The sequence below is a fragment of the Ochotona curzoniae genome, unplaced genomic scaffold (genome assembly GCF_017591425.1).
Source record: "Ochotona curzoniae isolate NIBS_2020 unplaced genomic scaffold, NIBS_Ocur_1.0 scaffold_4921, whole genome shotgun sequence".
Taxonomy (NCBI): Eukaryota; Metazoa; Chordata; class Mammalia; order Lagomorpha; family Ochotonidae; genus Ochotona; species Ochotona curzoniae.
Genome location: NW_024467125.1, coordinates 498,555 through 570,643, shown reverse-complemented (window position 1 = coordinate 570,643; position 72,089 = coordinate 498,555). Strand labels below are relative to the sequence as shown.

The 72,089-nt window shown below is 42.3% G+C and overlaps 1 protein-coding gene and 4 pseudogenes across 1 annotated transcript; 3 read left to right on the top strand and 2 right to left on the bottom strand.

Moving 5' to 3' along the window:
• Window positions 1–7,575: 7,575 nt before the first annotated feature.
• Window positions 7,576–8,502, bottom strand: LOC121150003 (olfactory receptor 7A17-like). Its single transcript, XM_040970620.1, has one exon. It carries the CDS (start codon window positions 8,500–8,502, stop codon window positions 7,576–7,578), a length of 927 nt encoding a protein of 308 aa, XP_040826554.1.
• A 21,035-nt stretch (window positions 8,503–29,537) lies between these two features.
• On the top strand, window positions 29,538–32,409 carry LOC121150002 (annotated as a pseudogene).
• A 3,122-nt stretch (window positions 32,410–35,531) lies between these two features.
• LOC121150001 lies at window positions 35,532–52,440 on the top strand (annotated as a pseudogene).
• Window positions 52,441–62,474: 10,034 nt separating this feature from the next.
• LOC121150000 lies at window positions 62,475–63,291 on the top strand (annotated as a pseudogene).
• A 7,075-nt stretch (window positions 63,292–70,366) lies between these two features.
• LOC121149999 lies at window positions 70,367–71,333 on the bottom strand (annotated as a pseudogene).
• Window positions 71,334–72,089: the final 756 nt, after the last annotated feature.

Here is a 72,089-nt window from a genome sequence, read left to right as displayed (position 1 = left end):
TTCCCAAACTATTACAAGTTCATTGCTAAAACACCTGTTTGCCTTAGTTCACTGGTATTAGTGGACTTTCTCTTGAGACTCCCTGCTTCCCTCCAGCCTCACGGTTTTCCTATCTGTTCTGGTGTCTTTTGGTTCCCCCAAGGGGTCCTCTATGTCCAGCCAAGCCAGTGCTTGGCCACCCACCAGCATGGTTTTGCTGGTTCCCATGACCAAGTGTCACTGTTGAACACCAGTCTGCAGCAGCAGGTGCCCTTGGCTAGAATCTGGCCTTTCCCCAGAGGCTGCCAGCCAGCCCACAGAAATAGCTGCAGTGAACAGTTGATGATGGAGAACACACCTGTATGTCTTCTTTCTTGTGAGCAGGTACTGATTCCAGCTGTAGCAAACCACAAAAAGGACTGTGAATAGAGGCCAAGCATTTGGCCCAGCACATCTTTGTCCTGTATTTATCCCATAGATGAGAATGCCACTGCCTCCACCTCTGTTTCTTGTTGTGACCAACTGAAGGGGTCTTGGTTGTTTCTGGATGGCCCAAAAAAGGCATCACCCCACCCAAGACTAGCTCCAAAGGTCATGTGCTCCTTGCCTGTGGTCCAGTGCTGTTGGTCCTCCTGTAACCCTTGTTGTTTTACCAGCAACCAGCGGTTCTTACTTATTTGAAAAGTTGTGGTAAATCAGAGTTATATGTCACAAAACATCTTCCTGTATCCATATGTGACTCCCCTCGCATTCCAAAAATGTTTATTGTTGTATTTATTAGAAAGATGAGAATGGGGATGAGGGCAGAGCTAGCTTCACTTGGCTGCTCTCCTCCCAGAGTGACCACAGCATCTGGGGCTGGGTCAGGCTGAGTCTTCCATGTGCCACAGCCTTCCCCTGCTGCCTTCACTGGGTAGGTGTTAGTAGGGAATAGGTGTCGGATGTAGAGTGGGCACTGTGGTGGGAGATGCAGGAGTGTCCACTGTCATGATGACAATGATGATGACAATGATGGACAGCAGCATCACCAACTTTAAAGAAGAGAAGTTGTACAGTGCTACTGGTACAGCTGACCAACCAGGTGGGCATCTCAGTAATAAACTGAAAGCCCAGTTTGCAGCTATCCAGAACTTTCATGAGTAGGCCTTCTTCCTCCTCCACATGCACCTTCCCTGGGCCATGGCTCCTTGCCAGAACTTTGTTATTGTCTCCTTGAGGCAGGCAAATGAGATTTTCTGAGATTCCCCCCAGGGGCCTAGAGACCAGGAGCCCCTCCAGGTTACTGATCAAGGGAAAGACTTTAGGTCTGTCTGTGCTGGTTGGCTTCAAAGGCTTGATTCTGTGTCCAATCACACAGAACTTCCCATTTTTCTTCAGCACTCATACGCACCCACAATGTCCACAATGTCCAGCTGTCATGCACCCACAATGGCTCATGCCCACTCAGGAGAAGCACCTTGTGATCTTAGGGGGTGTCACATGGATGAATGTCTTCTTCTGTGTTCCCTTCAGAGCTAACAAGGGAGTGAAGACTCTTATGGGTCATGATCTGTTGCTATCTATCCCCTCAGCATTCAGAGGTGGCCTGGGAAGTGATGGTCTTGCATTGGTCATAGCATCCGGAGGGACGGGCCGGTGTGGACCTGGACAGCACATGCTCGGTTAGAGACCAGCAGGTGAGAGCATCAAACACACTTGGTCTGAAAAGAAGCAGTAAGAATGACACAGCTACAGGGAGCACAGAGGGACAATAGCCAGGATTTCCGTGACCAGGTGCTAGGCCACACATCCCAGCCTTGTTCACCCTGGCCCACATTGGTTGCCCTGAACCCAGGAACTGGTGAGTCTGTCAGCTGCCAGCAATGAAGCTTGGTATCAGGCACAGCAGAGGATAGGAGGGAAGCTCTGGTCCCTGAGCCACACTCAGGACCCCAAATGCAACAAGTAGGCTTCTTCTAGTCCAACATTGCACAGTCTGAGAGACCACAGCAGAGGAGCTCCTTAGAGCTCCCAGCACCTGCTCATTAGGCAGCTACCTGACCTCTAAGCACCTGCTGGCCCTGAGGGACTCTGGCCATGACAGAAAGCCATTTTCTTGCAGGTGTTTCCCAAAAGACCATGATGGACTCAGATGAATCCACTTTCTGTTTCTCCTGCTTTGTGGCAATGGCAAATAGCTGCCATTTAATTCCTCAGTTCAAATGTTTTGCTTAGTAAGATAAGCCAGTTCCTCTAGACAATGATCAGGTGTCCCTTAGTATGTCATATTTAGTGTTGAACACAAAAATAATGTAGAAATGGAAAGAGAATCTTGAGGTTTGATTTTTCTTTCTACTCATGGGTAAATGTGATTTCTTTAATTTTTTAAAAAGATTTATTTATTTATTGGAAAGTCAGATATACAGAGAGGAGGAGGGGAGACAGAGAGGAAGATCTTCCATCTGATGATTCATTCCCCAAGTGACTGCAATGGCTGATGCTATGCCGATCCCAAGCCAGGATCCAGGAACTTCTTCCGAATATCTCACATGGGTGCAGGGTCCCAAAGCTTTGGGCCTTCCTCAACTGCTTTTCCAGCCCACGAGCAGGGAGCTGGATGGGAAGTGGAACTGCCAGGACTAGAACCGGCGCCCATATGGGATCCTGGCACATTTAAGGTGAGGTCGTTAGCTGCTAGGCCCCACCGCCGGACCTGATTTCTTTAAATTTTTATAGTGGTTAGTGGTGCACTCAGCCTGAGTGTAATATGTGCCTGAGTTAATATTTTCAAGTCAGCTTGCAATACTTTATTATACATTTCAAATTAATTAGAGTCATAATCTTCTCAATTCGTATATAGGATAATAAATATATATTTAAGGATTTATTTATTTATTTATTTTATTGGAAAGGCAGATACAAAGAGGAGAGACAGAGAGGAAGATCTTCCATCCGATGATTCACTCCCCAGGTAGCCGCAATGGCTGGAGCTGAGCCAGTTTGAAGCCAGGAGCCTCCTCCAGGTCTCCCCCATGGATGCAGGGTCCCAAAGACTTTGGCCATCCTCAACTGCTTTCCCAGGCCACAAGCAGGGAGCTGGATGGGAAGTGGAGCTGCCGGGATTAGAACCGGCACCCATATGGGATCCCAACATGTGCAAGGGGAGGACCTTAACTGCTGTGCCATCATTCTCGGCCCAGGATAACATATTTTAAAAGATTGATTTATTATTTTTTGAATATCAGATATACAGAGAGTAGGAGAGAGAGGGAGAAAGATCTTCTACCAGATAATTCACTCCCCAAGTGACTGCAATGGTCAGAGCTGAGCCAATCAAAAACCAGGAGCCAGGAGCTTCTTCCAGGTCTCATGTGGTTGCAGGGACCTAAGGCTTTGGGCTCAACTGCTTTCCTAGGCCACAAGCAGGGAGCTGGCTGCAAGCTTGGCCACTGGGATTAGAACTGGTGCCCATATTTGATCCTGGCACATGGAAGTGAGAACTTTAGCCACTAGGTCTCAACACCAGGCCCATTATATGTAGGATAATATTAAAGGAGATGCAAATGCAATGATCATGCTTTGATTATTATACATTGATTATTATACATTGCTTACATATATCAATTCTCATATTGTTAGGGTATTATATATCTAAACAAATAAAATGATTCTTTAAAAGTCTTTAAAATAATTTATTCATATATGGAAAAATGCATTCGGAAGAATAAAAGTAAAATTAGACTATTCAATTGGGCCATCTCAGGTTGGGCTTAGTACCAGTTGGAAAACACAAACCAGGGGCTACGAGTAGGCCTGGAAGGGTAACTTTTGAGACTCCCTTGCTGGCTGCTACTTCCACTGGTGAGTTAAAGAGCTGGGACTGGGTGTTGGGGCAGATAAGGTTGGGGCAGATAAGGTGTGGGACTGGCAGGGCTAGCTACCACACTCATTGGCTAACGTAAGAGCTTGAATGGGTGCAGGCCAACTGAGCTAGGCCATAGTTCAGCTGACAACTGCCAGAAGTAAATCTGAGCCCTCTCAGGCAAGACTGTAGCAGCTTCTGGCTGTTGCGGGATTTGGTGTTGGGAACAAGCCCGACAAGGGGACTGTGGGCACTTTTCTGCCAGGCTGTACCTACTGCTGGGCAACGGCACCCATCAGTTCGTGTGTTAACTGTGTCTAGGAAACAGTATGTTTGTTGCCTGGTGTAGGTGATGGACTGAATCTGACCCTGCCCTGGCTAGTACACACAAGAGTCAAGTGTAATGTCACCCCAGGTGATTTCTGGGGGACTCTCCAAGTGGATCACTGGACTCTAACCCTACAGTGTAGGTGTTGGGACTGTGTCTCCCCTGTTGCTGATGCCAGAGTAGTGGACATCATGGGAGACACGACAGCCAGCTCATCTAGGTCAGCATGGGATGTTGAGCAGGTCATCAAAGGATGGCTCATGCAAGTGGTAGTGTCCTGGGGTCTATTCCAGGCTGCCTGCCCCCAGGCCAGCCTACCTGCATGCTGACAGGTGCTGTAATATTGCCCAATCTTTTCCTCACATAACCCTGGCTCTCAGATTCAATACTGGGAGCTACAACCCAGCAAGGGAGTGTGAAGATTTCCCCTACTAGGCATGTTCTGAGCCACAGGACACATGTGTTTTTGCAGGAGTTAAAGACAATGCTGCCTGAGACATCCACAGTCTCAGCTCTTGCAAGTGGATGTTGTAGCTCAGGTCAGCTGGGCACATTGTGTTCAGGCTCTTCTGTATGCTGTCATGTGCATAGGCCTGGCCCACACAAATGTTGATGTATGCTGCAGACTTGCATGGGCTCACCTGCCTCCAACTGTAGCACATGTACTTTTCATTGGGAATTACAAACTTGCAGGTCATTCCTCAAGTTCTGCCACCAAGCCTGTTCACAGCCCCGCTTCTCACACGTGTCAGCAAGGCAGCAACCCTGCTCGGCATTATCTGCCCTCAGCTCAGCACCTTGCATGTGCTGGCCCCAATTGTTCTTTTTACAATCCCAGCTCCCACGAGTGTCAAGTGGTTTCATTTATTTTTCAACTTTTATTTTACTTTTGTTGGAAAGTCAGACATAGATAAAGGAGGAGACAGAGAGGAAGATCTTCTGTCCATTGTGGAGCCGCAGCAATACAAAACCAGGAGCCAGGTTCTAGGGGCCACTGCTTAATCTCCCACACAGGTGCAGTGTCCTAAGGCCTTGGGCTATCCTTGGCTGCTCACACCCTCAGGCCAGAAGCAGGGAGCTGGATGGGAAGTGGGGCAGCCAGGATTAGAAACGGTACTCATATGGGATCCTGCTGTGTGCAAGGTGAGGACTTTAGCTGCTAGGCTACCACACTGGGACCTTAGGTGCATCCTTGTCAGTTGAGTTTTTTTGCCCACCCTGCCTTGGGCTGTCACCATCCCAAGCTCTCCATGTAAACCAGCTTGGGCTGTAGTCCCATAGAAGAAAGCACGCATCTCCTAGATAATCTAGCCCTAAATTCAGTTCTTTAGCATCGTGGTGGGTGCTGTGGCCCATTCTCACATGGCCCATCCCTATCTCTGACACTCACAGACAGCTACATGTACTCCATGTTCCCTGTCTAAACCCTTCCAGCTTACCTGTCTTCCTGCTGGTGCAGTGACCCAATCTGTGGAAAATCCAAGAAGTCATTCTTCCCCTGTCCAACATGCCCTCAAGCACTCCCACACCAATATGTGCTCAGGCCTCGCTCTGCAGCCATCTGCCTGGAGCCATGGTGACATGCCTCAGCCTCGAGGTCTCCAGCTTCTCTATTGTTTTAAATAGGAAGAAAAAAAATAAAAGAAAGAAAAAAAGAAAAGGCAACTGTGTTGGCATAGTGGGATAGTTAACACAGATTTGGTATTAACCATGCCCAAATGCACACCAGCTACTAGCCATTTTTTTCCCAGCCCTGCAATCCTTGCTAGGGACAAGGCAGCCTAGGCAGTTGTGCTCCATTTTCCTTATAATGTGCTTGAGAATGTGATGGAAGATGGCTTGCTTGTTTGGGCCTCTGCCTTCATGTGGTTTGAGACTGTTTAGTTTCAGTTGTTATGATCATGTAGAGAATAGGAAATCTCTCTATCTCTCTCTCTCTTTCTGTTTTTCGTTCTAACTCTCAATCATTCTAATTCTTCTTCTTTCTAACTGTATGAAGAGAAAAATAAATGTTTAAAATAGGCAAGATAATTCTGTTAAAATATTTTGAAACTTTATGCATATTTCTGTTTTTGTTATTGCTTTTGTTTTTAGGTATAGAATTTTCCTCATACTTTGGCTCTGTCTATTATAAACCTTTTGATATTTTTTGATAAAGGAAACTAAGATTTTAAAAACAATTGAATTAATACTATACTGCTGGAAAATGGCATTACAATGTCTACAGAAAGCTAAAAATGAAAGATGAGAAATAATTTGGCTTAGTCGTGAAAGTAAAAGATAACTATTCTCTTAGTATTTTTGTGTTATGGTTTTAGAGATTATTTTAAAAAACAAAGAGACTGAGAGATTGAGAGGGAGGGAATGAGACATGGAGAGATCTTCCTCCATCAGCTGGCTCACTCCTAATTGTCCATGATGGCTAGGCTTCTCCATGAAGCCAGGAGTTTATTCCTGGTGTTCCAGCTGGGTGACAGGAATCCACACACATCTGCAGCCTTCCCAGATGCACTATCCAGGAGTGGATCAGAAGGGGAATGCTGGTACTTAGACTGTTGCTTCCATGTGGGTCCATGGCATCGCAAGCATTAGCTAAACCTGCTGAGTCATATTTTCGTGAAGGTTCTTACACTTCTCTTAGAAACGGTGCGACATCTCCAGAAATCTGATATGTGGGCAACACTCATTGGGTTATGGTGAAATGTATGTCACTGAGATACTCAGATTTCCTTTTTCTTTGTACTTCAGTTACAATGAACTTCCACAGGATTTTATGCAGGTATATTTTAAGTCTTATTAAGTAATGATAGGTGGCTTGTGCAAGCTATTGAAAACAACCATAAACTGACAGTGTCTCACCTTTCAGAATCATCATGGGAACAAGTACAACAAAGACAAGTTTCTGATCACTTATTGTCCAACCCAGAATAGGAAGATTTCTCAGAATTTTGATGAAGAAACAAGTGTTTTGCCAAAACTTCCATTCCAGCAGCCAGGATAGCAACATTGGTTTACATGAGTTTAACAAGCAGATGAGGATATTCTTATGACTTTTTAAATGTTTATTTCTAAATCTTTTATGGATATAAAGTGAACAGATTTAATGCATTTCCTAAATAAATCTCTAAGAAATTATTCATATTTTACTGCTTCAATCATCTCCTTCTTCCATTTTTCTATAATAATGCAATTTAAACTCTTTAACCAAGACTTAATGATAAGTTAAAATGAAAAAAAAAAAGAGATAACACATGTTGCAATTTGGAGTGTACTCAGAGAAATTAAGCATTATAAAAATAAATACAAGACAGTGAACAGACTAAGCAAGCTCTGCTACCTCCTCTGGTAAATGTATCTCAATGACTAACATTGAGGCTGAGACATGAACTACCGACACTGCTAATCCCCAACACCATGGGTTCCACTATCATCTATGGAACAGTAACCTTTTCATAGCCCTCTTCATGTCTGTGTTCCTCAGGCTGTAGATGAAGGGGTTCAGCATGGGGGTGATCACTGTGTACATCACTGAGGCTGCTGCAATAGAGGCTAACCTTGGGGCAGCGCTGGCACTGAGGTACACACCTAGTCCTGTGCCACAAAATAGGGAGATGGCAGAGAGGTGAGAGGCACAGGTGGAAAAGGCTTTATACTTGCCCTGAGCTGATGAGATGGCACGGATGGAGGAGGTGATCTTAGAGTAGGAGTAGAGGATCCCAGACAGGGGACCTCCTCCCAGCAGCACAGCTGCAAGATACATTATGAGGTCATTGAGAAAGGTGTCAGAACAGGCTCTGTGGACCACCTGATTCAACTCACAGAAAAAGTGAGGGATTTCCACGAGTGCGCAGAAGCTCAGCCTCAGCACCAGTAAGCTCTGCGTAAGTGCATTCAGAACCTCAATGAGGCAGCACAACAGAACGAGCTGTACACAGAGTCCGGAGTTCATGATGACCATGTAGTGCAGGGGGTGACAGATGGCCACAAACCGGTCATAGGCCATCACAGTCAGGAGTAACATTTCCAATCCTATGAAGAATATAAAAAAGTACATCTGTGTGATGCAGCCTGCATAGCTGATAGCTCTGCTCTGTGTCTGTATATTTGCCAGCAATTTGGGGATGGTGGTGGAGATGAAGCAAATGTCAGAGAAGGACAAGTTAGCGAGGAAGAAGTACATGGGTGTGTGGAGGCGTGAGTCTGAGATGATGGCAAGGATAATGAGCAGGTTCCCACTTACAGTGACCAGGTACATGGAGAGGAACAGCCAAAAGATGAGAGGCTGCAGTGCTGGGTCCTCTGAGAATCCCAGGAGAAGGAATTCTAACAGCTGAGTTTGATTTTCTAGTTTCATGTGTTGCGGCTCACTACCAGGAAGATGTAGCTGAACCTGTATCATATACATACAAAATAAGATGTAACCAACAGAACAGAAATCCAAAATTTCAGCATTGAGCTCCCACATTTCATGATGTCTCAGTTTCCATTTGGACCAAGTATTGTTTGCAATCCTGCAACTTCGCTAAAGCATCCATGCTCTCACATTTAATGAGATGCTCTTTGACAACATGAGAAGTTTCTGTTGATCAGTGGTTACAAACTCACCATTGATTTTCCAATTAAAGGCATGACCAAGAAAGGAGGTGAAAAGGCAGTGTATAATATGTGGTTCCATGTATCATAGGAGATAATGGGAATGAATTCTGATTATAAAAGTTAAAGTGATCCTCACTCAAATGGTGTAACTGAAGGCAGAAGTGGTATGAGTTTGAATCAGTTATTCACTCATAAAAAAAAAAAAAGAGAAATCACAAAACATCTCAAATGATAAAAACAGCTCAATGTGAGCAGGTTGGAAATACATATGAAACTGACTTATTAAGACTCAGTTTATAGCATCAAATCTTAGTAGATTCAGTAATAGTGCAATTGCAGCCCAGGGTGAGTCACTGATTTGGACAACAGAAAAATACAAGCTTTCCCAAATATTTTTAAATGTCACTAAGATGATTCATCAAAATTTCTTGGAAAATGCAGCCAAGCAATACACTAATTTTTGTGTATATATTCTTTTAAAAATAGAGATTTAAATTTTGATTATCTCTCCTAAGTATGGAATAAGATTTTTTTTGCACCAGACATTTTGGACCATGACACAGTTACCTTTTAAATACACTTTTTTTTTTAAAGGATGAACAATACAAGTCTACAAATGATTCCATGGCAGGAAAAAAAAAAGCAACTCTTCACAATGGCTAGTCTTTACAGATAATTAGACAATAAAGAGAAAAACAAAAGTACCTCACGTGTAGCACACCAGGAAAAAATAAAACTCTCTCTTACCTTCAGAGCACACCAGGAAGGTTCTGAAATTGCTAGAGAAAATGCAAGTGGCTCTAAACACAAACTTATATCCAACTCACAGATGATGCAATAACTGTCAAGCAGGTGTCTTTGGTCTGCCTGGTTAAGATAATATTGAGTTAAGTGAGAGTATAGTGAGAGAAGACCCTGAGACCTGTGTGTTCCAGCAACTGCTACTATCCGGATTTTCATGTAGACCTTTCCCCTCAACTGGTCTTTTCCTGTTAATATGGGGACAGTATGTTACATCAACTCTTCACTACCTGAATGGGCTCCATTGTGACTCAGTCTGCAGGAGCTGTTCCTGGGACAGTACTGGTCATTTTCTCGTCTCTAATTTGTTTTGAGTGGTGACAACCAAGCTTCCTTGCACTGAAAAAGTGATACTCCCTCACTGCACCACATGTCCCTCCACACTGAAAATTTTCTCTGCTCCCTGCAGATTTCCAAATGCTGCTAAGTTGGCTATATGTACTCTGGGCAACTCATGCCACTCATTTTCTATTAGAATTGATCTTTTCTTACCCTCATTGCTTCATCAGCAATGACCACTGTCCAAGGAAAGCCAATGTCTTCCTGCTCATTGATAATCATGAACAAATGCATTCATTAGTTAATTATACAAATCAGCTACTCCATGTCCGTTTATTGCGTTAGCTTGGTTAGCTCAATGTTGGCTGACTCTAGAGAAAGCTGTCTGTGTGCACAGCTGGAACCCCTGCTGCAGTGTCTGCTAGGCTCACCTGCACAGGAACTGTGGGAAGAAGATGGCTGTGTAGATGCCCAAATACCTCCCTGGATGGTGGATGCTGGAGACTGATGCTCCATCTCAGGCGCAGCAGAGGGAAGGAGGGAAGCTCTGGTCCCTGAGCCACACTCAGGAAGCAAATGCAACAAGCAGGCTGCTTCTAGACCAACATTGCACAGTCTGAGGGACCACAGCAGAATAACTACTTACAGCTCCTGGCACCTGCTCATTAGGCACCTCCCTTGGCACCAAGCACCTGCTGGCCCCAAGGGAATGTGATCGTAACAGAAAGCCATTTTCTTGCAGATGCTTCCCAAGAGACCATGATGAACTCAGGTGAATTCCCATTCTCTTTCTCCTGCTCTGTGGCAATCACAAATAGTTGCCATTTCATCCATCACCCTAAAATGTTTGGCTTAGTGATACAAACCAATTCCTAAAGACAATTATCATGTGTTCCATAATAGTCATAGTAAATTCTGACCTCAAAAATAATGTAGAAATGGAAAGACAATCTTGAGATTTGATTGTTGCTTCTCCTCCCGGAAAACTGTGATTTCTCTAATTTTTTACTTGTTGAATACAATGGTTAGTGGTGCAGTAAGCCTGTGACTAATACATTGTAGTTAATATTTTTAAACCCAATATCAATTGTCATATTTTATACCCTAAATAAATGAAAATATCTTATTTACAATGTTGTTTTATAATGATAAATTTTAAAAGTGAAAAGTATATTTAAGCAAATAAAAGTAAAATCATACTATTCAATTTGGCAACCTAAGAGTTGGCTGTAGTGTGGAAGTGCATCTCTGAACCATCCCATCAAATGCCCTAGTACCCCAGAACTCATACATTCTCAGCTTACTGAGAGTGCTAGCAGGAAGCAGACTTCCTGCGTGGGACTGTGGCTGTCTCACTGGCCAAGCATGGCTGGGAATGAGCAGCACCTCTCTGTGCCTCCTTTCTCATTAGTTGCTTGTAGTCGATCATATCCCCTTCCTCAGTTAATTGGGTTGATTGCGAGAATCCGATCCTGTAACACATGTTTACTCCTTTGCTGTTATGCTGATTGTTGCTTCATTTTCTTCAGAGGGGCTTTCCATGGTTGCCTAGGTAACTTGCCTAGTACATATATACCCTGTTGAGTTTCGTAAAGTGTGTATTGCTTCACTCGCCTTGCATCACTTGTGCCCCAATCTTTCCCCATCTGGTCACCACACCTTGGGTCCTGACCTCCTGAGAGGTCATCGACAATTGGTGCCTTATCATGCACTGGAATAGAAGACACTGGAGGCCACGGTTTATGCCAAAAGACTTCTTGAGGTAAGTTATTACAGAACAATGGGACAAGCTCAGTCTACTGTTTGCTGTTCTTGTGCATCATGCTCTAAAGCAAAATGGGATGCAAATCTTCAAGTTTGGATAGATTGTTTTCTTTTTTTTTAAATATTTATTTTTATTATTTTTTTTTATTGGAAAGGCAGATATACAGAGAGGAGAGACAGAGAGGAAGATCTTCCGTCCAATGATTCACTCCCCAAGTGAGCGCAACGGCCAATACTATGCCAATCCGAAGCCAGGAGCCTCTTCCAGATTTCCCACGCCAGTGCAGGGTCCCAAAGCTTTGGGCCATCCTCGACTGCTTTCCTGGGCCACAAGCAGGGAGTTGGACGGGAAGTGGGGCTGCTGGGATAGAACGGTGCCCATATGGGATCCTGGGCGTGCAAGGTGAGGATCTTAACCACTGCACCATTGCGCTGGGCCCAGGATAGATTGTTTTCTTAAGATTGTTGTTGAGTTTATTCCTTGCTTCACGGAGGAGAATTTTTTTAACTTGGAAACTTGATTCAGAGTTAATGGGAATGTAGAAAAGGCGTTGAGACAGGCAATGAAGGTGCCCATAGATTTTTGGACTGTTTGGGCTTTGATCAGAGCAGCTGTCAGTATGGTTCAGGATGATGGAACGGTGTTGTCTCCATCTAAAGTGATGGTGAAAACTGAGGAGTCTACTCATGAGTATGATTTAAGTAAGGAGGTCCAAGTGCAGGTGATTGTGAAAAGAAAAATGTTTTGCTGGATCCGGAGCCTGTCATTACTGTTCCCACATCTTCTGCTTTAGATCCAGTACAACTGTTGCGAAAATCTTTCAAATCCCCAGAGTCAGACTCATGAACTCCCCAAACTATAAAACACAGAGAAAGGAACCAAGTATGGAGCAAAAATAACATTTGACTGATGAATTAGAAAAACTGAAAGTAAAAGTGGCTCGCTAGCAACTGCCATGCGGCTACAGTCCATCAACCCATCCTTATCTCCTGCTGTGATGGTAGAAGCATTCTGTCCAACTATTACAGCCACATGAACAAAAACAGCCTAGAAAAACAAGCATTCCTTGGAAATCTTGCATATTTATTGAAAAATACTGAGCCTTTTGCCTTGTTCCCATATACTTTTTCTATACTGTTTTAATCAGCATCCCCCATATCAGTTGATGCTCTATGGGGAGGACACAGAAAAGATCTCTGCCTATTGGAGAGAATGTTTCATCTTTACCTAATTCTTCATTCATGATGTTAAACTCATGATTTATAAATCTGTGTCACAATTGCACTTCGTCATTCTTGCTAAATACTTGTTTGAAAAGTTAAGAGCAAATTTTTGTACAATAAATGTTGTGTAAGAATGAAAAAAAATGTAGTAAAAGTTTGTTGCATTGGAGATGCAGTGGACCAGAAACTCTGATCATGTCACTGACATACATTTCCACACAACCATAATAATGTTGCTCCTAGCATGGGTACTGATTGCTTGTTTGTGGCATAGGAATTCCAGAGTCTTAGAAGTGCAGTGTCAAGCTGTTCATTGTGAATTTGAATAGCAGGAAGATGACATTAAACCCTTTGGAAGCTTGGCTGAATGCTTTGCTCTGATAGCAATTCTTGGGATGTTGAATTTGTTAGCTGGCCTTCTATTGCCACAGCTGGCTGCTTTTGATTCATCCAGATTTTTTTTTAAAGATTTATTTTATTTTTATTGGAAAGGCAGATATACAGAGAGGAGAGACAGAGAGGAAGGTCTTCCATCTGATGATTCACTCCCCAAGTGAGCGCAAAGGGCCAATGCTATGCCAATCCGAAGCCAGGAGCCTCTTCTGGGTATCCCACACGGGTGCAGGGTCCCAAAGCTTTGGGCCGTCCTTCACTGCTTTCCTGGGCCACAGGCAGGGAGCTGGATGGGAAGCGGGGCTGCCAGGGTTAGAACCGGCGCCCATATAGGATCCTGGGGGTGCAAGGCGAGGACCTTAACCACTGCACTACCGTGCCGGGCCTGATTCATCCAGATTTCCATTACCTGACTCTAAGTTTTCTGTTGCCTGGTCATGCAATTTTTAAACATCTGTGTAATTTGGAGACCTTCCTGTTTGCCACCTTTGTTTATGGTTTGCCTCCGTTTTTTTTCTGGAATTAGCGCACTTCTAAGGAGATTTTGTAGAACAGGTTTTGTGTTGGCATATTCTTCTAGTTTTTCTTTGCTATAGTTTTTCTTTGCTATCTGATTTCGTTCTTATATACAAACGAGATCTTTGCTGGGTATATTATTCTTGGTTGACAGTTGTTTTGCTTCAGGATTTGGAAAATCTTGGTCCATTCTCTCCTTGCTTGTAGGGTCTATTCAGAGAAGTCAGCAGTGATTCTGATGGGTTTTCCCCTGTATGTGATCTTTTCTCTACTTCGTACTTGTCTCAGGATTCCTTCTTTGTCTTCATTGGAGTAGAACTTGAGTATCATGTGTCTGGGTGAAGATCTCTTTGGGTCCAGTCTGTTGGGAGTTCTCTGTCCGTCCTGTATGTGGGATGGATTCATGTTCCCAGCGTTTGGTAAGTTTTCCTGCATAATTTTGTTGAGTACCCCTTGCATTCCTGACTCTCTTTCCACTCCTTCAGGAAGGCCCATGATCCAAATATTCAACTTTCTGAGGTGATCTTTCATTTCTTGTATCATTTTATTAGCTTTGTTGAGGCTTGTCTCCAGCTGTTTAATGAGCTGGGTATCTTCCTTATGTGTGTCTTCAGTTTCAGAGATCCTTTCTTCTGCTATATTTACTCTGTTGGTCAGCCTTTCAATTTTGAATTCCAGTTCAGCCATTTTGATTTTGACTTGTATTTCTGTGACTATTTTGTTGTTGAAGTCTTCCCACTTCTTCTCATGGTCTCTGATGCAAAAACATGGAAACAACTGAAATGCTCATCAGCAGAAGATTGGATAAGAAAGCTTTGGTTCACCTACTCCATGGAATATTACTCAGCTATTAAAAAAAAAAACAAAATGCAGTTATTTGTGGCTAAATGGGCCCAACTGGAAACTATAATGCTAAGGGAAATGAGCGAATCCCAAAAGGTTAGGTACCACATGTTTGCCTTGATTTAACCTGTAATTTTTTTGTTTGGTTGTTTGTTATTTTTTGAACCTGTCATTGATACTGTCTCAACCCAGATGTTTCGAAGAATGGAAATTGCATTATTTTTAACATATTGTTTACCCAATACTATGTCAATTAATTCCGTAATGTTGTATATTGATACTGAGATTTTGTTGGGGCTTTTAACTGACCGGATCTTTACTCTGTTAGCCCTACCTTCAGACCAGAGAAGGTCTCCCCAAGAGGCCACTGAACTTAACTGGACAATAAGACGCTGAACTTTAAGCTAGGCATGTGTTTGCAAGGAATGAATCTCAACTGAACTTGAACTATGGTTATGCAACAAGGTGGAGGAATCCACCATGAGGGGAGGGGTGGAGGGAATCCCCAGCGCCTATAAAACTGTACCACATAATACAATGTAAACAACAATAAAAAAATAAATTTAAAAAATGGCCAAAAAAAAATTCCTTGTCGGGTAAATCTTCCATGTCTTCATCTCGCATCTCCGATATTGATAATAGCTTTTGGCCCTTGTTTGTTGGGGTGCTGGCTCTCTCAACTGAGTCGTTGCTTATTCTGATGCTTTTTCTCATTGTGTTATTTTTTCCAAGTTCCGGGTTGGCTGTTGTGTTCCCTGGTTACTTTCACTGGATTCCTTCCAAATAGCTAGAACCATCCTAAAGAACAAAAAGTGAGCAGGGGGAATCACAGTTCCGGACCTCTGGTCATACTATAGAGCAGTAGTTATCAAAACAGCCTGGTACTGGCACAAAGATAGAGAAGAAGGTCAATGGAACAGAATTGAAGCACCAAAAGGGAACCCACACAGATACATCCAATTAATCTTTGACAAAAAGACCAATGACAGTCCAAGCAAATTGGAAGGCCTCTTCAGTAAATGTTGTTGGGACAACTGGCTGATAGCCTGCAGACACAAAAAGATAGACCCACATCGATCACCATACACCAAGATCCAATCTACATGGATAAAAGACCTAAACCTACATCCAGAAACCTTCAAACTCTTGCAAGAAAATGTAGGAAATACCCTGCAAGACCTAGGAGTAGGTCCTGACTTTCTAAGAAGGACACCAAAAGCAATAGCAGTTGAGAACAGAATAAACAAATGGGACCTCATCAAACTAAGAAGCTTCTGCACAGCAAGGGAAACAATCAACAAAGTAAAAAAGCAACCCACAGAGTGGGAGAAGATCTTTGCACACTGTATAGGTGATAGGGGGCTAATCTCCAGGTAATACAAAGAACTCCAAAACAACCAAAAAACCAAATCAAGCAAGCCACTCAAGAAATGGGCATGGGAAATGGGCAAACATTTCACAAAGGAACAAGCCCAAATGGCAAACAAACATATGAAAAAATGCTCCAGTTCCCTGGCAATAAGGGAAATCCAAATTAAGACATTGATGAGGTACCACCTAACACCAGTAAGATTGGCCCACATAAACAAGAACACCCACTACACTTGTTGGCAAGGATGTGGGGAAAAGGCAACCCTACTCCACTGCTGGTAGAGCTGCAGGTTAGTGCAACCTTTATGGAAATCAGTCTGGAGAACACTCAAACAACTGAAAATCTGCATACCATATGACCCAGCAATAGCACTCTTAGGAATATATCCAAAACACCTGTTTTACGACAAACCAACATGCATCCCTATGTTCACAGCAGCACAATCAGTAATTGCAAAAACATGGAAGCAACCGAAATGCCCATCAGCAGAAGATTGGATAAGAACACTTTGGTTCATCTACTCCATGGAATACTACTCAGCTATTAAAAAAAAAAAAAAAACAAAATGCAGTTCTTTGTGGCTAAATGGGCCCAACTGGAAACTATAATGCTAAGGGAAATGAGCGAATCCCAAAAAGTTAGATACCACATGTTTGCCTTGATTTAACCTGTAATTTTTGTTTGTTTGTTTTTTTTGATTGTTATTTTTTGAACTTGTCATTGATACTGTCTCAACCTATGTATTTTGAAGAGTTAAACTTGCATTATTTTTAACAATGTATTCCATAACATTGTATATTGTAGCTGATGTTTATTTGGGGCTTTTAACTGACCAGAACTTTACTGTGTTAGCTGTACCTTCAGACCAGAGAAGGTCTCCCCAAGAGGCCACTGAACATATCTGGATAATAAGATGCTGGACTTTATGCTAGGTATATGCTTGCAATGAAGGAATCTCAACTTAACTTGAACTGTGGTTATGCAGCAAGGTGGAGGAATCCACTATGGGGGGAGGGTTGTGGGAGGGGTGGGGGGAATCCTAGTGCCTATAAAACTGTATCACATAATACAATGTTAACAACAATTAAAAAAAATGTAATAAAAAATCTTTATATAATAAAGAAGAAAAAGTCAAGGAAAAAAGAATGATGCTACTGAATTTGCTCTCTAGACTTCCAACTTTATCTTGGAAGCTCTTTTGTTGTGATAAATATTTAGCAAGCTGACATCATCTGTATATCCATGGCAACTTTTGGGAATTTAGAATTTATAGAAGATATTAGTCTCTTGTAACACTTAAGGTTTCATTTGTGACATTTTGAAAATTGTGAAATTTATATCATAAATAACTTGGAATTCAATTAAACTCTAATGCACAATTGAATTATTTCAAGGTATAAGTTAAGATAATGTGTTATTCATTGTCTTCAAAGTATTTTCATATAGTAAAGTAATTCTTGTTCTTTTGAGAAAAAGGTGAAGAGCAAATTCATGTACCCTAAATATTGTCTAAGAATGAAATATGTATATAGTAGGTCCACAAATGCTTCCACCGTCACATCACTAGATACAGATGGGTAGATGATAGAGTCTCTAGAGCCCATAAAACTGAGAGGAGGTTGCTGGTTTGGATGGATTTTTGATTTTTGTTTTTGTTTGGTGGTGCAGATAACAGATTCCTTAACTCCTGCCACAGAGTAAATGGTGCTCCAGTGAGTAGCAGTAACCTTCCAGGTTGCCACCCGACACAGCATTGGCCACAAGTGGGTGCACATGTCTTCACTTGGGCACTCAGAGCAGAGCTGGCTAGTGATGGCCATGAGCAGGACCACAACCTTCTGAAACTTTGATTCTTTTCCTGGCACTCCTGCTCCTATATATATATATATTTTAAAGATTTATTTATTTTTATCACAAAGTCGGATATACGGAGAGGAGTAGAGACAGAGAGGAAGATCTTCTGTCCAATGATTCACTCCCCAAGTAACTGCAATGGCCAGTGCTGCACCGATCCAAAGCTAGGTACCAGGAACTTCATTCCAGGTCTCCCATGCAGGTGCAGGGTCCCAAGGCTTTGGGCCATCCTCAACTGCTTTCCCAGGCCACAAGCAGGGAGTTGGAAGGGAAGTGCACCTGCTGGGATTAGAACTGGTGCCCATATGGGATCCGGGTGCGTTCAAGGCGAGGACTTTAGCCACTAGACCACACTACCAGGGCCTGGACCTATATTTGGTGGAGCTCATGAACCCTATTCCTAGCCAGATCTTCCAGTAAGCCTAGGTGTATGAGGCCCCCTGGGGATCCAGACATTGTCAACAGTGCTTTGAGGCAACTCAGAGCAGAAAACCACCACAGGCTACACCAGCTCCCACAGCCAACAACTCTGCAGATGGAGGTTTTACAAATATTGTTTTGTCAAACTTTGACAAAGTAGTCATGTGTAAATTCTTTTTCACAAGCAGAGAGAGAGAGAGAGAGAAAGAGAGAGAGAGAGAGAGGCTTATAATAGGTAAGTTTAGGAGTGAGCCAGAAGCCAGGACTCAGTCCTGTTCTCCCATGGGCTATGGCAAAAGCAGCTACTTGAGCCATCATGGCTGTCTGTCAAGGTGTTATACATGGATATTTTAGATCTTATTAAATAACGTGTCTTCTGAAAGTTTTTGCAAAATACCATCACCTTCAATTGTTTCACCTTCCAGGAGTCTCATGGGAAGAATTAAAATAAGAACGGGTTTATGACAACATATTGTCGTACCAGTAGTAGGAAGAATTCTCAGCACCCAATGAATAATCAGGTATTGTCACAAAATTTCTATCCCAGCACTGAGGAAAGCAACAATGCATCAAATGAGTTTAAAAAATGGATGGGGATGTTCTTATGATTTTTTTGAAATTTCATTTCTTATATTTGTACAGATAGAGAACAGGTTTCAGGATTTTCATAAATAAAATTCAAAGAAATTAGTCATGCCTCCCTGCGTCAATATTCCCTTTCATCGTTTTGGTTCTAAGATACTTTGCAAGAATGTGATTTAAACATCTTAATCATATTCTTCATGAGAGGTAAAACTCAGAATGACTACTGCTGTGCAGGGTATTGACAAGGGTGAGTACAATAATCAAGTCACAAGATGCTAGTTCCATTCTTACATACCTTGCTTTTATGTGTGTTTTATATATTAACTATCATCTATAAGAAAAAGCATAAAATATGTGTTTTTCTGTTCTGGTTGGAATAAAACATCAAAGCCATTTAATATGGTGTTTCTTAAATATATGTTAGCTAAAAAAATAAACTCCTATTCTAAAAAGGAGAATGTTGAATAGGCATATTAAATGCAATTTGATAAGAAGTTATATCATGAGAAATGTAGACACTCCAATTACACAATTACCCTCATGCGCTTCACAGAATATGCGTAAGACTATGCTAATAATGATTCCCATCAACAGAGCATGTGGTACACATAAATGGAATAACACACAGCCATCAAAAGAATGAAATATTGTTTTTCTGGATTAAATTAGTTGCAACTGGATATCAGTATGCATACCGAAAAAGGTCATACCTGAAGCAAATAAAAGTGGTAGTTCAACAGAATTTAATCATATATTAACTCATTTTAAAAATCTGTAGGCAATCTAAAAAGTACACATGGAATTAAAAGAGATATAGCACATAAAGTGTTCTCATTGACTCCAATTTCTCCATAAAATTTTGATTTATGACTGATTTCTTGAAGTAAGAAGCCCTATTTAAGCAGCTAGATGAATTAGAATAAAGCCTACTAATTATTCTTTGCACTCAAAAACAAGGCTAAGCTATTATGGCTGTAACCATACAGACTACATTTGACAAATACACACACACACACACACACACACACACACACACACACACGGCCAGTTCAGAAAGTTCAGACAAAAGTGAAATTATAAAATTTGATGACAGGATTTTGGGGGTCTGCATGGTGACATTGCCCTCCTCAATTAGTGCACCCATTCATACCCAGATACTTTGCCTCCATCCAAATCCCACCCAGAGCTCATGTGAGGCTGGTAAAATTCAATCCAAGACCTTGAGTCCTCTGTACCCAATGTGGGAGACACAGGTGGAATTCATGTTCCTGGGTTCAGGTCTCAGCCACTGAGACTTTTTAGGGAATGAACCAGCATAAACAGAACACCATCTCTGTCTGCCTGCATTTCCTTCTCTCTTGGTCACTTTGTCCCCAAATCCTCAATTAAAACATTTTAGTTCATTTAGCTCAGTCCTGGAGCTAATCATCACTGACATTGGTAGAAACACATCATGGCAAATGTTCCAGGTTTAATACATATCACAGACTGGAGGAAGACACCACATCACTGGAGATGAATTCTGAAAGGCAGTCACCATAGCCACACACAGAGCCTTGAATGAACTTCAGAAACACAACCCAAGGTGTACAGCTGACTGCAAAACCAGTGAAGCCTGATCTTCAGCAGAATTCCCCTAGTGCCATTCCACTCTTTCATAAGATACCATTCCAACGTGTTTTTATTATGAGATGGCTCCCTTTGTACCAAAGGATTGTGAACAGAACAGAACAGATCATATTACTCTGGGGAATTTCATTGTGGCATTGGTTTCCACATTGGAAGATAATGTTTATTAGCAATCTGTTGCTCAATTTCACTTCTACTCTGCTGTTACAAAGTCGTGACATGGAGGGTGCTTTCTCGGAAATCAAAAGCTTTAGAAAATCACACACATTGGAACAAGAACATGTGGGATCCTGACACACATGGCTGGAGGAGAGCTCAGTTTCTATGTGAGTTGATGTTGAAGAGATCCCTGGACATGAAGGGGCGGTGGAATGTAGAGTGTCCATGTGGATCTCTCAGCTTCTGCATTCCTCTCCTGGAGTGGCTTTGCTAAACACAGAAAGAGATAAATGTCTCCTTCAGGGCGGGCAAGCAAAGTCAGAGATATCTCTAGACCTTTTTAGGCCGATGCATGATAAAAATTCAAGGAAAATGTACATCCTACAACCATTCCCCCAATCCCAGACCCCTACACCTTGATCACATGATCATTTCAGCACAAAGTACTTGGACACAGGAGGGCAGAATAGTATATGCTAGGTAATTATGATGGAAAATTGTTCTTTCTATATTAAAGGAGATTTCTGATTCTTATTCATTTACTGAAAATCTCTTTACATAGGACTCTCTTGGGCAATGAGGGTTTTTTTTGTTTGTTTATTTTTTGTTTTTTTAGTAACATAGTCTCATTTTTGTTTATGTCTGAAAATGCAGTCACATACTTAGCTCCAAGAGCAAGACCCTAGACAAGAAAAATCTAACCAAGTACTCTTGCACTCGACTTTGGCATAGTATACTTTTTGGGAATATGATGCACATAGGAATGATGGACAAAGATCAGAGTTTCATCTTGCCTTAAGAGTGCATGCATAATTGGCATCCCTTGTCATAGTAGGCGTCCAGAGAAACCCTTTTATTTTAATGATTCTTATATGTATGTGATCTGAAAAATAAGCTACTAAGAAGGGCATTGATTATTGTCATTTTAAGATTTATTTTTTGACAATCATTACATAATTAGGGTAAAAAGGTTCAAGCACTACAGGAAAATGGGTAAGACAATTAGTTCCATATTCCTTCCTTCATATATCTGATGTAAAAAGGGATTTTAAGGTTTGCTTATTTTTATTGCAAAGTCAGATATATACAGAAAGGAGGAGAGACAGAGAGGAAGATCTTCCATCTGATGATTCACTCCCCAAGTGAGTGCGACAGCCAGTACTGCACCGATCCGAAGTCGGGAGCCAGGAGCTCTGCCAGGTCTCTCATGCAGGTGCAGGGTCCCAAGGAATTGTGCCATCCTTGACTGTTTGCCCAGGCCACAAGCAGGGAGCTGGCTGAGAAGCAGGGCAACCGGGATTAGAATCAGCACCCATATGGGATGCTGGTGCATTCCAAGAGAGGACATTAGCCACTAGGTCACGGCGCCGTGCCCAGATGTTTTTTGTCAAGAAACCGTATCATGAGAAATGTGGACCTTTTAGTTCTGCAACCGGTCGCCGACCTGCAGCGACACTTGATGAGGCATACACACAAAGATCTGGACAACATTAGCCAGATCATTACTGCAAAAAACTGGCTGCGTATATACAGCTCTCCACCAATTAATTCTCCCTGTAGGTCCACTCAGCACTACCTGATAGGCCAGTAGCAATGACATAATCGCAGCAAAAGCGTTAGCCTATCCCCATGACTTCCTGTTTGCCTACTTGCAGGACCAACCCCGCCTGCAGGCCCTGGGCAGCCGATGTCTTGCAACGGCCCTTCATGCGCATGGGGGCAGCTCCGGCACACCGCTCCCCGCAGCACTCTTAATCTCATGTAGTTCAAGGAGCATGTGTAATTGTTATACTAGCTAGGACACCCTATCAAAAGTTATCTGGTATATATATGCATTGGAATGCTACCCAGCTACCAAAAGAATGAAATGTTGACTTTCTGCAATAAATTTGGTGCAACTACAGACTGTTATGCATACAAAAATAGGCCAGTGAAAAAATAAACTGATGTGGTAGTGAGAATACAAAAGGGTCCCATGTGAAAGTCTAGTGGCTAAATAGTTGCCTTATATCGGCTAGAATCCCATACAGATACCAGTTTCTCTCCAGGCTGCTCCACTTCCCATCTAGCTCCCTGTTTGTGGCCTGTGAAAGCATTAGAGGATGACCAAAGCCTTGGGAACCCGCACCCATGTGGGAAACCTGGAGGAAGCTGCTGGCTTCTGGCTCCTCAACAGCTCAGCTCTGCCCTTTGTGGGTATCTCAGAAGTAAATCAGCAGATGGAAGTATAATATTTCTCTACATAAATATAAATGATATCACCTTTCCAACAGAAATTTTAATTTTAATTTTAAAAAGTGTAGTGGAGAACCTGGGTAAGAGGGAGTGTACTGTGGGAAGTATTACTATGTTCCTAAATTTACTGTGAGATACATGAGACCTGCTCATTTTATACAAATAAAGTCAGGTGTCTTAAGTGTAATCCACACACAAGATCCATTCTGCAAAATCAATGCAGTGAACCAAAAATGGTGTCAGAATCATAGATGATCTGAAATTTGTAAACTTTAAATCTCATATATTGAATTTTCATTTATGCATCTTCTTTGGATTATTTGATCTTGATGATGGGCATGCACTAATGTTTAAATAAAATTAAATAAATATTAAAGAGCAAATTCATATTTATAGTTTCAAGAAAATAATACTTCCACAGTATTCTTCCTCAATAACTCACTCTCACCATCCCTCCACCTTCCTTTCTTTCTCCAGAATGATCTTCATTCTGAGAATGTGGTCCAGCTTAGAATTTATTCTAGTGAAATCAAGTTCTTGAAATATTTTGTGATTATGTAGAAGAGAATCTCAATAATAACCTACGTTAATACAGGTATAACAAATAAGCATGCATGACCATGTAGCCATGAATGCTACCAATAAATACCGGATCAAATGTGGAAAACAAGAAGCAGGGGATTCTTTGTCATGTACTCATTGATGTTGGCATTCATCACTGTATCACTAAGCAATTTCAGGGAAACAGGTCACCACAAAATCAATGTTACAGGGATAGAGAATATCTGCCTCATGGATGTGTAAGACCTGAGAGAGCTTTTGGTCTGACTCTGTATTATGACTGCAGGTGGAATTTGAACCTTGACAACTCTGAACACAATGAGGCCTGTGTCTCCACCACACACCCATGCTTGGGTGATCCCAGGGACATGATCAAGACCAGCTTCTCTTTTCTAATTTTGGGGAAATGCATAATAGGCCTGTGATATTACATGATATGATTTTGTTTCAACGGGCAAAGATGATCCCAGGATACAAAATCATCATTACTGGATTTGCATGACTTTGATGATTTTGTGTCTTGGGAACAACTCTACAGGACTAAAGTTGCCTTATTGTGCATAATAGCATTCTTTTGGGACAGTGATCTGTGCAGGGGCTGAAGTTACACAGAGAAATGTGCCTGATGAGCAGGCATAAGGAGCTGTGCACAGCTCTCCTGCCAGAAACCACCATCTTGGCTGTCTGGGATTTCCAACTCAAGGACAGACACTTGGTTGCTTCCAGCCACCTTGACTGGGTAATATATTCTGCTCTCCATCTGGAAGCTCCCTCAGAAATGCTTGCATTTTCACTTAATGACCTGCCTCTCTGAGACCTCTCCAGTAATGTCTGAAAATCTAGCAGGTATAGTAGAAAGGGCATTCACTTGTAGCCACTTGAGAGCCACACGCCTCTTGACCTGGGCCAAGGAGGTGCAGGATGCAGGGAGGCCTGCTTTTCTGTGTTACGATCTCAGTAAAATGCTTGTGCCTGAGGATGAAAAGGGACATGTCCACAGAAATCAGCAAGGCAAGGGTCGCTGAGGATCAGGAAGTGAAAGTACCTGAAGCCTATGGTAACAGTGAATAGGACAGGTCACAAAAAAGAGGGGTTTCCAATAGTTTGTGCAATGAAGGGCTATGGAAGCAGAGTGTTGGCTCTGGAGAGCTGTCCATGGACATGAAGGCATGTCATTTATATCTGTGAGATAGGCCTAAGTGAATATGCTTTGATGTTAACAATAATAATAATAATAATAATAATAATAATAATAATAATAATAAAACTCCAAACACTAGCTGCAGAAGCAGTTCTTGTGTCACACACATTGTAGCCTCTTGTCTCGTGTGATAGATTCACAGAAGGAAAAACAAAATCATGTGGCAAAAGAGGTGCATTCATTAATTTCATCTTACATTTCCAAGAGATCTTCAGAGATCTCATGGAAAAATCAATATTATGTTAAAAACCAACTATGCATGACTTTTAAGAAACTATGTGCATGAAACATTGCTTTTAATTTCTTTCTTCTCTGTGAAATTTTGAGTCCATTTTAATTTTCTTAGATCTTTGGCTGAAAATACTTATTGGTTGGTGAGATGCTGCCTAAACTGCACTTTTCTGGGTATGTGTATTTTTGGTTTGTGGTTGTATGTCTGTTACTTGTTTGGAGGTTGTCACCTTCTAGAGATCACATCTTTTTCTAAAATTGATATCCCTTTCTTTTTAACTCTGAAAGCAATAGTTATCATTTGAGTAAACAGCACATTCATCTTTCATTAGCATGCTTGAATCCTAATAATCTTCTTATGAAATTACACTGTCAGAGATTGTTTCCTTTCATCATTTTTTCCTTTTTTTTTCAAATTTCAGAAGAGTTGAAGTGTAGGACTGGGGAAGGGAGAAAGGGTAAAATATCACTGTACTCCTGAAAAATGTATTAGATTTCATCGCTTTATATGAAATTAAGTTCAAAGTTGTTAATCCTTAAAATTAAAAAAAAATTAGAAATTAATTATAACTGTCAGCACTTGGAGAAAAGAATGTGGAAGACCTACCTTGTCTGCTGTACAAAACACCCATCCCTTTAGACTCTTTTAAAAATGACTCTGTTCCATGCACATACTCATGTACTTTCTATACAGATAGATGGAAATGATCCTTTAAACAACCTGAGTTCTTGTCAAAGTCAGGAGTATCCACTTAGCTGAATATCTTATCTATGTCTTTCTCCACGCTCACGTACATTTATGTTTCACCATGAGATGTCTGATTCTACATTTTCAAACATATTTTTCATTTATTTGTATAAAAGAATGAGCAACAAATTGTTAGTGAGTGAATGCTTCCGTTTAGTCCGATTACTAGTTCTGGTCAGGCTGAAGCCAGGAGCCAGGAACTCAATCTGGGTCTCCACTCAGATGAGGAGTGGGGTCAGCTTCTGCTGCCTTCCCAGGTGCATCCCCATAACTGCATCTGCAGCAGAGCAGCTGGGACTCAAACTGCAGTCCTGATAAGGGACACCAGCCTTGTCAGAAGCACTTAGCTTGTTACAGACACCACAATTCAGGTATCTAGCTCCTATGTGAGGTATCTAGCTCCTATGTGAGGTGGGGATCCTCTCTAGTGGTTTTTTTTTTTTTTTGCAGATAAAGAGACACCTGTGCCAGAACTTAGGAAACCTTACAAACTTTGCTATCTGAAATGTAATACTATTTTGCTATGGACTCAATTTTGTCTTGAATACTCTACGTTAGTCTCCTCACTTTATGTTAGTTGTTATGAACCCCACATGATATGTGATAATATACCTGACATAAAGAAAGAATATTATATATTCACAGGATTTCTACTTATGAAGGGAATATTATATACTTGAAAATCTCTTGAATCTCAAGATATTTTAAAGCAATAATTTTAAACAAACAAATCTTGTAAGGAATTAAACATAAATACACATACTATCTAAATGATGTTTTATTCAAGGCAATCAATGATGACATTGCATCCGCACTACGCCAGAAAAATCCATGTCACATATTTTGTAATCAGATAGTCACTAATTGTTTTATGAATCTATGTTTATGTGAAACTGTTGCTGTGCGGTTCATGTTCAAGACTTTCTTTTGTTTTAAAGCTTTTTGGACAAACCTGATTATTTGATTCTTCTGTTCTTGCCATTTCCTGACTGCAAATCTGTTTATTTGTTTTGCACCCCTATTCAGTAGACCCTGTCAGGATTGATAGAGAAATAAACCAGATAAGGTGGCTACACATTTAGCTCTTGCATTAACAATGGAAGCACACCACATACTTAAAGAAATGCCTGTGACATGGCATCTTGAGGGACACGTCCCATGGTGAATGTTAGTTCATGTAGAACCAAGGATGGCTACTTGTGTAAAGAGTGTGTGAAGGAGACACTGTGTGCATTGGACAAAGATGAGAACTAGGACCAGAGAGTGCTCAATGGATTGATGAGACAAGACAAAATCTTAGAATGATGGAAAAACAATCATGACATACTTGAAAGGGAAAAATAACACCTTTCCTCCGCAGCTGTCAGACCTCATATAAACCACCTGTCAAATAATATGCAACAGACACAGGAAAATAATTCTGGTTGACATGAAAAGCCCAAGCCAAATTGTGGTGTTCTTTGTGTGTTGACTTTGGTGAATGGCTGGTTTATTCTCTTTGCTCATTTGCTCATATAGTAGCATTCAATCTGCATTTTCTCGATGCCTTGAGGATATTATCACTTTGTTCTATTAGACCTTTGATTTTTAACCTGCTGTTTCTTTTTTAATTTTTTTTTGTGCTGGATATCAAGTATATAATTGGACCAGGCAAGTTGCCCAAATCAGTGAAAATTCTAATGATCTCTCTGAGGAGATCCCTTATCTTGTCAGATCACCCTTGGGATTTATTTATTAGGGTTGTTAAAAAAATTCTTCCAGCCCAGGTAGGTTAATGGACATATAAATATAAAGCCAGCAGGAGAGTCACAAGCTGAAGTTATGGTTACCATCCATACTCCATAGGGACAGTTAGTGTGACAATGACAGCTGCACAGAACTCCTCTCCTATGATGTGATGGAATGGGTAGAGTGCTTGTGCCACATGAGGAAGTGGACCATGGTGTTCACCACGTGTGTCACTGGGGCTTGAAGGAGATGGTAGAAATACAGAAGTAAGAGATAGTGCCACTTCCCACTAACTTCCTGATGCTCCCACATGCCCTGTGTGTACATGCATATTATTATTTGTGTGTGTACATCAGTGGATGTGGTTAGTGGTGACAGTAACAGGAAATGGGCACTTAGGCTCATCATATAGTCTCCAACTTGCACTGGTTCAAGGTCGTGATTATTGACTTTCTCATGATGAAAATATCGGGGTCCCTCGTCCCGCGAGCAAGACCCCGATACAGTAAAGATTCTTAAAAAGGTTTATTGGATAAGACTTCAAGCGTTGTGTCAAAATGAAAGCAGTTACAGCATTTGTAAGATTTATTACAGTTAAGCAAAAGCAGCCTAGTGCTAGCTAGCAATAGCCTTGAAGTGATAGCGATAGCTCTAGCTCTAGCCTTGAAGCGCGCCTGGGAGAATCTTCTCATTAACTATTTTTCACCCAGACCTTTTTACATTACACAAACCAATCCATACACAGTTCCTCACATCATGTGATAAGCACACCAATCATGACTTAGGTCACGTAGCTTCCCTGTGTGCTCGGCCCAATCCTCAGTAACTTCCCAAAACCTGTTTACCACCTTTGTGCCACGAAGCAATGGTCAACAAGCGCCATCTTTGAGGCGCGGCTCCGCTCTCCACAGAAAAACCCAAACTGTGTTTTGAATGCTGACCTTTGCATAAGATTGTGATTTTTTCTCACTGGTGAACAGTGGGTGGTGAGCCATGAATCCCATAGGACTGTGCAATCCACAACTACTAATGCATGCTGCTAAAAGCAGTTTTCAGGATCTTCCATCTATTCAGTATATTGTCGACATCATGATACTTTTAAGTTCAGATGGACATATTGTAAATTCAGGGCACCTGTTTCCTCAAAGTTCACACATGATACAGTAGCCAGAACACACAAGCAGAAGTGGACATAGAGCAGTACACTTTCCACTTCAAGAAAGGTCATTGTAGCTCATCAAAGAAAGATCAAATGCAGTGACATTGGACAGAAGGATTCCCTCCATCTTGAAGAATCAGGGGGATGAGCCTACCTCCTGCCTTAATATTCTCTGATCAGGCCCGGCGGTGTGGCCTAGCTGCTAAAGTCCTCGCCTTGAATGCACCAGGATCCCATATGGGCACTGGTTCTAATACCGGCAGCTCCACTTCCCATCCAGCTCCCTGCTTGTGGTCTGGGAAAGCAGTCGAGGATGGCCCAAAGCCTTGGGACCCTGCACGCATGTGGGATACCCAGAAGAAGTTCCTAGATCCTGGCTTTGGATCGGCATAGCATTGGCCATTACACTCATTTGGGAAGTGAATCATTGGACGGAAGATCTTCCTCTCTGTCTCTCCTCCTCTCTGTATATCTGACTTTCAATAAATAAATAAATCTTTAAAAAAATTCTTTGATTTATGACAATATTCCCCAATGTTCATTCCTGTTATGAAAGTCTTCCACAGTTGTCATCTGAAATGAGCCCCTCCACAGGGCATCTGCCTGGTCCATGTCTGTTGCCAGACACACCATTATCAAGACAATGTTGTGCACCTGCTCTATGTTCCTTGAGATCTTAATTTTTGTTCAAATGACACATTGTTAGCTGGGTTTTTCTGACCTGAGACATGAGCAGTACAACCTTATTTATCTCCCATGGTTTAAAGCTTGTTGCTTTCCTCCAAGCATACATCAGCATGATGTGATGCATTGAATGGTTTCTCTTTGCTTACATTTGGTCTTCAGGATTAAGGACATTTGGTTCTCAGGGCTGCTCACACATTGTGGTGCCAAGAATATGTTGAGTGGTCATTCTCAAGTGCATGAATGAATCTTATACCTGCAGGTGCACAGCCTCACAATGAAGTGAGGTTCATCGGAGAGGAATTCTTCATCAGAAGGAGCAGAGGGATTCTGGAGGGATCCATTTATAAAAATAATGATATTTCTGCAAAGCACCCAGCACTCACGCCTGTCCTGTTCTTTCTCCAATGGATAATCACAATTTCAGTGTGGAACCAATGAACCATACATGGGTTGTGGAATTCCTTCTCCTGGGACTCTCAGAGGACCCAGCCCTGCAGCATCTTATCTTCGGACTTTTCCTTTCCATGTTCCCGATCACTGTAAGTGGGAACCTGCTCATTGTCCTGGCCATCCTCTGTGACACCAACCTCCACATTCCCATGTACTCCTTCCTTGCAAATCTGTCCTTGGTCGACATCTGCTTGACATCCATCACCATCCCATGGTGCTGGTAAACATCCAGATGCAGAACAAAACCATCAGCTATGCAGGCTGCATCACACAGATGTTCTTCTTCATAATTGTTGTATTGCTGGACAACTTTCTTCTTGCTATGGTAGCCTATGATTGGCTTGTGACCATCTGTCACCACCTGAACTACACAGTCATCATGAATCTCCAGCTCTGTGTGCAGCTCATTGTGTTGTACTGGGCCATCAGTGTCCTGCTTGCACTGCTACACAGCTTACTGGTGCTGAGGCTGAGCTTCTGTACACACCTGGAAATCCCTCACTTTTTCTGTGAGCTGAATCAGGTGATCCACAGAGCCTGTTCTGACACCTTTCTCTATGACCTCATAATATACTTAGCAGCTGTGCTGCTGTCGGGAGGTTCCCTGACTGGGATCCTCTACTTTACTCCAACATCATTAACTCCATCCGTGTCATCTCATCAGCTCAGGGCATGTATAAAGCCTATTCCATCTGTACCTCTCACCTCTCTGTAGGTTTCTTATTTTATTGCACAGGTTTAGGTGTGTATGTTAGTTCTTCTATTAGCCATAATTCACCTTCCTCTGCCATGGCCTTGGTGATGTACACGGTGGTCACACCCATGCTGAACCCCTTCATCTACAGTCTGATAAATGGAGAAATGAAGAAGGCTCTGTAAAGAGTGTTATTCCATAAAGAATATTACAACCCATAGCCTTGGGGCTGACCAGTGTCGGTTACTTCATGTCTCAAGACTCAGGGTCAGACACTCTGATGCATTTATCAGAGGAAGAAGCAGTGCTTGTTTGTTCTGTTCACTGTCTTGCTTTTATTGTTATTATTATTAATAAGAAGAATTCCTCTGTGTACACTGCAAATTTATTGCACTATGCGTTATGTCTGGTAGGTCAACAAACTTTCTTTCTCATTTCTCCTCTTCCTATCTTTATTGTTCCAGAAATACTAGGAGCTCAAAAATTTCATGGCGAAATCAATGTTCATATGGTAATAGTTTATGTGCTAAAAACTTTAAATCCATGTGTATTTTTATGGTGCCTATACTATTTTTTGCAATTCCTTTAGTTTTTTTTTTAATCCTGCTTTAACAACCACATATATTTTTCTTCTTGGGAACTGGCCTTTTTCTGTATGGATAATGAGGTGCAGTTCACCAAATTTAGTATAAAAAGATAAGATTTCATTCTGTGGATGTCTGGGTGGTATTCCATTGCATATGTATGCCGCATGCATTGTTGAGGGGAATCCTAATTAGCATAAGTCTTACACATGCTGCTTGAGCCACATGAGGTTAAGTGTGCAGAACTGAAAATTTGACAAATCTCATGGTACAATTTCTTATCATATGACATCATATGATACTATTTAATATTCTCTTTCACATCTTGCTAGTTTTTGGAGTAACAGTCTCATTTTTGTTCTTATGTCTGAGAATACAGATCACACACTGGGGTCCAGGAGCAAGATCCTAGATGGAAAGTAAATCAACTCACCACTCACACACTACACTCTGGTATCGAAGTTTGTGCTGTTTGGTTGTAGGATGCACATAGGAATGCTGGAAAAAGAGTTTCCTCCTGTTATAAAATTGCATACATGGCATCCCGTGTGAGAAATCACACATTTGACTACATGGCATCTTGTGTGAGAAATCACTGTCTTATCCTCTCAAAAACAGGGTTCACAGCTATTAAGTGCACCATTTCTTATATAGATATGCTTATCCTATTTCTAACACTTTGAAGGGATATCAGCATAGAAATGAAGAACCAATGAGTGTTGCTAGGAGTTACTGAGAATGAATGGCTTTGCTGTTCTCTACAAAAGAACTATGCTGGGGGTCTTTCCTTGGCACATCTGTTTTGTACTCTTGACTGTTATTGATGATGCTTTCCTGGAGTGATGATGTAAGTGTGCAAGATGTTACTCTGCAGGAAAGTGAGTCAATTTGCAAGCATCCCCTGAGTTATTTCCTGAAATGCATATGAGCCTACAAGTATCATCATCCAAGTAACGGCAAAGATAATACAAGTCAAAAAGTTGAACACGTTTCTTCTAAGAGTAAAATCCTGGCACCTGTACCATTTTTACTTTATTCTTTGCAATAAAAAATTGTGCTATCGCACAGTCAATGATTGAAGTCTTCTCAACACATTTTCTATTCACGGAAATATAGAAATATATGAATGTTCTTGTTCTTCTGGGCGCTGTGTTTTTCTGTGAGTTGAATAAGGTGGTCCACAGAGCCTGTTCTGACACTTTTCTCAATAACCTCATGACAGATTTTGCAACTGTGCTACTGTTCGTTGTCCCCCTGTCTTGGATCCTGTACTCCTGCTCCAAGATCATCTCCTCCATCTGTGCCATCTGCTCAGCACAGGGGATGTATAAAGCCTTTTCCACATGTGCCTCTCACTTCTCTGCCATCTCCCTATTTTATAGCATAGGCTTAGGTGTGTACCTCAGTGCCAGTGCTGCCTCAAGATCAACCTCAACTGCAGCAGCTTCAGTGATGTACACTGTGGTGACCCCCATGCTGAACCCCTTCATCTACAGCCTGAGGAACATAGAAGTGAAGGCTCAGAAAAGACTGTTGTTCCATAAATGATAGTGGAACCCATGTTATTGAGGCTGAGCACTGTCTCATACTTCAGTTTCAGATATTGTGTGTCACTTGTTCCGGCCTGCAGTGCCAGTAACATGGTGGACTTGGTGAGGGTCTGAGGAATGAAGCACCTACCGGAGAGCAGTGATGGTGGACGTCTCTCAGAAGCCTCTCTAAGGCCTCCCTTTATTGCCTCCTCTCTTGACCTTTCACCTACTTCTTGTTTACTCTTTCCCTCACACCCTCATTAGCGCATATTGGATACAGCTGAGACCAGGTGCTTCTAGCCCCACGCTGACTTCCTGTAGTTTTCAGCTTAAAGAGTGCTAGTCAACTCCTTAGCCCACAACAGTATAACAGTAACCAGACTTGATTAGTCTGTTGGCAGTTTTGGATTTTTTTAATGATTATTTTCTCTGTGTACTCTGCTAATGAAAGATCCATTTCATTGTTCTGTGAGTTATCTCTGCTAGAAGACAAGTTTTTTTCTGATTTTTTTTTCTTTTTACACACATTTACTGTTAATATTGCTTGAGACCAAAAACTATATGTAGAAATGGAAGTGAACGAAGAGGTAATTTGGGCCCGGCGCGGTGGCGCAGTGGTTAAGGTCCTCGCCTTGCACGCCCGGGATCCCATATGGGCACTGGTTCTATCCCGGTGGCCCCGCTTACCTTCCAGCTCCCTGCCTGTGGCCCAGGAAAGCAGTCAACCCACATGGGAGACCCGGAAAAGGCTCCTGGCTTGGGATCGGCATAGCATCGGCCCTTTGCGCTCACTTGGGGAGTGAATCATTGGACGGAAGATCTTCCTCTCTGTCTCTCCTCTCTGTATATCCGCCTTTACAATAAAAAAAAATAATAATAATAAAAATAAATCTTTAAAAAAAAAGAAGAGGTAATTTATGTGCTAAATAACTTTTAATTCCATGTGTATTTTTTACAGTGCATATACTGATTTTTTTGGTTTCATGTATATAATTATTTCGTACTCTCTTTTATCTACCTCATTAATTTGTCCCTACAAAAATTGGCCTATTATAATATACATAATGTTCTCTAGTTGCACCAAAATTGTTGCATAACAATATGATTCCATTCTTTGATGGCTGTGTGGTATTCCATTGTGTATATATGACAGATGCCTCTTGATGTAATGTGAATTAGCATAGTCATTACATCTGCTCATTGAATTGCCTGGGTTTAAGTGTGCAGAACTAACATTGCCACATTTTTCATGACACAATTCTGTTTTGAATAACATCACATGACACTATTCACTGTTCTTCTTAGCTTGCTGGTTTATTTTTTTAAGTAACATACATTAAAGAATTATTCTAGTAAAATAGGTGGAGATCTTAATCCAGCAAGATCAAAAGGAAACATTTTTTTATGCTATTTTGTATGTGGTGGTAATACAGAAAGAACACACACACAAAACCACAATGTGTAAGAATGAAACTGCAACCAGTCCACTGAACATTGCTGAAAGACACAGGAATCACAGCTGGAGCAGTGGTCCAAGGCAGCTTTTTGGGGGTTGTTTGTACTGGGATGCAGCTCCCCATTTGGTAAATGAGGGCTGAGCTTGTCTTGGGCAACACCTGGTTGGTTCACAGTTCTCACTGGTTTGCTGAGAATGGAGGGCAGAACAAATTGATCAATTACCTGAGTGCAACTTGACAGCAGATTTCTGGACAACAGGAGACTCAGAGGCAGAGTATGACAGCCAGTCGAGCTCAGAAAGATTTCCTCATCCTTCAAGTGGCAATGCAAGCAGCATCTCAGAAGTATCAAAAACAAATGGCCACAACCCTCAGAAAATGCTCAATGGGGACCCTGGGATGGCATTGGTTGGTAGTTCCCCAGTCCTGGGAGTAATGTGGTGGTTGGGAGGCTGGGCGTGGCTTCTCCTTTTGTATCCTCCTCTCCCCCACATACAGAAAGAAGAAAAAAAAAACGTGTAAACAAGGGTTGCACTCACTACTTCCTGATCCTCGACCCTTCCCGCACTGATCAACTGTGTAAACATCATCACTAATAAAATAAGAAAATGAAACTGGCATCTGGTAATTTGATTATTTTATTAAAAATAAATTATCCTGCTTGCTTATACTTGTGTGTGTATATATATATATATATACATTGCGTGTGTATATCTATATATATACTACATATATATATATTGCTGTACAGCAGTAGTCTTTCTGCACTTGTCCTTGTGTCAATGATTATATAGTTGAAATTACATTACTATTAAAAATTAAAGAAAAAAGGGAGATTGAGGCAGGAATATATGACAGGTTTCTTAAATTTTTATTTATGAAATACATGACATCTGTTCTGTTTATAGCCCTAATTTCTTAAATAATTAATTTAATTTTACATGACGTTAACATTGTTGTTAAGAACGGGGTAGGAATATCATTAGGGAAATGTGGGTGTGATCTTTGTTTTTGAATTTTCTATTTCTCTTTTCTGTTTCAGGGGTTGGAGTTATAAGGGAAGAAACCATACCCAGCCTTACAACCACCCCAGCACCCAGGGATGGGAAACCACCACCTGACATCAACACAGGGTTCCATCATGGCACGCACTCTGAAGTCATGTCAAGGTGCCATTGATAGTTCTAAAATGTTGACAGACTCACGAATCCAAGTATGATGGAGCTCTTTCAATGCACGTTGGCTGGCACAGGCACCTCAGAGTTTCCATTTGCTCAGATATGTACTGGTGCCATTTGGCTGGGGCAGTTTGTTCTTTCTTCCTTTCCCTGGGATAGTACAGATGTCTCCTGCAGGGATCAATGGGGTGTAATATCCTCTATGAAGATCAGACCAATATCCACAATTTCATCTTTTCTGTTGAGGAAGACACATTCTCTCAAGTGGGCCAAGGCCATGAACCAGCTGGCCCAGGACACACAACACCACCACTTACATAGCTCACAGATCTGGCAACCAGAGTGCAGGTGGGCCAAGACCTGGGCCAGCTGACCAGAATCCCACTTGCTCCCCCATCCCCAGGTCCCAGAGACCCAGCACCCACCATGTAGGCAGGCCAAGAACCAAGGCAGGTGACCCAAAACCTGCTGGAATCCCTTCTACAACACACACCTCGGGAATCATGGACTCATTGGCCACCATGCAAAGCAAACCTAGGACCCCCGCCAGATCCCCGACTCCCGTGGCTCATGGAACCAGCACCCACTACTCAGGGAGGCCAAGGACCAGAGCAGATGACCCAGACCCACTGGCACCAACATCCCCAGGGTTCACGGACGTGGCACCCACCACACAGGAAGGACAAACCATCAGACTAAGAGACCCAGAACCTACTGGATACCCTGCTCCTGAAGCTCACAGATCTGACATCTACCACGCAAATGGACCAAGTACCCAGGCCCGGCAACTCTAACCTTACCATATCCCTCACCCAGGGCTGATGGACCTGGTACCCACCACACAAGTGGGCTAAGAACTTTAGCCAGGTGACCCAGGTCTGCTTGATACTCCAATCCCAGATTTCCCAGATCTGGCAAGAGCCAAGAAAGTAGTCCAAGAACCTGGGACAGTCAACTTGAATGCCCAGGTTTCACAGACCCAGCACCCACCACAAAGGCAGGACAAGGATACAGGCCAGGGGACCTGAACACACAACGCTCCAAAATTGTAAAATAAATTTTAAAGAATTCAGAATAACATCCCATTCATTGTTAAACCCATGTAATTTGATCTTGTTCTCCTTAGTGTTAGGATAGAAATTTGGGGAAAACCCCTGTTTCTCATTGGTATTTTGAGAATTCTTCCTATTCATGGTGGGAAGAATACATTATCAGAAAACTTAACCTTGTTGTAATTCTTCCCATGAGTCTACTGGAAGATGAGATACTGTCAGATTATGTTGTTTGAAAAATCTTTCAGAAGACACTCAGCAATATTTAATAACACTTAAAATATCCATATATAATATCCAGTGAACGTTCATTATAATGGAAGTCCCAAGGGACAAAGGAATTTAATTATATCAGTGACATGCATTTCAAAATCACAAAAATAATGTTGCTACATATCAGATTTCAATAAATTCCATGCTGTTTCTGAGACCCTTATAAGAACATTCAGGAAAATGTGACTCGGACACAGGGCGGTGGTTTAGTAGCTAAAATTCTCACCTTGAACACCCCGGGATCTCATATTGGCATTGGTTGTAATCTCGGCAGGTTCACTTCCCATCCAGCACTCTGCTTGTGGCCTGGGAAAGCAGTTGAGGATGGCCAAAGACTTGAGACCCTGCATCTGTGTGGGAGACCCAGAAGAAATTCCTGGCAGCTGGCTTCGAATCAGTGCAGCATTGGCCCTTACGCTCACTTGGGGAGTGAATCATCGGATGGAAGATCTTCCTCTCCGTCCCTCCTCTTCTCTGTATATCTATCTTTGTAAGGAAAATAAAATAAATCTTTGAAAAAAAGAAACGAAAAAAAAAAAAAAGAAAGAAAATGTGACTCAGCAGGTTCAGTCAATGTTTGTGATGACATAATCCCACATGGAAAAAACTGTCTAAGTCCCAGCATTCCCCTTCTGATCGACTCCTGGATAATTCATCTGGGGATGCTGCAGATGTGTGTGGATTCCTACCACCCATCTTGTTGACCAGAATTAATTCCTGGCTTCATGAAGGCCCAACCCTGACTATTATGGCTCATGGGGATGGAACCAGCTGATGGAAGATCTCTCCCTCCCTTGCACTTTCTCTGTCTTCAAAATGACCTTTAAAACTATGACACAAAGAAAGTTAAATATTGCTTCTTTGACAGTGCGTCTCTTTTACATTGACAACTAAATGAAATCAGTACTCATCTGTCATTTTTAGATTCATGAAGATATTTTAGAAGCACTTTTGTGCACCCTAATGTCATTTCAATATTTTTGTAAAATATTAGTCTCCTTGACCCTGTGTGGTAGCCCAGTGGCTAAAGTCCTCAACTTAGCATTGCAGGGATCTCATATTGGCACCGGTTTTAATCACAGCAGGAACTACTTCCCATTCAGCTCCCTGCCTGTGGCCTGGGAAAGCAGTTGAGGATGACCCAAAGTTTTAGGACCCTGCACCTCTGTGGATACCTGGAAGGAGATATTGGCTCCTGGCTTCTGAATGTCACAGCTCCAGCAGTTGTGGCCCTTTCAGGCTCTTGTGTTTGCCAGTGAGTATGGTAGCCAGTCCCACCAGTTTTACACCCCAACTGTCCCACCACCAGTCCCAGCTCTCTCACTCAATACTGGAAGCAGCAGCCAACAAGAGTCTGCAAAGTTACCCTGCCCTGGGTACTCTTAGCCCCACATCTTGTGTGTGTCAGCAAGTGCTATAGGCCTGTCTGTGATGGCCCAATTGAATAAAGTTATTTTACTTTTATTTTTTTAATATGTATTTGCCTTATTTAAATTATTATCCTAAAAAGATATTTGAAAAATATTCCCATTTATTTGGGTTTATGAGAATTAATATGTGTGAACATTGTATTTGCATCTCCTTAAGTATTATCATATATAGGTATTGAGAAACATAATTAATTTTTTTGAAATAGTAAATTCTTGTTAGCTAGGTAGTGAAATATTAACTACAACATATTAGTCACAGGCCTAGTACACAACTAACCCTCAAATTGAATAAGTAAAAACTGAAAGAAATCAGTTTCCCGGGAGTAGAAGCAACAATTAAATCTCAGGATGCTCTTTCCATTTCTACATTATTTTTCTATTCAGCATTAACTAGGAGAAAGACATGCTTGATTGCCTTAGGGAACTGGCTTGTTTCACCATGCAAGAAATTTTAGGTGAGACACTAGATGGCAGCTATTTCTGATTGCCACAGAGCGGAATAAAGAGAAAGAGAATTCACCTGAGTCCATCATGGTCTCTTGGGAAACACCTACAAGAAAACGACGTTCTGTCATGGCCAGAGTCCTTTGGAGCCAGCAGGTGCTTAGAGGTCAGGGACCTGCCTAATGAAGCAGGTGCCGGAAACTGTAAGTACTTCTTCTGCTGTGTTCCCTCAGACTGTGCAACCTTGGGCTAGACACAACCTTTTTGTTGAATTTAGGGTCCTGAGGAGTCTGGCTCAGGGACCAGTGCTTCCCTCCTTCTCTCCTCTGTGCCTGGGACAGAGCTTCACTCTGCAGCATCCACCATCTTAGGAAGTATTTACGCATCCATAAATACTTTCCACTCACAGTTTGCATGCAGGTGAGCCTGGCAGTCATGACTGGAGGGGTCCCAGGCTATGAACACAGAGAGCTTTCTCTGGGGATAAGCAAGAACTGAATTCATCTAGTAGTACCTCCAGGAAGGTCTGGAGTTCTTTTGTATTTAACTGATGAATGCATTTTTAGTAATTATCAAAGTGCAGGAAAATGTTGGATCTCCTAGGGCAGTAATCATTGCTCGCACAAAAAAGAAGTTATGGAAAGATTAATTCTAAAAGACAAAGGGAGGTGTAAGTTGCCTAGGGTACCTATAGCGAACTTTGCAGCATTTGGAGATCTGGGGCAGTAGAGGAGGGATTTTCCATGTGGAAGGACACATGGTGGAGTGAACTGGTATCACTTTTCCAGTGCAAATGAGCTTGGTTATTTACCACATGAAACTGATTAAAGATGGGGTAATCACAACCCCTGGCTCTGGAATAACTTCTGCTGACTGGAACACCATTCTAGCAATTTGAATTGTTAATTAAGAAGGACTGTAACAGACTATCCTAGTGTTGACAGGAAAGGGCCAGCAGAGAGTAAAAGCTTGTATGGAAATTCTGATGGTAGCAGTTACTGGAGCACTCATGTGTCAGGGTCTTCTTTCTTCTCTTACACACCGCTGTCACGTGACTTAATGTTAACTTAATGATGTAGTAAGAACAACTCTTTCAAAGACACCTGCATCATAGTTAGTACATCATTTGTTTGTTGGATACACACGATAGTTTCCAGCCACTTGTCTTTTCTCCTACACTTTCAGTGCTTTGCTGGTGTGCTCCCACGTGAGAGAGTTTTATTTCTCTCTTTATTGTCTTCTTAACCTAAAAAGATTAGTCATTGTCAACAGCTTATCTTCTGCCATGGAGTTCTTTGCTTTGTACTTGAGTGTACCTCAGTGCTATGAAAAATGTATTTACAAAGTAAGTTGTTATGCTGAAATATATCTGACACAAAAATATCTTGATCCATACTTAGGAGAAGAAATCAAAATTTGGAGAGCTCTCACTTTTGTAAAGCCATGCACAAAAATAATGTATCTGTTAGATGCATTTCCCATTTATTTGGTGGACATTTTCAGTAAAAGTTAAGAGGACATGCAAAAGCTTATATTTTTCTGTTGTCAAAATCAAAAATACATCCTGGGTTCAAACCGAAGTGTTATTAATTCTACAAATTTTTGGTGCTGTAAACTGAGACTTAATAAGTTATATAGATATATGTATGTGTGTATTATATATACTTATGTATATATAAGTCAGTTATACATATACTTATACGTATAAGTCAGTTATATAAATGTGTGTATATATATATGTCCAACATGCTTCAAGTTAAACTGTTCTTATCATTTGACATGCTTAGTGATTCCTCTTTGTTTAGCATGATTGAGTCATTTATTCAAAGTCATAAACAATTCTGACTTCAGTTACACCATGTGGTGGAAGATCACTTCATTTTCATATGCAGAACTGAATCCCATAATCACTTAATATTCTTGGAACCACACCCCCTGGTTTCTAGTTCATATATGGAATTGGAAATTCAATGGAGAGCTTGTAACCACTGAGGAAAAGATGTTTCTCCACTGATCAAAGAATATTGCATTAAACACACGATGTATTTGATGCTTAAGGGAAGGATTGAGAGAGGGACTGAATTCTAATTCAGTGATCCCACTGTGAAGAAACAAATTGAACCTGAGCCATCTTGAAATATATTAGGCACATACTTAAATTGAAAACATGCATTTTGAATTTCAGTTCTGTTGGTTAAATCTATTGTGAATGAATATGATTCTAGTTAAACTACTTCTTCCTGATAGTGAACTGCTGCCGGAGACCAGCTCCAGCTGACTGAGAGCTTGCAAAGGATGCGTGGATCGGCGAGATGATAGGAAGAGATAAGACACGGACCACTATGACTTGATGCTCATAATGGACAACTCAGAAAAGTTGCCTTCTTTATTTATACATAAATCATCACAAGTTTTTTCACAACATCCAATTGTTTCATTTTTCATTACATCATGGTTATGAAAATGCAAGAAGCAATCCTAAAAAATATTTTTCTATTTCAAAGAAAACATTCTTAACAAACCATTACTCATTGAAACCTGCAATCACCTGGATGAAGCCAGGAACTCCACGGTTGGCAGCGCATGCAGTTACATAGTGACAAGTAGTTTACTTATACTCAAAATCAACTTTTACTAAACACAAACTAATATTGATTAAAATATTAAGAATACAGAATTAAAAGATCATAAGTAAAAGGATTTTATAAAAGCATATAACATAGATTATTTGCTAAATTTTATAATCAAATCATGCATTAATTACGGTCACCATCACCTAGTGCTGATTCAATTGTTTTTTATTTTTTTGTTAAAGGGCGGTGAAAGGGATCAAGGCAATTCAGCTAATCTACAAACAGAGGGCCCCTTACAAGAAACTTCCTTTAAACTATTTTCTTTCCCTAAATATGAATGCCAATATAAGATAGAAATTTTTATAAATTGTTTTTCTTTCCCTAAATATAAGTGCCAGTATAAGATTGAAATTTAAGCCATTTTGAGGGGGTTTTGTTTTGTTTCCTTTTAGAAGATGCCCCACATATTTTGCTTTCTTGTGCTAAGAAACTAAAATGCGTCATATCATGTGTTGTAACAGTTCGAGGTGCATGGTAAACAAACTCTTTGTACCTCCATGATTGCCATCTATTTCAGGATATTATCAAGCCATTTCTTAAGGATAGCATTACTTATACTAGGGCAAATTTCAGGGCAAAAGTGGGCACATAACAGGATGTTTGGAAACATAGTGGGCTCAATTGTATTATTGTATACTTTTAACTGTGTGTCATAGCCTTACATTACTACAGGTGTTTTTATCATAACATGATAGATCAATTTGAGGTGGCACACCAGTTACAGGAATCACTTCACATTAGCAGAAAAACAACAACAACACCCTCCGAAGAATTCTATGAAACATCAGAGAGGTGATTGAGTTCCATACAATGGGTGAGGCAGCAATGAGGTGACCAGAGACATTCTCCCGGGCCTTGCCACGCAGACAGAAACTCCTCGCAGCCTTGCTAACTGAGGAGCGGTGCTCATCACACACCCATGCCATCCAACCCAACTGCACGGCTCCCCACAAACTGCACTACATGAAAGAGAAACCAAACGCAGCTTTCAGAATTCTTCCTCCTGGGACTCCCAGAAAACCCAACCCTACATCCTCATATTTGGGCTGTTCCTCTTCATGTACCAGGTCACTGTAAGTGGGAACCTGCTCATTGTCCTGGCCATCCTCTCAGACCGACACCTCCACACACCCATGTACTTCTTCCTCGTTAACCTGTCCTTGGTGGACATCTGCTTCACCAGCACCACCATCCCCACGATGCTGGTGAACATCCAGATGCAGAGCAAGCCATCAGCTATGCAGGCTGCATCACTCAGATGTTCTTCGTCATAATCTTTGGAACATTAGATGAATTTCTGCTGGCCGTAATGGCCTGTGACCAGTTTGCAGCCATCTGTCACCCCCTGAACTACATGGTCATCATGACGCACTGGCTCTGTGTGTAGCTGGTTCTGTTGTGCTGGCTCATTTGTGTCATGAATGCCTTATTAAACAGCTTACTGGTGCTGAGGCTGAGCTTGTGCACACACATGGAAATCCCTCACTTTTTCTGTGAGTTGAATCAGGTGGTCCACAGAGCCTGTTCTGACACATTTCTCAATGACCTCATGATGTATATTGGAGCTGTGCTGCTGGCAGGAGGTCCATTGGCTGGTATTCTGCACTCTTACTCTAAGATTGGCTTCTCCATCCGTGCCATCTCGTCAACTCAAGGCAAGTATAAGCCTTTTCCACCTGCGCCTCTCATCTTTTGACCGTATCTCTATTTTATGGCACAAGTTTAGGTGTGTACCTCAGTGCCAGTGCTGCCCCAAGTTCAACCTCAACTGCAGCAGCCTCTGTGATGTACACAGTGGTCACCCCCATGCTGAACCCCTTCATCTACAGCCTGAGGAACACAGACTCTGAAAAGACACAAGGCTCTGAAAAGACTGTTGTTCCATAAATGATAGTGGAACCCACAGTGCTGGGACTGAACAGTGTCAGTGACTTTATGGCCCAGGCTCAGGCTTAGATACTGACATGAATTTATCAGAGGAGGAAGCAGAACTTGCTTAGTCTGTTCACTGTTTAGTTTTATATTTTATAATGCTTAATTCCTCTGTTTACACTGCAAATTAAAAATGATTGCATTGCATTGTGTGTTTTCTCTCATGGCACATAGTTTTTTCCTCATTTTTAAATTTTTTTTTCCCACCATTAGAATAATCATTGTTCCAGAAAGAAAAGGGATCTGCAATTTAATGGAGAAATAAAAATGCATGAGGTGTCAGTCTATGTGCTAAACAACTTTTAATGCCCTGTGCATTTTTTTACAGTGTGCATTTTGCTTTCTACATGTCATGCCTGTAGTAATTCAGTATTTTTACCACATAAATTTGTCTTTATAAGAATCGGCCTATTTGAGTATACATACTATTCTCCAGTTGCACAGAATTTATTGCAAAATGATAAGATTTTATTGTTGAATAGTATTCCCTTGTTTATATATAACAGATGCCTGCTGATGGAATCTTAATTAGCAAAAGAATTACACATGCTCCTTGAACTGCATGAGGTTAAGTGTGCAGAATTGAAATGTACAAATTTCTCTTGATTGCTTCTTAAATAAGATTATGTGAGTGCCCAGCACCATGGCCTAGCAGCTAAAATCCTCATCTTGAATGCACCAGCATTCCACATTGGCGTGGGTTCAAATCCTGGCAGCCCCGTTTCCCATCTAGCTCCCTGCTTGTGTCCGGGAAAAGCAGTCGAGGATGGCCCAAGGTCTTGAGATCATGCACCTGCATGGGAGACCCACAAGAGCATCTGGGCTCCTGGCTTTGGAACATTGCAGCACCAGATGTTGCGGCTGCTTAGAGAGTGAATCAGTCGATGGAAGATCTTCCTCTCTATCTCTTTTCTTCTCTATATATCTGACTTTGTAATAAAAATAAATCTTGGGCCCGGCGCGGTGGCGCAAGTGGTTAAAGGTCCTTGCCTTGCACCCCCGGGATCCCATATGGGCGCCGGTTCTAATCCCGGCAGCCCCGCTTCCCTTCCAGCTCCCTGCCTGTGGCCTGGGAAAGCAGTTGAGGACGGCCCAAAGCTTTGGGACCCTGCACCCACGTGGGAGACCCGGAAGAGGCTCCTGGCTTCGGATCGGCATAGTATCGACCCGTTGCGGCTCACTTGGGGAGTGAATCATCGGACGGAAGATCTTCCTCTCTGTCTCTCCTCTCTGTATATCCACCTTTCCAATAAAAAAATAATAAAAATAAATCTTTAAAAAAAAATAAATCTTAAAAAAGAATAACATCATGTGACACAATTCAATTTCATTCTTCTTACCTTAGAAGTTTATTTTCCAGATAACATACATTTAAGAATCATTATATTAAAAGGTTTAAATGCTCTATTCCAACCAGGTCAAAAGATAACAATTTTATGCTTTTCTTATATGTGGTAGCTATCAGAGAATGCACACACAAAAAAACACAATGCATAAGAATAAAACCTTCCTCTTCTGATTTGATCATTTTATTAACTCTTGTCTATACTCCTGTACAGTTGTAGACTTTATGATTTTTAGTTGACATTAAGGTTATGATTTCATAGTTGATATTACTTGACTGTAAAAAATCAGTGAGAAAAGGAATGAAGAGGAGACTGAGGCAGGCAAGCATGAAGGATTTCTTAGAATTTTATTTACAAAATACGTGAAACCTGTCTTTATATCATAAAAATTTTTAAAAACAAAATTTTAAAAAGTCATAAGAACATCTCCATTCATTTATTAAACTCATGCAATTGAAAGTTGCTCTCCTTTTTGCTAGGGTAAAAAATTTGTGAAAACAGTGGTTTTCTCGTTGGAGTTCTGAGAACTCTTCCTATTCCTAGTGGGATGATAAGTTATCAGAAATCTGTCCTTGTTGTACTTTTTCCTATGAAGCTTCTGGAAGTTGAGACATTGTCAGATTATGGTTGTTTGAAAAAGCTTTCAGAAGACACTTACCAGCATTTAATAATACTTAAAATTTCCATGCATAAAATCCATTGGAAGTTTACTATAACAGAGTTGCAATGGACATGGAAATCTGATTATCTCAGTGAATTACATTTCTACATTACCAAAATAAGATGGCTTATATATCAGATTTCTGGACATTCCATGCTGTTTCTGGGACACATATAAGAACCTTCATGATAGTAAGACTCAGTAGATTCAGCTGGTTGCAATGCCATGATCCCACATGGAGGCCATTGTCTGAGTTCCAGCATTCCACTTCTGATCCACTCCTGGATAATGCATTTGGGAATGTTGAAGATGAATGTGGATTCCTGTCACCCAGGGGTGGACTAGGATTAAGCAACTGGCTGCATGGAGGCCCAGCCTTAGCTTCATGGCCCATTGGGAGCCAAACAATGGATTTTCTCTCTATCTCTAACCTCCCTCCCTCTCATTCTCTCTGTCTTTTAAATAATTTTCTTTAAAAATATGTCACAAAAAAGCTAAATATTCCTTATTTGACAGTGCCTCTCCTTTACATTGTCAAGTAAACATTATTATTTCTAATCTTTTATTTTTAGTACCTATGCATATTTCAGAGGCTCTTTTAGGAAGCCTAGAATTAGTTCAACATTTTTTAATCTCAAATTTTTAAAATCAAATTGTCAAAAGGTTTAAAATATAAGTGGTCGGACTGAGGAATGTGTGTACTTGTAGAAATTAAAAGTATACTCAACCACACATAGTCTTTCAAAATATTTTTTCCATGGTTAACTTGCCTCCATTAAATATTTATGTACTTTTCTGTGAAAAAGTGAGAGACAAAAAGTTAGACATAGGGTGAGAGGAAGAGAGAGAGCTTCCCAATTTCCTAAGTGATCATAACAGCTGAAACTAGACCAAGTCAAAGCACATGGATGGCAGAGGCTCAGACATGCAGGCCATCTTCCATCATATTCTCAGGCACAATTCAAGAACAGTGGAACAGTGGATGAGACTTGGACCATTGCTACCTACTCTGCCTTGTGTGTAGCTAAATATTATAGTGCTGGGAGAAAAGCAGCTAGTAGCTGATAGACATTCTGGGCCTGCTTAATACTAAAACTGTGTTAACTATCTCCATAGGCCAGGAAAGTTGTTCCTTCTTCTTCTTCTTCTTTTCTTTCTTGATTAAATGCTAAGTGTAGAAGCAGGGGAACTCCAGGATGGGACATGTCACCATGGTTTCAGGCAACTGGGGCTGCAACTTCCCTGGGGAAGGAGGCTAGGGTACATATTGGAATGGGAATGGCTGAAGGTGTGTTTGAGCTGAGTAGTATGATTTCTGTGTTCTTCCAAAGGCCTGGCCACTGCACTTGCAGGAAGACAGGTATGAGCAAATGGTTTAGACAGGGAAAACAGAGGCTGTGTCTGGGTCAGGCCAAGACACTTGCCCATCTGGGAGACCTAGATTGGGCTAAAAAGGATCACCTGCTGCCCATTGGTGCATGCAAAGGTGCTGGTACTAGGCATACCTTGCTAGTTTGCGAGTATCAATGCAAGGATAGACTACATAAAGACTGCCGACATCACCCATCAGAATGCCTAAGAACTGGATTTGAGAGTAGATTCTCTATGATATTTGTGGTCTCACTTCCGTGGATCAATAGCAATAGATGATAATGTGGAGAACTGGGGGTGGTGACAGGCCATGCTCAACCACAATCTCATCTGACCAGAATCTACCTGATAATCATGGGAGCTGTGACTGTGAGGAGACCAAGTGTGGACAGTCATGCAAGGCCCCAGACTGAGGGAAGATCATACTGCCCCCGCTGGCACTTGTGAGACCCAGTGCTGGGAAAGAACACAGTGCCAGAATTTGGGGAACTCTTCTCCAAGACTGCAGTTCCCTCTGGGGATCATGAGTGTTGGCTTTGGGGGTTGGCTTGGACAGGCAGGTCTGTAGCATACATCAGCATTTGTGTAGGCCTGGTCTGAGGGCAGGCCAGGTGGGATGAAACCTCAACAATTGTTTTCTCACAAGAGAACTTGGAAAGGATGTGTGCTGTGCCCAGCTGGGCTGGGTTGCAACATCCACCTGCAAGAGCTGAGACTGTGGATGTACCAGGATAGGTAGATTTGAAGAACATGCCAATACTCACAAGATCAAAGAATGGTAACAGGCGTATTAGGGAAACTGTTGGGAGTTCCATGCTGGGCTAGAGCTCCAATTGCTGAGTGAAAGGCAGAGTTCAGGGTGGACCAGGCTGGGCAAGGCAGTATCTGTCAGCAGGTGTGTGGATTGGTCTGGGTTCAGGACAGTCTGATAAAGGCCCCAGAACACACTAGTGCTTTGAAGAGCCGTCTTCTGGTGGGACAATCAACATCACCCCTGACCCAGAAGAATTGGCTTTCATGTCTCCGTGATGTTCACTACTCAGGCATCTTCAACCAAGGAGACCCAGTCTAACACCTGCACTTCAGGGTTAGAGTTTATTGGTGTACTTAGGGAATCCCATTAGAGATCTCACCAGGGGTGACCTCAGATTTGACTCTTATGTGCACTGGTCAGGGCAAGGTCAGATTCAGTCCCTTACCTATACCAACCATTGGACACATTGTTGTCTAGACTCAATTCTCACATGAACTGATGGGTGCTGTTAGCCAGTAATAAGTGCAGCCTAGCAGGGAAGTGCCAACAGTTCCCCTGCCAGCCATGTTCCCAGCACCAGATCTTGAACCTGCCTGCCAGGGACTGCTGTAATTCTGCCTGACATGACTCACATCTATTCCTGGAACTTGTCAGCTGGGTTGTTGCCTAGCTCAGTTGGCCTGCACCCATTAAGGCTCTTCTGTTTGCCAATGAGAGACCCAGATTCCAATTCCAGTTCCCAATGTCAGCTCAAGGCCAAGGCTCACTACCTGAAGTCACCAAGTGTCAGAATCCAGCTCCAGCCGAGTTCGGGTCTCGTGAATGGGGCATCGAGTAGGCATAAGAGAAAATAAATAGACCACTATGATTTCATGATCATAATGGACAACACAAGCAAGTTGTCCCCTTTATTTATATGGAAACGTGCAGTGTCACAAGCCCTGGCACAGACGTTTTACCTCATTGTCAAGTGAGTATTTCCAAGGATAATTCTGCCGTTTGTTTCACGTTAAAGTTCTCAATAGAAGTTCTCAATATCAATCAGTAACACCTTGCTACTACAATCCTCATTCTACAACTCCATCTTGAATCAGTTAAGGGAGGAAATGCATTACAAAAAAAAGTTTGGGGGACACAAAAAGATGTAGAATGGTCAAATGGGGGCAGCAGAGACAGAGACAGCCTGAATAATAAAAAAGGTCCTTTTGCAATCATCACTGACATTAACCTCCAAGCTCACATTGACAGTAAAAAACTAACTTTACAGCAGCAAACAATTCCTGAATAGAGTACAGAATTCTTCAGTGGGGTAGTCCAGTGTCAATGCAAAACTAGGTGAAACTGACTTCAGATAGCTTATAGAGATATCCTTGGGGCTTGCCATGCAGAGGGAAATTTCTTGCAGCCCTATCTGCAATGGAACAGATCTCTATACTCCAAATTGTCCTCACAACCCACTGTACAGAGCCCAGCAACCCAGGAGTGACCCAGTTGGTGAGAGCCACCTATCAACCTATCTCACTGCCACTCAAATGAACAAAACATAACATTCTCTAGTGATTCAATGCAAGATAGAACATGTTGCTCTGTCAATGGGAAGGTCATCTCTGACTCTCCAGTGATAAGTAGTCTATCTGTGGAAATACAGCATCCATTGCACTCAACAATCCACATGTGCATTTGGTCAGCAAAGAGTGCCTGACAACACTGTGTCAGCTGACAGGAAACACTGTAAAGACAGAGCTAAATATGAACAAAGTTTAATAGAGTGATGTGCCAATGTTTGCTACAAGACATGTGGGTGTACTGAGAAGGTGACAGAAAGATGAGTTAAGAGGGAAATAAGAAATACATTTGTTGTTTAATCCATGCTGAGAGAGAGAAAAGAAAGAGATAAGAGAGTGTGTGCAACTATCCACTGCTTCAGTACCCAATGGCTGCACAGTCTATGGCTTGCCTAAGATGAGGTCAAGGACCTGGAAAGACATCCAGGACTACCATGCAGGTGGCAGGAGCATCCTCTGGGAACCAAATGAGAAGTGAAACAAGTGAGATTAGAACTGGATCTCTGATCTGCTAAATTGGCATCATTCACAAGGGCTTAACCTTTTTTGGTAAAGATTTTTTTTTAAGTAATAACTATGAATTTAATAAATTAAACAAAGCAACCATTAAGGATAGCCATCCCCTTCTCCTTTCCTGACCATCAGAAAGATTAATAATGGATGGTGAAGGATCAAAAGTGGTGGACCCTGTGAGAGACGCAATCACAGTGAAGGCTGCTACTAGGTAGTGACTGGTTACTATCACTCATTTTTTCAGTTTTTACTTCTTTTTATAAGATTTATTTCATTGGAAAGGCAGATATACAGGAGGTAAACAGATAGGGAGATCTTCTTCCAGATGGTTCACTCCCCAAGAGAGCGCAACTGCTAGAGCTGAGCCAATCCGAAGCCGGGAGCCAGGACCTCTTCTGTGTCTCCCATGCGGGTCTTGGGTCCCAAGGCTTTGGCCATCCTCAACTGCTGTCCTAGGCCATAAACAGGGAGCTGGATGGGAAGCAAGGCAGCCAGGATTAAAAACAGTGACAATATAGGATCTCAGGGTGTGCAATGCAAGGACCTTAACCACTATGCCACCATGCCGGGCCCCAATTTTACTTTTTTACTTTTGATATATGTACATAGTTGATCAGGGTGGGAAAGATCCAGGGTTAGGGAAAAGTGAGTGTGATCATTGATTCCAAATTTTCTATTTCTTCCTGATTTTGGGGGAGGAGAGACAAGTGAGAGAATCCATACTCAGCCTCCAAACTGCCCCTGTACCCAGGGATGGAGAATGGCACAACATAGGGTCCCAATGTGGTGTACTTTCTGTGGGTTCTGCTGCGGTGGTTTGGATAGTTCTGAAATGTTCTTGATCTTGGTGATCCAAAGATGAGGAAACATTCCTGCTGTCCAATAACCAACATAATCGACCTTAGCATCTGCATTTGGCCATATTTTTGCTGTCCTTGTTTGGTTGGAGTAGTTGTCCAATTTGTTCTGATCTTCTTCCTCTGCTATAGTACCAGCTGTCCTTTGCAGAATCCAATGTGTTGCGATATTCTCCATGTGAGTAAGGGCCTGCCACCCACTGCTCTGCCTTATTCAATGATGAGGACCTGTTTTCATAGGGAGTCCCAAGGTCTTGGCACATGTGACCCAGACCTGCCAGAATCCCTCTCCCGGCGCTCATGGGTCTAGCACCCATTGCAAAAATGAGCCCAAGGATCTGGGCAAGGTAACCAAGGCTCTACAGGACCCACACCAATGGCCCCCAACAGTCTTACCCTCTGTGCATTGGTAGAGAACTGATTGAGAAATGAGGCAATTGAGACTTGACAAGAACACCGATATGATATACTGGCATCATCCAGCAGGGGCTTAACCCTTTTTGGTAATGATTTATTTAGTTTTGATGGAATGGCAGATCAGATTTACAAGGACAGACAGAAAATTCGTCCATTCTGAATCACTCCTCAAATGACCACAATGGCTATAGTTTAATTCATCCAAAGTCAGGAGCGAGGAGCATCATCCAGGTTTCCTACATAGAAGCAGGTACTCAAGGGTTGGAGTGATCCTCTGCTGCTTTCCAACGCCATTACCACAGAATTGTATGGGAAGTGGACCAGCCTGGACAAGAACTGGCACCCACATGGGATCTAGGTACCTGCAAGGCAAGCCTTTGTGTCAGGATTAAAATTTGATGCCACAAGACTAGACAAGGATGCATAAATGTATCTCCAACTGCTTTATTCCTGGAACAGACACAACTACCATCACGCCATAGACTCATGCCATAGACTCATAGAAATCTCCTTGGTGGTGAATGTAGTTCATTGGAATAAGAGTAATACACCATATCACTTTATGACTCAGAAAGGAATTCAAGGTGGTTTAATTTTAAACTTGAAAATATTTTGGTAAAGTGAAAAATAAACAAAGAAGAGAAGTGTGAAACTCCAAGAGGCTTGAAAACTTTAGAAAGGCAGCAGCAAAATACAAATTGTAGAAGAAGGTAAAGACTTCAGGAAATGAGCAGAAAGGCACGCAGGTAGGGGGAGGTTCTACTTGGCACTTCTGAAATGCCTGAGTTTTACAGTCCTGATTTGTGGCTATGACTTAAAAATGGCCATTGCAAGATTTCCCTCAGATGAATTCTCACAGCCCTCTGGATATCATTATTCCTGAGAGTGTAGATGAAGGGATTCAACATAGGGGTGACCACCATATACATTACCAAGGTTGCTGCAGTTGAGTGTGAGTTGTGTACAGCAGCTGAACTGAGGTACACACCCAGTCCTATTTCTTAAAATGAGGAAACAACAGAGCTGTAACAGGCACAGGTGGAAAAAGATTTATACTTCCCCTGAGCTGATTAGATGCCGCAGATTGAGGAGACAACCTTAGAGGAGGAGTACAGGATCCCACTCAGAGGACCTCCTCCCAGCAACAGAGCAGCAAGATACATCATGAGGTCATTGAGAAACGTGTCAGAACAGGCTCTGTGGGCCACCTGATTCAACCCACAGAGAAAGTGGGTGAATTCCAGGTGTGTGCAGAAGCTCAGTCTCAACACTAGCAAGCTGTTTAATAATGCTGGCAGAACACTGATGAGCCAGCGCGCCAGATCCAGCTGCACACAGGGATGGCAGTTCGTGATGACTGTATCATGCAGAGGATGACAGATGGCCACAAACCGGTCATAGGCCATCAAGGTTAGGAGAAAGTTGTCCAGCGCAACAAAGAATAGGAAGAAGAACATCTGTGTGATACAGCATACATAGCTGATGGCTCTGCTCTGTGACTGCATGTTCACCAGCATGGTGAATAAGTGATGAAGAATAAGTACATGGGTGTGTGCAGGTGTGGGTCTGAGAGGATGGCCGAGACAATGAGTACGCCCCCCACTGACAATGACCAGCTACATGGAGAGAAATAGCATGAAGATGAGAGGCTGCAATCCTGGATCCTCTGAAAGAGGAGAAGGAATTCCACAAGCCATATGTGGTTCCTTGGTTCCATGTCAGCAATGTGGCAATAAAAAGGTGGAAATATGAGTGGATGTGAGTCACATGCTGCCAAAACCATGATTTGTGTTCTTCATGTCAGTCTGAATGCTCTCAGAATGCCTCTGTTCTCTAGTGCAGAATTGCTCTCCAGTGTTGCTCACTTCCTCATAAGGCTGTGCCTGCTGCAGCTACAATGAGATTCCTTGATGCCCTTGAACATAGCATGTTGAATCATCACGTTCAAGGCACCATTGCAACAATGTGTAAACAGCACTGAGAAACAAACATTCCTATGTGGGAAGAACACAAGACAAAGCATGCAACACAACACTGGAGACACAGGTATGCCAGAAAGGAAAGAAATCAGGTGTAAGAGAGCAAAGGTAAATCAGATTGTACTTTTCTGTATCTCCAGTTCAAGCAAGCCCAGCAAACAATGTGGCATTTGGTCAAAGATTAAGATCACAAGGAACAAAAGGAGATGCACAAATTTGTCTGGGAAATGGTGTGATTGACAAGAGCCATGGGCTATGCAGAGTCCCGGTTGAGGGGCTCATTTCAGATGATCTATGCCACCAAAGCAGAATCCAAAAACAAGAATAAGTAACAGGAAATGGCTGAGAGATAGATTACATAATATGTAAACAGGCAGTAGGCTCATCCCCATGACAACTCAATTTGGAGGCAGTTCTTCTGTCCAATGTCACTGTAGTTCATCTACCTCTGATTAGTTTCAAACATTTTCCTTGAAGTGAAAAGGGTATTGCTCTATTTCCACATCTGTTTGTGTATTTTGGCTACTGTACTATGTGTGACATTTGAGGTCAGGGTGCTCCCAAATTACAATTTATGCATCTTAACCGAAAGGTATTGTGAAAATAGAGAAGCTCTCAAACACTGTGCTTCAGCAGCTTTCATTGGTAGTTCAGGATTGCACAGCCCCATGGGATCTGTGCCTCACCACACACTGTCCACAAGTGAGAGAAATCACAACCTTGTGAAATGGTCAGCAATCAAAAGACAGTTCAGCCTTTTGGGCATGAGAAAGTCAAATAACCATGAACTTGAGCCAGTGCATGCTGGAGATTGTGTGATGAGCCTAGGTGACTTGTTTTTTTTTTTTTTTTTTTCTGTTACTGTATTTGCTCATCACCTCACACACATAGACGTACACACAATAGCATGCATGTACACACCGGGCATGTGGGAGCGTCAGAAAGTTAGTGGAAATTGGCACTTCTCTTACTTCTGTTTTTCTTTTTTTTTTTTTTTTAAAGATTTATTTTTATTATTTTTTCATTGGAAAGGCGGATATACAGAGAGGAGAGACAGAGAGGAAGATCTTCCGTCCGATGATTCACTCCCCAAGTGAGCGCAACGGGCCGATACTATGCCAATCCGAAGCCAGGAGCCTCTTCTGGGTCTCCCACGCGGGTGCAGGTTCCCAAAGCTTTGGGCCGTCCTCGACTGCTTTCCCAGGCCACAGGCAGGGAGCTGGAAGGGAAGCTGGGCTGCCGGGATTAGAACCGGCGCCCATATGGGATCCCGGGCGTGCTAGGTGAGGACCTTAACCACTTGCGCCACCGCGCCGGGCCCTACTTCTGTTTTTCTACCATCTCCTTCAAGCCCCGTGACATGCAGGTGAATACCATGGTCCCCTTCTTCATTAAGCATGAACTCTCTACCCATCCCAGTCACATCATTAGAGAGGAGCTCTGTGGGGCTGTGACTGTCACACTAACTGTCCTGACAGAGTACAAGCAGTGTACTTCGTTTGAGCTTATGACTCTCCCATTGGCTACATTTTCATATGTCCATTATCTGCCTTGTACAGAAATAATTTTTAAGTGCCCAATAAATAGAACTGTCCCTAAGGAGGATCTAACAAGAGCAGGGATCTCTGGAGAGATCATTAGAAGAACTTTTACTGGTGTTGGAAACACACTGTTCCAATTAAAAATCCTTAATGCCCAGCAGAAAACAGCAGAAGGTTAAAAATCAAGGAGCTAATGGAACAAAATTATGATATCCTAGCAGCATTGAGAAACATTTACAGTGAGCACTATGATAGGAAAAAAATGAGCAGAGAATAAATCAACAATTCTCCAAAGGCAGCACACAAAGAATAGCAACATTTCACTTGGGATTTGTTTTGTCAACCTGATTTTTTCTCATCTATTGCATACTATTGGAGCAGTTGTTTTCTATGGGGTCTGATGGCAGCTGAGGGCATTCATTTTCCTTTTCAGGGATCTCATATTTGTTATTCTGTTATTTTGAGGTTTGTCTCTTTTCTCACAAACCCGTTGAACACTCTGGTCCTAGTTTTCACCTTTCTCCAATAGACACACAGTCTCCACTGCACACATTCATCTAAAAATTAACTACTTGATAATTTTATATGAAATAACATTCTCCACAACATGCGTCCCTTAAGACATTATCTTTCAGACATTTCTTCAATGATGTGGTATCTTCCTTTTGCTACTAAAAGAGTTAATTGAGCAGCTGCCTCAAACTGTCTTATTTCTCTTCTGATCATAACATGAGGACATGGTGCAGTGAATGGGGGTGCATAACACAGAAACAGATTTGCATAAGGAAATGGCAAGAACAGGAGAAGAATCAAATCATTAGATTTGTCCAAAAATCTTTAAAACAAAAGAAAGTTTCTAACATTAATAGCATAGCAATAGTTAAACACAAACATGTATTCATAAATCATTTAGTGACTATCTCTTTACATCATATGAGACATGGAATATTCTGGCATAGAGCAGATGCAACGTCATCATTGATTGTTTTGATCAATAATTATCTTCTACATATATGGGTGTTTAATCTCTTAGAATTTTATTTTAAATTTATTAATTAAAAATATTTTTCAAATTTAACAGTTTCACATACGTAATATTCCCTTCCTATGTAGATATTCTATGTGTATATAATATTCTTTCTTTACATCAGGGATATTATCGCACATCATGTGGGGTTCATGGCAGCAAAAATAAAATGAAGACACTAAGGTAGTATATTCAAGACAAAATTGAGCCTATAGCAAAATACTATTACAATTAGATAGCAAAGTTTGAAAGGTTTCATAAGTTTTAGAACAGATGGCTCTGCATCTGCAAAAACATAGAGAGGGTCCCCACCTCACATATTAAGATGGTCGCAAGAGCTCGAGGCCTGAACTGTGGTGTCTGTACCAAGCTAAGCGCCTCTGACAAGGCTGGTTTCCTTTATCAGAGCTGCAGTTTGAGTCCCAGCTTCTCTGCTGCTTCTCTGCAGCTCTGGGGATGCACCTGGGAAACAGCATAAGCTGACAACACTGCTCATCTGAGTGGAGACCCAGATGGAGATCCTGGCTCCTGGGAAGGCAGCAGAAGGTTACCCAAGTGCATAGATCCCTGTCCTCCACATGGGAGACCCAGATGGAGTTCCTGGCTCCTGGCTTCAGCCTGACCAGTCCTGGCTGTCAGACTAAATGAAGGCATTCACGCTTTCCCTGTTTGTCGCTCCTTCTTATAAACATATAGATGAAGAATACGTTTTAAAATGTAGAGTCATACACTTAATGGTGAAAATGAATGTAGCTGAGCATGTAGGAAGACATAGATAAGATCTTCCATCAGGCAGATTCTCTTGCTTTGAGAAGAACTCATGTTTTTTAAAGGATTATTTTCATGTATTTGTATAGAAAGTACATGACTGTGTGCATTGGACATAAACAGTCTTTTTAAAAGACTATGAGAGAATGGTTATTTTGTACAGCAGTGAAGGTGGGTATTTCAACATTTTTTTTCTGCTAGTGGTGACAATAAAAATTAATTTTTTAAAATTTAAGTTTGAACAACTTTGAACTTAATTTTATACAAAGGGATGAAATCTAATACATTTTTCAGGAGTACAGTGACATACTATCCTTTCTCAGTTCTCCAGTCCTACACTTCAACTCTTCTGAAATTTGAAAAACAAGATAAAAATGGTGAAAGGAAACAATCTCTAACAGTGTATTTTCATAAGAAGACTATTAGGATTCAAGCATGCTAATGAAAGATGAATGTGCTCTTTAATCAAATGTTAACAGTTGCTTTCAGAATTAAAAAGAAAGGGATATCAATTTTAGAAAGAGATGAGATCTCTAGAAGGTGACAACCTCCAAACAAGTAACAGACATACAATCACAAACTAAAAATACACATACCCAGAAAAGTGCGGTTTAGGCAGCATCTCACCAACCATAAATATCTTCAGCCAAAGATCTAAGAAAATGAAAATGGACTCAAAATTTCACAGAGAAGAAAGAAATTAAAAGCAATGTTTCATGCACACAGTTTTTCAAAATTCATGCATAATCAGATTTTAACATAATATTGATTTTTCTAAGATATCTCTGAAGACCTCTTGGAAATGTAAGATGAAGTTCATGAATGTACCCCTTTTACCACATGATTTTGTTTTTTTTTTCTTCTGTGAATCAACCACATGATAGAAGAATCTACAATGTGCATGACACAAGTATTGCTTCTGCAGCTAGAGTTTAGATTTTTCTTAGTAATATCAGAGCACTTAGGCCCATCTCACAGATAACAATGACCTGCATTCACGTCCCTGGACAGCCCTCCAGAGCCAATACCCTTTTTCTATAGCCCTTCATCGCACAAAGCATTGGTAACACTTCTTCTTTGTGACCTGTCCCATTCCCTGTTCTCATGGGCTTCAGGTACATTCACTTCCTGATGAACAACCCTTGCCTTGCTCCATTCTCTGAATACTTGCCTTTTCATCCTCAGGCATAAGCATTTCACTTAGATCATGATGAAGGCAAGCAAGTCTCCCTGCATCCTGCCCCCTCTTGGCCCAGATCTAGGAGAGTGTGGCTCTCAGGTGGCCGCAGGTGAATGCTGTTGGCTGTTGTCTTCTAAGCCTTATCAACAGGACCCTCTGGACTTTCAGACTTACCTGGAGGTGTCTCAGAGAGGCATATTTTAAGCAGAAATGCAAACACTTCTGTGCAAGCTTCCAGATGGAGAGGGAAATACGTTCCCCAATCAAAGCTGCACAAAGCAGCAGGGAGACTGTTCCTAACCTGGACATAATCAAATCCCAGACATCCAGGATGGTGGTTCCTGGCAGGAGAGCTGTGCACAGCTCCTTATGCCTGCTCATCAGGCACATTTCTCTGTGGAACTTCAGCCCCTGCACACATCACTATCCCAAGGGATGCTATTCTGCACACTAAGGCAATTTTAGTCCTTTAGAGTTGTTATTCCCAAGACACAAGCATCAAAGTCAGGCAGATCCAGGATTGATAATTTTGTATACTTGGGATATTTTTGACTGTCAAAATAAAATCACATATATCATATTACTTTCTCCCAACCTGGTTAAGAGAAGCTGATCTTGATCATGTGTCTGGAATCACACAAGCATGGGTGTGGTAGAGACACAGGCCTTGTTGTGTTCAGAGTTGACAAGGTTCAAATCCCACCTGCAGACATAACACAGTGTCAGACCTAAAGCTCTCTCAGGTCTTCCGTATTCATGAAGCAGATATCCTCTGCCCTTGTACTTTGATTTTGTGGTAGATTGATTTTGCAAAATGGATCTTGTGTGTGGATTACACTTAAAACACCTCATTTTATTTGTATAAAATGTGTAGGTTTCATGTATCTCAAAGAAGGCATTTAGTGTACTTCCTAAAGCATACTTCCTCCTCACCCATGTTCTCCACTACACTTTTTAATTTAAAATTAAAGTTTTTATTGGAAAGGTGATGTTTATATAGAAAAATATTATATCTTCCATCTGCTGGATTACTCCCCAAATATCTACAATGGCCAGAGCTGAGTTGTTGAGTCAGAAGCCAGGAGCTTCTTCCTGGTTTCCCGCATGGGTGCAGGTTTCCAAGGTTTGGTCATCCTCTAGTGGTTTCCCTGGCATAAACACAGAGCTGCATGGGAAGTGGAGCAACCTGGAGAGGAACTGGCATCCATATGGGATTTAAGTAGATGGAAGGCAATGACTTAGCCACTAAACACTCACACTGGACCCTTTTGTATTCTCACTATCACATCAATTTGTGTTTTTCACTGTGCCATTTTGGTATGCATAACAGTCTGCAGGTGCACCAGATTCACTGCAGAAAGACAAGATTTTATTCTTTTGATGGCTGGGTGGCATTGCAATGCATACGTATATTAGATGACTTTCGATAAGTATCCTAGTTAGTATAACCATTACACATTCTCCTTGAACTGCACGAGGTTAAGGGTGCAGAATTGAAAGGTCCACATTCCTCATGATATAGTTTCTTTTCAAATCACATGCTATGACAGTATTGTTTCTTAACTTAGCAGCTTATTTTTCAGATCACATAAATTTAGGAATCATTAAAATAAAAAGGTTTCTCTGGACTCCTATTATGGCAAGGGATGCCAATTACGCACTCTTAGGACAGGATGAAACTCTGATTTTTGTCCATTATTCCTATGTGCAACATATTCTCAAACAGTATAGACTTTGGTGCCAAAGTCGAGTGTGTGAGTACTTGGTTGGATTCTGTCTATGGTCTTCTTGCTGTTGGAGCTAAGTGCGTGATTTCATTTTTAGACATAGTCATAAGCAAAAATGTGACTCTGCTACTCAAAAAAAAAATTAATTCCTTCTCATTGCCCAATGGAGTCCCACATAAAGAGATTTTCGTTAAATGAATAAGAATCAGCAATCTCTTTCAATATATGAAGAACAATAGGTAAAGAGGTGAGAGAATGGTTTATACAGGAAAACCAGAGGGCATGTCTGGGTCAGGCCAAGGCACCTCCCCACATGGGAGGCCTGGTCTGGGATAAATAGCATCACCCATTGCCTGCTGGTTCATTTAAAGCTGGTGCCAGGAATACTTCCTGGCTGGGATAGGGCACAGTAGCTGTCCACGAATATCAGAGAATGGATAGGCCATATGTAGATGGGCTATAGCACCAATCACAATAAATAAATAACTGGATTTGGGCGTAGATTATGTAGTAACTTGCCTCCGTGGGCCTATAGTACCCAGTGGCTTACATGGAAAACTGGGGGTGGTGAGAAGCCATGACAGGATGGACAACAAACTCATCTGACCAGAACACACCAGTCATTCATAGAAGCTGGGACTGTGAGGAGACCAATTGGGACCAGCACATGCAAGAGCCAGACTGAGGGCAGATCATAACAAGCAGGAACACTGCCCCTACTGGCATGTGTGAGATGCAGGGCATGGACTGGGATATGTAGCAGAACTTGGGGAACTCTCCTACAAGTCTGCAGTTTCCCCTGGGGAGTACAAGAATCAGGGCTGGGGGAGGCTCAGGCCAGGCAATTCTTCAGCACTCATCAGCATTGGTGCAGACCAGGTCCAAGGGCAGGCCACGTTGGGGAGGCCTGAGCACATGCTGGCATTCGAGAGAGCCTGGACAGTGGTGTGATCTGCCCATCTGGGATGGAGCACAGTATCCACTAGCAAGAGTGCAGTCTGTGGGTGTGTCAGGTTGTGTTGCATTAAAGCAACTGCCAACACACACAAGACCCTGATTGGAAAAAGGCAAGTAGGGTACTCTTAGACATCCTTTTAGGGCTGAGGTTCCCACTGGCGAGTGTGAGAACCAGGGTTGTATGCAGACAATGCTGGACAAGGACACCGCACCCATCAGCATGTGTGTGGGCTCTCTGGGTGAAGCTTAGACTGGGATAGGCCTCAACACCATTGGTGCTTGCAGGAGCCATCCTCTGATAGCACACTCAACATTCCCTGCTGGCTCTGATGAGCTCTCTGTCCTGTCTCCCATGATGTTCACTACTCAGACACCAGCAACTGATGAGATTCAGTGACAACACCAGTACTCCTTTGATCCAGTTGGCAAGTTCCCCAAAAAACCTCACCCAGGGTGACTTTAGATTTGATTCTTATGTGCACTGGCCAGGGCAGGGTCAGATTCAGCCTATCACCTGCACAAGCTGATGGACATATTGGTGCCCAATCCCAATTCACAAATGAACTGATGTGTGCTGTGGCACAGTAATAGGCACAGCCTAGCAAGGAAGTGCCCAAAGTCCCCTTGCCAGGCATGTTCCCAGCACAAGATCTTTTCAATACATTATTTTAAAAAGACTTTCAAAGAAAACTTTCATTTATTTAGGTTATATGATATGAAAATTGATGCTCAATATGCTCTTTCCATTTCTTCATTATTTCGGTGTTCAATATTAACTATGGCATACTAGGAGAAACACATGATGATTGTCTTAGGGGAGCTGATTTGTTTTACTAAGCAAAACTTTTTAAAGTGAGGAACTAAATGGAAGCTATTTGCAATTGCCACAGAGTGGGAGAAAGAGAAAGATGATTCATCTGAGTCCATCATGTTCTCTTGGAAAACACCTGCAAGAATATGGCTTTCTGTCATGGCCAGAGTACCTCAGGGCAAGTGGGTGCTTAAGAGGTCAAGGAGCTGCCTAATGAGCAAGTGCCAGGAGCTGGAAGTAGCTCCTCTGCTGTGGTCTCTCAGACTGTGCAATGTTGGGCTAGAAGCACTCTGCTCGTTGCATTTGGGGTCCTGAGTGTAGCTAAGGGACCAGAGCTTCCCTCCTATCCTCTGCTGTGCCTAGAACCAAGCTTCAGTCTCCAGCATCCACCATCCAGGCAGGAATTTGGCCATCCATGCAGACACTTTAGTCATGTAGTTGCCATGCAGGTGAGCCTGGCAAAAACTGTGGGAGGCATCCCAGACTGTGGACACAGAAAGCTTTCCTTGAGGTTGACCTAGAACTGAACTATTTTTGCTTACACCAGCAATATGTTTTGGGTTGTGACTGCTATACCTAAATATTGAATGTATTTGTCAATGATTATCAAAGCGGAGGAAAATGTGGGATCTGCTAGGACAATAGTCATTGCGTATGAAGAAATGAGGGCAAGAAAAGATCAATTCTAATAGGCAATGAGTGGTATAAGTTTCCTCAAGTACAACATACTTTGCAGCATTGGCGTATCTGGAGAAAGTACAAAGGGAATTCTCTGTGTATGGTAGATACGTGGTGGAGTGAGGTTGTAATAAGTTGGCAGTGAGAAGGGGCCTGGTTTCCAACACATGAAACTAGAGAAGCCGTGATACAGCCCCTGGAACAGAAACGGACTCTGCAGAATGAGTCACCACCCTGCCCATTCAGGCAGCGAAGAGGTGCTGTAACTGACTGTCCCAGTATTGACAAGAAAGGACCAGGAGAGGGGAAATGTCTGCATGGAAATCTGATAGTAGCAGCTGCTGGAGCTTACACTACTCAGGGTCTTCTGTCTTCTCTCACATAACTCAGTGTTATCTTAAAAAGATAGTAAGAACAGCTCCATCAAAGACAACTGCTTGAGAGTTATTACGTCACCACTCAAGGCTTTCCTGTCCCTCTCATTTTCTCCAGCAATTTCAGCATTGTCTGGGTATGTTGTCAGGTGAGAGAGTTTTATTCCTAACTTTATTGTCTTCTTACGTACAAAGATTGGCCATTGTTGTCAGCTTTCTTTCTGTCATGGTGTCCTTTGATGCATACTTGAGTTTATTTAAGTACAATAAAAAATGTATTTAGTAGGTAGATTGCTTTGTTCCAAAATGTCTAATGCAGATATATATTTTAATTCATACTTATGAGAGGTCATAAAAATTTGAACTCTTTTGCAAAATGTGTGCACAAAAGTAAGCAAATCTTTTAGCTGCATTTGTAAGATATTTAATGGAACATGTAAGAGGATAATTCAAAAGCTTGTGTTTTCTCTTGTCAAAGTCACTAACTCATCCTGGATTCCAAACCAATGTAGATTAAATTTACAAAAATTAAGTTCTGCAAATGGAGACTTCATGAGTCAGTTTATTTATATATTTCCAACCTTCTCCATATTGAGTCTTTCTTATCATTTGACAACCTTTGTGATTCCTCTTTGTTTAACCTGATTGAGTCATTGGCTCACAATTGTAGCACTTCTGCCTTCACTTGTCCCATGTGTGAGGTTCACTTTCTTTTCATAATCAGAGTTGAATCTATCTCTTGAGATACATGGAACCACATGTTATACACTGCTTTTTCCCATGATCTTTTCTTCATGCATTCTATAGGAAAATCAATGGTAAGTTTTTAACCAATGGTGAATAAATATTCAAGTGAGAAGCATTTGACGGTGTAGTGTAGCATTGAGGATAGAAAGGAATAATTAGTCAGTGATCCTACTGGGAAGGACCAATATTAGTACCAAGTCATCTCTAAATTCACATTCTGAATGGGAAAATGTAAATTTGAGATTTCTGCTGTGTTGGTTACATCTGTATTTTAAGAATATGATTCAGATTCAACTAACTCTGATCGTGATCTACACCACATTAAACTGAGAAACCAAACTGAGCTTTCAGAAACCCATCTCCAGAGGACCCAGCATTGCAGCCTATTACATTCGGGCTGTTCCTCTCCATGGATGTGATCTGTGTCATTGGAAACCTGCTCATCATCCTGGCCATCCTCTCAGACCCACATCTCCACACACCCATGTACTTCTTCCTCACCAACCTGTCCTTCTCTGACATCTGCTTCATAACCACCACCGTCCCCAAGATTCTGGTGAACATCCAGATGCAGAGCCTAGACATAAGCTAAGAAGGCTGCATCACACAGATGTTCTTCGTCATAATCTTTGCAGGGCTGGAAAACTTCCTTCTCACTGTGATGGTCTATGACCGTTTGCGGCCACCTGTCACCACCTGCACCACTACACGCTCATCATGAATCCCTGACTCTGTGTGCAGCTTGTTCTATTGTGCTGGACCATCAATGTGCTGCTTGCATTGTTAAACAGTTGAGACTGGGCTTTGGCACACGCCTGGAAATCCCTCACTTTTTCTGTGAGTTGAATCAGGTGGTCCACAGAGCCTGTTCTGACACATTTCTCAATGACCTCATGATGGATTTTGAAACTGTGCTGCTGGCAGGAGCTCCCCAGGCTGGGATCCTGTACTCTTATTCTAACGTTGCCTCCTCTATCCGTGCCATCTCATCAGCTCAGGGCAAGTATAAAGCCTTTTCCACCTGTGCCTCTCACCTCTCTGCCATCTCCCTATTTTATGGCACAAGCATAGGTGTGTACCTCAGTGTCAGTGCTGCCCCAAGTTTAGCCTCAACTGCAACAGCCTCAGTGATGTACACAGTGGTCACCCTCATGCTGATCCTCTTCCTCTACAGCCTGAGGAACACAGACATTAAGAGGAATGTGGAAAAAATTGTTTTTAAATAAATGATAGTGGAACTCATGGTGTTGGGTCTGAGCAGTGTCAGTGACTTCTTGCCTCAGGCCTTGGGGTCAGACACTGTGATGCATTTATCAGAGGAGGAAGTAGAGCTTGCTTAGTCTGTACACTGTCCTTATTTAATGCTTAATTCCTGTGAGTACACTCTAGATGACTGACCCATTGCATTGCACTGTGTGTTATCTTGCAGGTCAATACTTGTCATTTATTTTAACTTATACTTAAGACTATGATTAAAAAGTTTAAATGGGGCCTAGCGGTGTGGCCTAGTGGCTAAAGTACTCACCTTGAATGTGCCAGGATACCATATGCGCACTGGTTCTAATCCCGGCAGCTCCACTTCCTGTTCAGCCCCCTGCTTGTGGCCTGATTAAGCAGTTGAGGATGGCCTGAGTTTTGAGATCCTGCACCTGTGTGGCAGACCTGGATAAGGTTCCTGGCTCCTGGCTGCTAGCTTCAGATAGGCACAGCAGTAGCCATTGCACTCACTTGGGGAGTCAATCATTGGATGGAAGATCTTCCCCTCTATCTCTCCTCCTCTCTGTATATCTGACTTTGCAATAAAAACAAATAAATCTTAAAAAAAAAGTTTAAATGACATAATTGTAAAAAAAAGAAAAAAAGAAGGAAGGGACAATTGAGCTGATGATATAGTACTTATTTCTTTGTGTTGTATTAGGTAATACATTAATCCTGTTCACTTTATATCCATAAAAGATTTAAAAATAACATTTTAATAGTCATAAGAATATTACCGAGCATTTGTTAAACTCATGAAATTCAACATTTCTAACCTTAACGCTGGGATAGAAATTTTGGCAAAACACCTTTGTCTTCATTGGAGTTCTGAGAAATTGTCCTACTCTTAGTATGATGGTAATTTATCAGAAAACTCTCCGTTTGTAATTCATTTCATGAGGTTTCCAGAAGGTGATACACTGTCAGTTTACGGTTGTGTTCAGTAGCTTTCACAAGCCACCTAACATTACTTAATAAGACTTAAAATATCCATGCATAAAATTGTAACTGACATACAAAGAAAAAGGAAATCTGAGTATCTCAGTGACATACATTTCACCATAACCTAATGAGTGCTGCTCACATAGCAGATATGTAGAGATGCCACACTGTTTCTGAGAAAAGTGTAAGAACCTTCATGAAAATATGACTCAGCAGGTTCAGCTAATGCTTGCGCTACCATGGACCCACATGGAGGCCACTGTCTGTGTCCCAGCATTCCCCTTCTGATCCACTGCTGGATAATGCATCTGGGAAGGCTGCAGATGTGTATGGATTCCTGTCACTCAGCTGGGAGACCAGGATTAACTCGTGGCTTCATGGAGGCCCAATCCTGGCTATCATGGATAATTAGGAGTGAGCCAGCTGATGGAAGATCTTTCCATATCTCATTCCCTCCCTTTCACTCTGGGACTCTTTGTTTTTTAACATAATCTCTGAAAATATGACACCAAGATAGTAAGAGAGTAGTTATCTTTTACTTTGGCAGCTAAACAAAATTCATTCTCATCTTTAGTTTTTAGCTTTTGTAGACAGTGTAATGCCACTTTGTAGCAGTCTGTATAATCTGTATAATCTAATTCAATTATTTTTGAAATCTTAGTTTTCTTTAGCAAAAAATCAAAACAATTACAATATAGGAAGCCAAACCTAAAACACAAACCCAAAACAACAAAAACAGAACTATACATAAATGTTCAAAATATTTTTAACAGAGTTATCTTGCCTGTTTTAAATATTTATTTTTCCTTTCATCAAGTTAAAAAGAGAAATAGAATCAATAAGAGTTAGACAGAATGAAAGACGGAGAGAGGGAGAGATAGAGAGAGAGATAGAGATTTTCTAATCCATACGTGGTCATAACAACTGAAACTAAACCCTATTAAATCACATGAAGGCAGAGGCCCAAACAAGCAAGCCATCTTCCATCACATTCTCAAGCACATTATAAGGAAAATGGAGCACAACTACCTAGACTGTCTTGTCCCTAGCAAGTATTACAGTGCTGGGAGGAAAGCAAGTAGTAGCAGGTGGGCATTCTGTGCATAGTTAATACCAAATCTGTGTTAAATATCCCACTATGCCAACAGAGTTGATTTTTTTTTCTTTTTTTTCCTCTTGCTTTCTTTTAAACAATAAATGGAGAATCTGAGGACATTGAGGCTGAGGCATGCCACCATGGCTCCCGGAAGATGCCTGCAGAAGGAGGCATGGGTACATATTGGAGTAGGAGTGGTTGAAGGTATGTTGGACAGGGGAAGAATGACTTCTGGGGTCCTCCACAGCCTGTGTCACTGCACCAGCAGGAATACAGGTAAGCTGGAAAGGTTTAGACAGGGAATACGGAGAACATGTAACTGTCTGTGGGTGTCAGAGCAGGTATGGGCCATGTGAGAATGGGTCACAGCACCCACCACAATGCAAAAGAACTGAATTTAGGGCTAGATTCTCTAGAAGAGATGTGTGCTTGCTCTTGTAGGACTACACCCTAAGCTAGTTTACATGGAGAGCTTGTGATGGTGACAGCCCAAGGCAGGGCAGATAACAAAACTCATCTGATAAGAATGTACCTGCGGCCCCAGTGTAGTAACCTCACCTTGCACACAGCAGGATCCCATACGAGCACCGGTTCAAATCCTGGCTGCCCCACTTCCCATCCATCCCTCTTTTTCTGGCCTTAGGGGTGGATAGTCAAGTATGGCCCAAGGCCTTGGGATACTGCACCTGCATGGCAGAACCAGCAGAGGCCCCTGGAACCTGGCTCCTGGCTTTGTATTCGTGCAGCTCCTCAATGGACAGAAGATCTTCCTCTCTGTCTCTCCTTCTCTCTGTGTATCTGAATTTCCAAAATAAATATTTAAAAAAACCCAACTGACACTCGTGGGAGCTGGGATTGTAAAAAGAACAAATGGGTCCAGCACATGCAAGGTCCTGGGCTGAAGGTAGATAATGCCAAGCAGGATTGCTGCCCTGCTGGCATGTGTGAGGACCCGGGCTGTGGACAGGCCTGGTGGCAGAATTTGGGAAATGCCCTGTATGTCTGCAGTTCACCATTGGAAGCCCAGATGCTGCAGTTCGAGGCAGGTCATCCCAGGCATGTCTGCAGTATACAACATCTGTGTGTGCCAGGCCTGAGGGCAGCCTAGGCAGGGCTAGGTCTGAACACATGATGGCACACAGGAGATGCTGGAGAGAATGTGGGATGTTCCCAGCTGGCCTGAGCTACAATATCCACTTGCAAGAGCTGCGATTGTGGGTGTGCCAGGTAGGGTTGGGTTGAACTCCTGCCAAAACACATTTATCCTGTGCCTCAGGACATGCCTACTAGGGGAAATCTTCACACTCCTTTGCTGGTTTGTAGCTCCCAGTAGTGAATGTGAGACACAGGGTTATGTTAGGACCAGATTGGGCAATACTACAGCACCTGTCAGCATGCAGGTAGGCTGGTCTGGGGGCAGGCAGTCTGGAATAGACCCCAGGACCCTGCCACGTGCAAGTTTCTTTATTTGATGACATGCTCAACATCCTCTGCTGGACCAGATGAGCTGGCTGTCATGTCTCCATGATGTCCACTACTCAGGCATCAACAGCAGAGGAGACCAATACTTGAACTCTAGGATAAGAGTTCAATGGTACATTTGGAGAATCCCATTAGAGATCTCACTGGGGTGACTTCAGACTTGACTCTTGTGTGCATTAGCCAGGGCAGGGTCAGTTTCAGTCCATCACCCGCACCACTAAATGGACACATTGTTGCCTAGACCCAATTTCAACTTGAACGGATGGGTGCTGTGACCCATTAATAGGTACAGCCTGGCAAGGAATTGCCCACAGTTCCTCTGCCAGGCATGTTCCTAGCACCAGATTTTGTACCTGCTAGGAGCTGCTGCAATTCTTCCTGGCATGAGTCACATCTAGCCCTGGCAGTTGTCAGCTGGGCTCTGGCCTAGCTCAGTTTGCCTGCACCCATTAATGCTCTCCTGTTTGTTTATGAGTTTATCAGCCAACCCAGCCTGTCCCAATCCTGGACTGTCTCACCCCTAGTCCCAGCTATCACACTCACCAGCGGAAGCAGAAAACTGCAAGGGAATCACCAACTTTACTCTCTCAGGCCAGTTACCAGTCACAGGTCTTCATGCGTCAGCAGGTGCTGCAACCCAGTCTGAGATGGCCCACCCTCAGTCTTGGAAGTCACCAACAGGTGCTGCAGATTTGCCCATTCAAACTGCCCCCAGTCACAGCTCTTACCAATAAATACAGCAGCCTAATTTTGTCTGGTCCACTCCAAGCCCCATCCCTCATAGGAACTAGTTTGTGCTGTGGTTGAACTCGCCAGTGCTCCATATTCCCTGGCTATCAATTGTATTAGTGTGTGCTGTGGACGGACCCTGTCAGTTTGCCTCCCCACCTAGCTCATAGGTATGCCAATTTTGTTGCAACCCAACATTGTCTAGCCTGCTACCAGGCACAGCTATCACACTCATTATAGGAACTGTGGCCCAACAGGCAAATTCTCCAAGTTCCTCTACCAGGCTTTCTCCCAGAAATTGACAATGTGTTTGCTAGTGGAGGTGCTACTCAGACTGACATGCCTGTCTCCATCCTGATACTTAATTGTAGGTAATGCAGCTAGCTCAATTTGCCTGCAAATATTCTCGCTCACCCAGGAGTGCTCCATCATAACCCAGCCTAGCTCAGCCTAGCCTAGCCCCAGACCTGGCTCTCATGTGAACTGGCAGTTGCTGCAGCCCAGCCTGTCCTGTTTCACACCTATCCTGGCTCTTGTGAAATGCTGAGGATGCAGTAGAAAATGTGCCACGGACTCACCTATGTTAGAATGCTAATGGAAAATTTTAAAAAGAGAGGAGATTTCTATTTATTTTTTATGGTGATGGGAGGAGTCCTATGTGTAGGATGCACTAAAAGATTAAAACAGAAAAGTGATGCCCTGGAATAATATAAAGTTCAACTTCAAATCATTCTGCCCACTGACACACCCCAAGTGTCTGTAATTCCGTGAGAGTAGATGGATGCTGCCAAAACCACATTTTCTCTGCAGGCAACTGACAAGGGGCTCACATTAGTTGAGTACCCCCACTGAGGCAGGTGCTGTGTCACAATGGGGAAGACACCCTTGGCTTGCCTTCATGCCAAATTGGAATGCTTGGGTTCATGTCTACACTCCACTTCCAATTTGTTGTCTCTGCTGTGGGTCTTCTGGGAGGCACAAGGTGAATACTCAAGGGCTCAGGTGATTGCCTCCCACATGAGAGACTTGGATGAAGCTCCTGGCTCCTGGCTTCAGATAGGCTTAATTCCCACTACTGTAACCTTCTGGGGAATTCAACCAGAGGATACAGGGTCAGCCTCTCTCTCTCTCTCCCTCTCTCTAGCTTTCTCTCTCTTTCCCTCTACATAACTCTCACTTTCAAATAAATATGGCATAACTCTTTAGATCATGCTTCTCTCAAATTTCAGAGACCCTGGGTTGGATGATGCGTTCCACTCCCACACCTAATCCCAGCATCCTGCTAATGCACACCCTGGGAGGCACCAAGTGAGGGATTGATTATAGGCTCCATTCCTCTCACATGAGATCCCCAGATTTAGATCCCAACTCCCAACATCAGCTCGTGGCCAAGGCTGAGCAACTGCAGACACCAAGGAGTGACCCAGTTGATGAGAGCTTCTTATCATGATGGCCCTCAGCCCCTCAAATGAGTAAGACTTAACAGTCTCCAGCAATTCCATGGATGATGGAAAATGTTGCTTTGTTGTGGGGAAACTTTAACTCTGAAGCTATAGGTAGTCTATCAGGGAAAATCTAACTTCCATGGCACACAACACTCCACAAGCACATTTGGTTAGCAAAGAGTGCCTGACAACACTGTGCCCAGAGATAAAGGAGACACTGGAGAGATGGAGCTCCATATGACCGTGATCTAACAGAACGATGTGGCATGGCCTGCTGTAAAACATGTGAGTGTGCTGACAAGGTAACAGATAGGAGAGTTAAGAGGGAAATGAGAAATACTTTTATTTTTACTCCATGCACACACACACACACACACACACACAGAGAGAGAGAGAGAGAGAGAGAGAGAGAGAATGCTTCCAACCATTGGTTTATTACCCAATGGATGCAAAGGCTGTGGCTTGTCCAAGAGAACCTAGGGACCTGACATGGCATCCAGGACTCCCATGTGTGAGGTAGTAGCATCCTCTGTTGCTTTCCATGTGTGCTAGCAGGGAAGCAAATGAGAAGAATAGTAGAGACTCAAAGCAGAACTCTGATTCAGAACTCTAAATCATCCAGCAGGGACTTAACCTTTCTTTTAAAAAACTATTTAGTTTTATTGGGAAGGCAGATTAGATTTACACAGAGAAGAAGCAATGTAGAAATAAATCTTCCGTACTCTGGTAAATTCCCCAAATGACCACGATGGCCAGAGCTGAGCCAATCCAAATCAAGGAGCAGAGGATTCTTGTGATCCTCTTACATGCATGTGCAGGGTCTCAAGAATTTGGGAAATCCTCTGCTACGTTCCAAGGCTGTAACCAGAGAGTTGGATTGGAAGTTGATTAGCTGGAGCACAAACTGGAACCCATATGGGTCCCTGGTGCTTGCAAGGTAAGATTTAGTTTTTGGATCATGCTCGGGCTTAACCTTTTTGTGCCACATCACAGGCTGTGGATGCCTGAATGTATGTCCAACTGCATTATTCCAGGAATGTATAGAACTACACTCATGCTATATAGACTACCAAAAACACCCTATGTGGTGAATGAAGTTTATTACTGTAGGAGAAGTACAACACATCATTTTATGACACAGAAAGGAAATCAAGGTGGTTTGATGTTAAGCTCAGAATGACTTTGGGAAAGTGGGAAATGAGCAAGGAAGAGAAGTGTGAAAATCCAAGAGAACTGAATACCTCAGAGAAGAAGCACTAAATATACAGTTGTGGAAATGAAGTGAAGCAGCAGGAGGAAACAAAAAGGGGAAAGGAGAATATTATCTTGCACTTATGCAAGCTCTGAAGTTTATAGACTCAATTTACAGTTATGACATGCACTTGGCCCTTGGAAGATATGCCTTAGAAGTATCTTCACAGCCCTCTGGATATCGTTATTCCTGAGACTGTAGATGAAGTGGTTCGGCATGAGGGTGACCACTGTGTACATCTTCAAGGCTGCTGCAGTTGAGGCTGAAATTGGGGCAGCACGGGCACTGAGGTACACAACTATGCTTGTGCCATAAAATAGGGAGATGGCAGAGAGGTGAGAGGCACAGGTGGAAAAGGCTTTATACTTGCCCTGAGCTGATGAGATGCCACCAATGGAGGAGATGATCTTGAGGTAGGAGTACAGGATCCCAGCCTGGGGAGCTCCTGCCATCAGCACAGCTTCAAAATCCATCATGAGGTCATTGAGAAATGTGTCAGAACAGGCTCTGTGGACCACCTGATTCAACTCACAGAAAAAGTGAGGGATTTCCAGGTGTGTGCCAAAGCTCAGTCTCAGAACCAGTAAGCTGAGTAACAAGGCATGCAAGACACCGATAGTCCAGCACAATAGAACGAGCTGCACACAGAGATGGGGATTCATGATGAGTGTGCAGTGTAGGGGTTGACAGATGGCCGCAAACTGGTCATAGCCATCACGGTGAGAAGGAAATGTTCCAGCCCTGCAAAGATTATGACGAAGAACATCTGTGTGATGCAGCCTGCTTAGCTGATGGCTTTGCTGTGCATCTGGATGTTCACCAGCATCTTGGGGATGGTGTGGTAGTGAAGCAGATGTCAGAGAAGGACAGGTTGGTGAGGAAGAAGTACATGGCTGTGTGGAGATGTGGGTCTGAGAGGATGGCCAGGATGATGAGCAGGTTTCCAATGACACAGATCACATACACGGAGAGGAAAAGCCCGAATGTAATAGGTTGCAGTGCTGGGTCCTCTGAGAATCCCAAGAGAAGGAATTTCACAAGCCATGTATGGTTCCTTGGTTCCATTGGACAATGTGATTACGAAAGGATAGAAAACAGCACAGAAGGGAGTGCTAGTTACCCTGCAGAAACACCATCATTTGTGTTTTTCATATCAGTCTGGGTCCCTCCAAAGTTTTCCGACTCTCAGAGTACAGAATTCCTCTCCAATATGCCTCATTTCCTCATAAGGTTGTGCACCCTGCAGCTACAATGAGACTCCTTCATGCACTTGAGAATAAATATTGGCAACTCCACATGTTCCAGGCATCGTTTCAACAATGTGTGAGCAGCCCTGAGAAACAAACCTCCCTAACAGTGAAAACTTGTAGTCCAAATTTAAGCAAAGACAAGTCACACAACACATCACAAGATGCTGAAGTATATATGCTGGGAAGGAAGGCAACAAGCATTAAAAACACAAGAGAGATAGATAGGGTTGTACTACTCATATCTCAGGTGCATAAAAGCCCAGCAAATAATGTGGAACTTGGACAGAGATCAAGATCTCAATGAACATATAGAAGGGGCACAATATCGTCTGGGAAATGATGTGTCTTATAAGGGATACAGGCCATGCAGCAGCCCTGTGGAGGGGCTCAATTCAAGTGGCCAAAGCTGCTGTGGAGGATGCTGAAAACAGGAATGTGCAACAGCGAAATGCTGAGAGATGAGTCAGGCAGTAGGCTCATTCCCCTGACACTTCAAGGTGGAGGGAGTCCTGTCTCATGTCACTACGTCTCCTTTCTTGAAATGAAAAGGATGCTGCTCTATTTCCACTTA

Excerpts from the sequence above, each read along its gene's own strand:
- LOC121150003 (XM_040970620.1), bottom strand. The coding sequence starts at position 8,502 with ATGAAACTAGAAAATCAAACTCAGCTGTTAGAATTCCTTCTCCTGGGA.